The 72,089-nt window shown below is 39.5% G+C and overlaps 1 protein-coding gene across 2 annotated transcripts; it reads left to right on the top strand.

Annotated features, from left to right (window-relative positions):
* Nucleotides 1–5,645: 5,645 nt before the first annotated feature.
* Nucleotides 5,646–36,829, top strand: TMEM244 (transmembrane protein 244). Of its 2 annotated transcripts, XM_047758914.1 has the most exons (7): nucleotides 5,646–5,694; nucleotides 5,869–5,956; nucleotides 18,235–18,320; nucleotides 20,166–20,239; nucleotides 23,792–23,917; nucleotides 25,467–25,511; nucleotides 27,714–28,097. In XM_047758914.1, exons 2-7 carry the CDS (start codon nucleotides 5,924–5,926, stop codon nucleotides 27,806–27,808), a joined length of 459 nt encoding a protein of 152 aa, XP_047614870.1. In that variant the 5' UTR covers nucleotides 5,646–5,694; nucleotides 5,869–5,923; the 3' UTR covers nucleotides 27,809–28,097. The 2 variants fall into 2 exon arrangements, with proteins under 2 accessions (XP_047614870.1, XP_047614877.1); XM_047758921.1 differs by lacking the exons at nucleotides 5,646–5,694; nucleotides 27,714–28,097 and adding an exon at nucleotides 36,645–36,829 and having other exon boundaries at nucleotides 5,725–5,956.
* Nucleotides 36,830–72,089: the final 35,260 nt, after the last annotated feature.

Below are 72,089 nucleotides of genomic sequence, written 5' to 3' on the forward strand. Positions count from 1 at the left end.
TTGCACTCCGGGATCTGAACCTGCCATTTTCGAAAAGTTCGAGCTTAGGCACATCTGCACCCTTTTGGAACAATGGACTATCACACTTGGTAACAATCATCTCTGGAAGGGACAGTCTTTCTATAAATAAGGTACTCTCTATCTACCAAAGTATTGTTTGTTTACGTTTTTCACACATCATTTTAGGGTCATCAAATCATGTTACAAAAGACTTTAGGTTTCACGCAAAAACACCACAATATGTCACAATGCCGAACACATTAACAAGTAAATAAAAAAATACATGTTTATGCATTGGCTTCTAGTTCAAGCAATCTGGTTGGCATTTTTCTCAAGGGAGTTATTTAAATTTTAAATGGAACAACATCTCATTTAGATTTCTGCAAATATGCTGGGGCACAGAAGTAATTTATATGTACATGAAACTCTTCACTGAAGCACCTGGGTACTTGACAATAATTAAAATACAAAGTAGGCTTATTAACTTTTCCTTTTAACGTTCTACCTTTTTGCTTCTTCACAGAGAGAGGAAATTTCTAGAGTAGACTGTCAAGTACCTGGAGGTCCTTTTTCCTACTGCCACACAATGCCTGATTGCAATTTGCTCCTACATCTCTTTCTGCTGCATCCTTCAGAAGCTATGCTCTGATCTTCCCTTATACACTCATTGTCTATTTTCAGAATCGGTGTTTTTATTTCTTAAACTATCAGCTCCTTTTATTCCAACTGCCAGAGACTGAACATTTATTTCACTTTAATGTCAGCAATATAATTAAGGAAACAGATGATAGAGGGTATAAAAATGATGGTAAGTGCTATAAATCACACATTTCCACAACATAGTTTCAGCAACGACCTGGGAATGGATAATTCCCATACTTAACGTTGTTGGCCTTTAGACCTCCATCCTCATCTCCATCATTAATTGTCTTTGAGGTCATGACTTAAGAGGTTCTCAAAGTGTGGTACCAAGAAACACAAACACTGAGTTCATCCCAAACCCGTGGAATCAGAAACTCTGGGAGTGGGTCCTGGCAATCTGTGTTTTATATGCAAGACTTGCAGGTGATTCTGATGCTCACTAAAGTTTGAACTGGCCTGAAACTTAATGCGTTGAATCCAATAGTTTGCTTCTCATTTCTTATTTTCTTAACCTCACCATTTTTATCAATAGCACCACAATCACCCTAATTTGTTGCCATCAAAATGCTGAAGTCATATTTACTCTTTTTCATTTTGTCTTCTTTTTCAGTCTTTCATCATTAAGATGGTCCATTTTGTAACCAAGGTGTTTTTGGGGTTTTTTTTCAGTCTTTTTTTTTATTACTCAAATGAATTTATCACATCTGTAGTTATACAATGGTCATAACAATCCAATTTCACAGTATTTCCATCCCATAACCCAAGAACATCCCCCCCCAAAAAACTGTCTCCTCTGGAGACCGTAAGTTTTTCAATGCCTGTGAGTCAGCATTTGTTCTGCAAAGAAGTTCAATCTGTCCTTTTTTCAAATTCCACATGTCAATGAAAGCATTTGATGTTGGTGTCTCATTGTATGGCTGACTTTACTTAGTATGATAATTTCTAGGTCCATCCATGTTGCTAAAAATGCTGATATTTCATTCATTTTAATGGCTGAGTAATATTCCATTGTGTAACCAAGGTGTTTTTAAAAATCTATTCCTCCTCACTTATTCTAGGCTCACAAAATCTAATCCCAAGCCTTCTCCAACAAGCCAACCAATATCTGCTCTGTGGTCTTCACTCTCCACTGCTCTTAAAATAATTTTCCTTATATGCTGATTTCATCTGTCATACCACTGCTCAAGAACAGGGCTATTTCATTTTGAACCAAAATACAACTCTATTGGTGGTCCTTTGAGGCCTCCAGACCTCAGCATCGCTCCACTGCCTTAATCTCATTCCTCATTTTCTAGCAAAACAGACTTTTTCACTGGCTCCTTCTTACTTTCTCTGTACTTTTTATTTCTCTTCTCTGGAAGATCCTCCTTCCCCTCCCCACCACTCTGTGTCCTCTTCCTGTTGAAAATCCAATTCATATTCTTCGAATCTAACTTTATCATTCAATTTTCATTTTCACTCTGTAATCATTGTATATTCCTTTCCCAGGCATTATTTCAAGCTGATACAATGTACAAACTCTCCACCTCTTTTCTACATCCTGTTCATGTTCTTTTCACGCTGTAATGCCCATTAGCCCAGAACTGTGGCCAACAGACTTTGGGTAAAGTGAGATTCTGAAACTCAAGGGTCCACATTTGCAGTTACCAGTAGCCCTGGTTTAGGTTTATGGGAGGGAGTATGAAAATTACTGTCTAATAAGGGTTTAAATATTCATGCCAATTGTTTTTGATTCTGTGCCATTACTCTTTAGAGGTACTGTCCCTTACTGTGACTTTATCTTTCAAGACACAATTTATTACTCAATGAACCTGAAAGGATGAAATCGGAGTGTACCTATGCATGTAGACATACATCTTCCCTTTAACAAGGGTCCAAATCTAAAGGAAACTCCATTAAGGCTAAAACTAGGAAAAAAATCTACTTCTACTTTGACTGGTATTTCTACAGCTCCCCGAGATAAAATAGAGCCTGTTTATTCTTAATATGTTTTATGATTTAGTGATATCCTGCAAGTGTTTTATTTTAATTTCAAAAAGCCAGTGAATAACAGATGTGGTAGAAGGCCAGGAAAGGGAGAAATGGGTTAGAGAAAATCAGTTAAAACTAAAAATATATAGCACTGGGCTTCTAAGCAAAACCAACTATAATAAGAGGAACAGAAAGCATTAGTGGAAACCAGTTTCATTCAATGCTGGCACAAAGGGCAAAGAATTTTACTTTTTACTTCTTAAGGAAATTTGACTTTGTTAAAGCAGCATCTTTATCTTTATCATATCATTTAAAATTTACTTGCAGCTCTATCATCAACACCAATCTTCAGATTCTTATGATTAAATTTGTACATCTCTACAATTTGTTAGCTGTGAATCCAAAATCTACAAAGCTCTGAAACTTAATTATTTTTATAACTCTAATGGTGGTAGAAAATTACCTAACCTGAGTTAATTCGGTGGCAAGACCTTACCTGAATTGATACAAAATTATTTCTATCTTTATTTATCCCACTTGGAGTAAATATTCGTATATTTTGCTGTTCAAACAGTGCATCTGAATACAGCGTGAAATTCTATCTGTCTTGGGTGTGTGACATAATTACATGGACTATCTGTCTAAAATTCACATCTTTCTGAATTTGGAAACATATCTAGCCCCAAAGATTTGGGATTGGTGATTGTGGATGTGAGCTCATTTTCTAACATTCTCAGGAAAAAGTTCTAAATTATTTACTATTATCTTGAGACCATCTCTTTAATACCTTGAAGTTTTTTTAATGTCTCTACTATGAAGGAAGTAGCTAAATTAGGTTTTAACAAAGAACTTGATACGAGTTATACAAAGGGACTTTTTAAAAACACTTTAAAACAAATGTCAAAGGGCACACAATTCAGAATGCAAGAATGTGAAGAATTTTTAATATTTTATTTCCTAACTTCCATATGGGTGTGCTGAATGGAAAGAAAAATATATATGCATATGTACACCTATACACAAAATAGAGACACATGCATATATTTTATCAATCTAATGGCAAATTTGGAAAACAGAATTAGAGCTATTGAATGAGTATATAGGTTGTCTATATCATGCTGTTTTCTCACAATAGATCATAAATAAAATAAATTAATTAATTAATTAAATAAAATAAATAAAAGATATTTATTGTTGCAGATGCAACCCCCCCACACACACACACAAAACATTCACCCAAATACTCTATTGGTTATCTAATTTTTCCAGTATAATTACAAAAAGTTAGTACTTTTTAATATTTTATACAGTAAGATGGTTGTAATGAAATTAGTATTAGCTCCCAATGTACAGTGCCAACTTTCCTGAGGAGATAGGTTTGGAGTGGATACTATTTAACTAGATAATTCTGATGAAGTCTGAGTTGTACACAAAACACTCTGAATGTACTGGAGTAGAGCAAGTGAAGTGCAGGTCCTTGGCACTGGGCTATGGCTCCCTATCCACTCTAGGGGGAAAAACTGGCGGTTTCTGTTACAAACAGGGCAAAGTCAATCAACATTTACTGAAGGGCCACCAAGAATTAAATTCTGAAGCAGACACTGGGAGTTGTTACAAAGTTACCAGCAGGCAGAAAACCCTTTCTCTGCAAGAGCTCACATGAGAAGAGAAGGCAGGGCAACCATATATTAATGGAATTATTTAAGGAACATTAATAAAAGAACACTGAGTGTTACTAACATGCATCATGAAAATCAAACTTAAAACATTTGGAAAAGAAAAATATCAAGCCTTGGGCTTGCTAAAGACACTCTTCTCACCTTTACCAGAGCCATACTCTCATGTGTGGGGATATATATTGCATAATGTGATCTATACAGAGGTTAAGAAGATGCTGTAATGGGAAAAGAACTATATATAAATACAGGTGAATTCCCATCTACAAGTGAGGGGCCAATCAAAAGATGGGAGATGAAACAGGATAAATAAAAGGCTGGTTCTGGAGCCCTGAGGCACAGAGAGATGCAGAATTCCAATACTGACTGCATTCTGGCAGTTCTTGAAAACATTCCATTGACTGTATAAAAGCCATTATTTTAGAGCATGAAGATCTTTCTGCTTCCCAACAGATAGTCAGAATTTTTATACTGCTTTGCCATGATGTAAAAGGGACTAATGATTTCTCTTTCTTTTTTATTTTTTTGGAGTATAGTTGCTTTACAGTGTTGTGTTAGTTTCAGGTATACAGCAAAGTGATTCAGTTATACATTTACATATCTTCATTCTTTCTCAGATTCTTTTCCTACGTAGGTTATGACAGAATACTGAGTAGAGTTCCCTGTGCTCTAAGTAGGTCCTTGTTGGCATCTACTTTATATACAGCAGTGTGTATATGTTAATCCCAAACTCCTGATTTACCTCTCCCCCTACATTTCCCCTTTGGTAACCATTTCCCCTTTGAAAACCATTTGTTTTCAAATCTGTGAGTTTGTTTTGTAAATCAGATGATTTGTATCATTTTTAAATTAAATTGAATTTAAATTAAATTCCATATGTAAATGATATCAAATGATATTTTTCTTTCTTTGACTTACTTCACTTAGAATAGTAATCTCTAGGTCCATCCATGTTGCTACAATTGGCATTACTTCCCCCACTTTTAATGGCTGAGTAATATTCCATTGTATATAGGTACCACATCTTCATTTTTCATTGCTCTGTCGATGGACATTTAGGTTGATTCCATGTCTTGGCTATTATACACAGAGCTGCAATGAACACTGTGGTGCAGGTATCTTTTTGAACTATAGATTTTTTCAGATATATGCCCAGAAGTAGGATGATTTCTTTCTCCATCATCTATGATCCTTGCAAATGAAACAGAGAGGACAGGTCATGCTTCAGCATGAATGGCAGCAGCATCTTTGGAGACAGCCTCAAGAATCCCTATCTGAGAAGCTATGTCTCTAATTTAAGTATGAGACAGCTCTTACAGCCAGGAAGAATTTCAAGTCCCTGCCTATTTGCAGCACTGCCTGAAAACAATCAAGTCATCTTTCAAACTTGACCAAACTACAAATGGTATGAGGACTCAGTCGCCTAATAAGGATGTTCATTTTGGCACTCAGCAGCTTATGCTTGGCTCACAGATGGCTTCTGTCTCCTTTTCGTGTAATCCAATCATCCTGCACAACTGTGTCTCACAGTCTTCCAGAGTAATTGAAAAGCTCACATGACAATTGTCTCTTCTTCCAGATGTCGTCAATACAAGATGTATGGATTTCACCACTCTTTGACATAGGATGTGTACATGGCTCTTCAGGTCAGAGTTGCTCCCAGCAAGGTAAAGAGAGAGTACTTCTTTGCATTGCCTTTAAATTACTACCTAGCCCTGGCGTAAGCAAATAAGTTCTATAAATGTCCTTTCTGTCCGTAGGCAACTTGTTTCGCTTTTGGCTGCGTACCATGCAGAAAACATTCTGCAGTAGTGCTCGCATTGTGTGGTAATGGTGGCAATATAAAGGCATCCGTGCCCAAGAAAAGATTCAAAAACATTTAAATAGTGGCTGTTTCGGAGGTGCCATTTTACTCACAGGCAAACTTTCTAGTATTAACACCTGCACTTCTGCTATCGTTTTCTGAAATCATGACAGTTTGTCCACAGTCTTTTTTGGCAGGGGGTGGCTTTTATTCTTTCCAACTTTGAAAGGATGTACAAGATTTTAAAGGCAAAATATTGCAACATTTTCAGCTGTAAGTTTTTAGTTTCTTTTCCCTTGAGGCTGGTGTTAACAGTTGTATTTTATTTCAGCATAAAAATACCCCTTTTAAAAAAAAATCAAAGCACCTAAAACAAAGAAATATGCAAAACCTCAAAACAGCTATGTAAATTTACATAGGCCTTGGGCCTATAAGCATCCAGCCTTAAGGGAATGACACTCTGGAAAGTCTGATTTTTATTTAAAAATTGAACGATGATTATGAATTAGTGCTACATTTATTTTAGTAAAATATCAGGGCTGTGTGTACTTCCTTAAGCTTTCTCTGCTTACTGCCATCATCACAACATAGATCATCAGTAAGAAATGTTAAGTATGGCAACAGCTAAGACAATTTTTCTAGGTCAGTAAAAACATTATTTTAGGCAAATTTTTTGAAGAAACATTTTTAAGAGGATTTTAAACTGTTCATAACTTATGTACAGTTTGGGGCTTGGATTAACAATAATAACTTTACTGGAGAGATAAAAATTAAAAGACACTATCCTCTCCCTTAAGTAGCTTACATAAAGATTGAGGACGCTATATTTAGTCTGGGCTTACACACACACACACACACACACACACACACACACACACACACACAGATCCATGATCCTTCCAGTGGAAATATCCAGGTAATTGTTGCATTTTTTTAGAATCCCAGAGCTTTATATGCAGAATCACAGCCTTAGAACATTAAACCAATAGTGAGTATGTTCAAAATGGGAGAGTTGTTGAAAAATCTCAGTTCTCATAATACATCACCATAAACTGAGTTAGCTTAAGTCCCCATTCATTGTCAACATTATCAGCACAGGAATTACTGATATGCTCATAAATTAATAGTAATAGCAAAAGTGACCTTCATCTAAAGAGAATTCCAAAACTCAACAGACATTTATTGAGTGCATGCAATGTGCCAGGCATTGGGCTAATTAAATCCCCCCTATCTCTACACTTTAAATGAGAGAAAAGCTGACTCAAGGGAAAGAGTTATGGCCAAAGGCCATTTAATTAATTTGCTGTCTGGGGAAACAGCACAGGAACTGGGAAGAAAGCCCAGGTATGAGAACGGCTAAGTTGTTGTTCAGGATACGATGCATTGTTTCTCAGAACTCCAGTGGAATACACATTTCAAAACTACATGCAACTAATGTCAAATTCCAATTCTAAAATAAATGTTGCATGTAAAAATCTCAGAGGCAAAACACATTCCTGCATTTCCCTATGGTTATTGACCTGAACTGAAGAATTCATCCCTACAGACATTTTCATAGAGATCCAGCATCAGTATGCTGGAGCTCATGATTTCTCTAGGAATTCCCTAAAGAACCCAGCAGCAGGCTTTCACACAGGGAATAAGCAGAGGGCAAATATTACCTATTTAGCACATATAGTACCTAATGCTAGGATTCTTATTTATGTTCTGAATACAAAATCCCTATAAGATTTTTACCTATATTTTACAGATAAGTAGAACAAAACACAGAGAGTAACTGGCCAATGTCACACACTTGCCTGTGAGAAAATGGAAAAGAACTCTGGTCTATCTGATCCTAGAGTCCACATTTTTTATAAGTAGACTATGCTTCCCACTGAAGTGGGCTTTCATTGGTTTTTCCTTCTCTTCATTAATTATTATTCAAAATATATTTAGTGAACACTTATGAAGGGTTAAACAATATTTTTGTGGCTGACGAATCAAATATGATTAAATTAGCATCTCTGAGAGACTAGAGAAATGAAATACTTATTTACTTATCATAAATAAGTATGATACAACCATGTGATCCAATCTGTATGACATAGCATAATGCTATGGATGTAAAAGAAATAAGGAGGGGAGTTCCCTTCGTGGCTCAGAGGTTAACAAACCCGACCAGGATCCATGAGGATATGGGTCAGATCCCTGGCCTCGCTCAGTGGGTTAAGGATCTGGCATTGCCGTGAGCTGTGGTGTAGGTCACAGACGTGGCTCAGATCCTGTGTTGCTGGGGCTGTGGTGTAGGCTGGCAGCCATAGCTCTGATTCGACCCCTAGCTTGGGATCTTCCATATGCCACGGGTGCGGCCCTAAAAAAAAGCAGAAAAAAAATAAAATAAAAAAATAAAAGAAGGGAGGAGGGATTGATTCTGTCCTTGAGTGGAGGTGGAGTATGAATATGATATATGGACTAGACCCTGAAGAATATGCAGATATTTTCTCTGTAGAATAAAGCTAGCTGTTCTAGTCAGTTGGAACATTCTGCTTTGCACAATCACTTAAGGTCTTCCAGCTTCCATAGAATAAAAAGAGAAGGTTGTTATGAAAGGACTAGGCCCAGTTTTCACAGGGGAACCCTCCTGAATCTGCAAAGATAATATGCCCCCAATGTTACTTAAATTATTTCCAAGTATAGAGAAAGAAGAAAAGCCACCAGATATTTTTATGAAACAAGAATTCTATTGTCATCTAAACCTTATAAAGATAGCACAGAAAATACAATTTCAATCTCAGTATGGAAGTAAAACTCTAAATAACACATTTGCAAACAGAATCCAGGAGCTCATAGTAAAAACTACATCATAACCCAAGTAATATTTATTCTAAAAATCTAAGTAGAAAATCCTGTGATCACTTTCATAGATACTAAAATGGCCTTTCACAAAAATTAACAACCATTCTTGTTTATCAAAACACTGAATAAAATGTGAACTGAACTATTTTTTTCTTTAGCGTTAATATATGATTATAACTATACACAAACACACAGAACACACACAGTGCAGTTCTGAGCCAGTATATCACTTACTAGAGAATACTGGAGGCATTCACATCTTTTTTTTTTTCTTTTTTTTTGGCCGCCCAAGGCATGCGGAAATTCCTGGGCTGCCGCGCCACAGCAGCGACTGGAGCCACAGCAGTGACAAGGCCTGATCCTTAACAACTAGGCCACCAGGGAACTCATAGAAGTATTCAGATTAAGGCCAGAAACAAGGCAAGGATACCCACTAACTCTAGGACTTTTAAAAAACATATTAGAGGTGGCTGGCGCGCCTTGGTCAGTGCACCGCTTTGGTGGACACACGGGCCCTGGGCCCAGGCTGCTTCCCAGGCAGTTCTTCGAGGGGACCTAAGGAAGGCGGAGGAAGAGAGCGGGGACTTACCTCTGCGACTTTGCACAGGCCGCGCCCTCCACCTGGCCAGGCTGCGTGCTCTCCCGACTCCGCACCAACCCTCCTTCCTCCAGGGGACTGGAGGCAGCGCCTGGGCCTTGTGCGCCTTTTACACCAGGGAACCTGAGGCTCAGAGCGCAGGTCAGTCGAGGTCACGCCCCGACCCGGCAGAACCTCCGTGGAGTCCACGAAGCTGGAAGGCCCCGCCCCCGACCCCGCCTACTTCACCAAGTCCACGGCCGGTTGGACGCAGGTGCGAGGGTGGGCTTCTTCCAGCCACCAGTCACCAGGACCCGCGTGCACTTAGTCTTGGACCTGGATATAAAGGATTCTGTGGTTTTAGCAACTTTCACCTTCCGCTCTCGCTGCCTGAGAGTTTGGGGTCACCCAGAGGTGAGTCATTTTGGCCCACGGTCCTTAATCCAGACCAGGGGCTGTGGAGAAGCTTTTCTCGTTTCTGGAACCCAGTGAGACGAAGTAAGGAAGGGTTTCCAGGCACAAGAACTAGCATGTGCTTATTATGCATGCCCGTGGGAATGCTCTTGAAACCGCAAGTCTACGCTGTGTCTGTTGGGACCAGAGAGCAAGTGGGCAGGAATGAGCCCTGCAATGGCATAGGCGGAGCTGCGCCTGCTGAGAGTGTGGGAGCCATAGAAGGTTTAGTGCTAAGGAGCGAGGTATCCTGACTCAGGCCTTTACAGATTCTGGCTGCAGAGAAGAAACCCAGACTGTGGGGGGCGAGGCTGATTGTTTCCCTAGTATTTAGTCCCCCCAGTATTTAGTCAGCCATATTTTCCTCTAACGAAATCCAGTGGTGCATATTTTATTTTTTTACTTTTTCCTGGATTTAATTTGCTATACATCTTAAGGATTTCTTCACTTGTATTAATTGGGACTATAGTTCTGTAATTACTTTTGTCTACTCATTAAAATTTTATATCAGTAAAAATATAAATGAAAATAAAAAGTAAAAAAAATAGTGGAGGCACTAAATACAATCAAACTAGAATAAACAGTAGAGTCATAAGCATTGGAATAGGCGTGATGGTGAAACTATCTCTGTTTACAGATGATGTTGCTGTATATTTGGAAAAATCCAAGACAGTGAATGAAAAAAAAACTACCATAATAAAAAATTCAGTAAAGTAATAGAATATTAAACTAAAAACAAAAATTAGAAGCTTTTTTATACACAAAAACATAGCTGATTAGATGATGTAACAAGTTAAAACAAGTTATATTAGTAGCAAAAAAAGAATTTATTTAAGAATAACAACAGAAAATGCATAAAATCTGAGGAAAATATCTACTTTTGAAAATACAAAGGAAAACGAATGAATGTGGAGCTTTTTTTGTTTTGGATAGCATGTGTAAACCTTATATTTCTATTATTTATTCACATCTTTTTTTTGTCTTTTGTTTTTTTAGGGCCACGCCCATGGCATATGGAGGTTCCCAGGCTAGGGGTCTAATCAGAGCTACAGCTGCTGGCCTACGCCAGAGCCACAGCAGTGCCAGATCTGAGTCACATCTGTGACCTATACCACAGCTCACAGCAATGCTGGATCCTTAACCCACTGAGCGAAACCAGGGATCAAACCCACAACCTCATGGTTCCTAGTCGGATTCGTTTTTGCTGTGCCACTACGGGAACTCTTTATTCACATCTTATTAATAAATTAACATGATCACAATAAGAATAGCAAAAAGTAATGTTATTTAGGTTATTCAAGTAGATTTGGAAGGTTATATGGCAAAATAAGCATAAATATAATCATTGGAACCCAAAATATTGAATAATGAGGAATGACTCTATTAAACCATGCTATAAGCTGCTGTAATTAAAAGTGTGCTATTGATCCTAGAATAGATAGAAAGACAGAAACTAATGGAAGAAACCAGAAAGCTCACAAGTAGAAGAAAAATCATATGGAACTATAGTGATGAAATAGTAGTATCTCATTGAAATGTCAGGTTGTGGGGGAAAGCAAAGAAGTACCCAAAAAAATGATGGGGTTACATAAAATGAACACAGGAGTTATCTTGTGGGTGCCCAAACTGGTCAAATTTGGGATAATTTTAACATCAACAAGAATCATGATATTAATGCATTTGAACACAGAGAAAATTAAAAAGTTACCAAAAACAGATGAATAAATAAGTACATAAATTCAAAGATAAGAAAGGAAATCTCTTTATAAGCAATTGTGTACTAATATCCAGAGGAAAAAATAAAGTAAGAAAATCACCATTTTATAGCACCAGTGTAAGTAATTGATTCAGACAAGGTCTGTCAGTGGATGATAAAAACTAATAGGTAAAAAGTTTTGAGGAAACAGGATAGTCCCGTCATCTCAAGTACATTTCACAGATTACTTATTAACTGCAAAAGATAAATAGTGCAATTAAAATAGGGAGATCTGGCAAGTGATCAAACTTACACCACTAAAAATGAGACAAAATGATATTAGGTATCTCTTCATGAGTTACTCGGGAAATACACAGTGTTACCTGCGCAGAATTCTTTCCCAAAGACTGTAATCAGGAGGAAACTATCAGACAAATTCTGACTATGACACTAAAAGCTATGACAACCAACTGTAACTTGCAAAAATTTGATTCTAGGTTTCTCTGATTTTCAGGCCAATTGGAGAAATTTCAATTGGACTCTATGGAAATAATATGTTGCATCCAAGTAAAATTTCTTGTGGGTGTTAGTAGTTTTGTGGTTATATAGGAAATGTCCTGCTCTTGTGAGAGTTTGAGAAAAAATACCTAAGTTCCTTGAAAATTTTATTTTCATTCTCTGCCTTTGAGAAATAAATGCTATGGTTTCATGTTACCCTTGTGTATTATACCTAGCCATCTTTTTGCAAAGGCTGTCAAGTTTTAAGCCATTTAAAAGGGGAAAATGTGAGTATTAATATAAAAAGGAAGATTTGTTTGAAAATAGATTTTTGTGTGAAATACAAGATCCTTTGGTGTAATATAGTGTTAACTTGGTGTGCACAGATTAATGTTAATCTACACCCCAGGAGCTGTTGGTTAGCATCTGAAATATCCCTATCAAGAAACATACTTGAAGAGGTTCTCAGGGAGTTCCTGTTGTGGCACAGCAGAAACGACTCCAACTGGGAACCATGAGGTTGTAGGTTTGATCCCTGGCCTCGCTCAGTGGGTTAAGGATCCTAGGTCACAGATGCACCTTGGATCCTGTGTTGCTGCTGTGGCTGTGGCTGTGGCTGTGGCCAGCGGCTGTAACTCCGATTTGACCAGTAACCTGGAACCTCCGTAATGCTGCAGGTGTGGCCCTAAAAAGCAAAAAAAGAAAAGAAAAGGTTCTCAGGCTGTTTAAAAATTATTATTGAAGCCCATATAAGAGACGACTTTGTTAATGAAAATCAGAACAAGTTCTTTTTTTCCCACTGGTGAGATGAATATTGTCAAAATATGCAAAAGTGAGCGGGCCTCACTCTCCTTACCTGAACAAGGGATCAGAATCTGGGAGGCTCAGGAACCTAAGTACCATCAGAGAAGCACCCAAGATCTAGGTCTTGCATTGTACCCCCTACTTCCTGGAGGAACCTGTCAACCCATCTGGCCAGGGTCAGTCATCTGGCTTCAGGATGTCACCAGGCCTGCCTCAGAGTAAACCAGACAAACTCAAAGTGTTTGTCAAAGTGCTGAGAGACAGAAAGAGGGACTTCCCCAAGTTTTCCGAAACAGGTTGTATAAATATTTTTGTGTCTGTCTGCTAATAAATGTCTGCACACTTGGCACCGTTTTAAGTAGGACTTGCAGTTATTGTAACATTCAGAAATCTGGTCTTTTCCTTTCATTAGAAATGTATAAAATATGGAAACGGGAGAAGGGAACATTTATGATTTCCTCATCTAAAAACAAACACCATTAAGATACTCACATTTCCTATCAGATTTAGTTTTCAGATACTGAATTGAGGATATGGGAGAGGGACCCAAAAGCCCCCCACTGAAGTCCAGTCTCTGGAAGCTACAGATGTTGACCAAAGGAATTGATGGTTGTTGACTAGCAATGTAACCTAGATTTGTTTGGATCATGAATTATGGGAGATTTTCTTTTCTCTCTCTTTTTTTTTCTTTTTTGCTTTATGTTTTTGTTTGCCAGATTTTCCACAATGACTCTCTGTAGATCTGCTCTTTTTTTATCTTTTGTACCAAATACTTTTGGGTCTGAGTTAATGAATGTATGTTATTTAAATAATAGCTAGAATTTAGCAAACCAAAAAGGCAACTGGGGCCCTAGGGTATTTTAGAACATACTGAACTTTACAGGCTAGGAAAGAAATTGAGAAGACCTGAATTGTCTGAAACCTGCTAACCAGTATCTGCAAACAAGAGAATCTTCCCCTAACAGCCCCCACCCCCAAACTACCTCAATGCTGGTAAGCAACACTATCATAGAGTTTTTTAAAAGTCTATATCCGGCCTTGTTTTCAGATATTTGTCTTACTAATAGTTTAACAGCAGCAAATATGCCAGAGGCCTGCTAGTTCTCTGCCTCTTTCTGGAAGTTATTCTAGGTACTATCCCCTTAGCTCAGCCGGATTCGTGGGGTACATTTTACATAGGTTGCCATGCTTTATTTGAGGGGAACTCTATAATTGGACACTCCTGTTTGCTTTAAAGAAGTTCATTTGACTCAAAGATGGCCATCCACGACTCAGCCAGCCAGCCATCAGCACCTGCTGAGAGCTTTCTATCCAACCAGGGTGCCATGTACCAGGTAGTAACTGGGTTATATAATCAGATTCTCTCTCTCTTTTGTATTTGCATCAGAGGGAGATGGATAATTAAGAGAAGAGCTAAAAGAAGAAATAGAGAGAACAGATACCAGAAGAGTTTAGTCCTAAGCATGCATGGCCAGTGTGTGCTTATCTTTTAGGTTGCTGTGGATCTTGAATGGTGGCAAAGTATAGTTGAAGAGCTACTAAGACAGTTTTCTGAATTGATTCTGAAAGTGTTTCAGTTGTCACCATTAGGAGGGCATGCTCTTTCTGTTCCCTATAACTAGAGATGGAGCCTAATGAACATGTTGAAATTTGAAATATAACCTAAAATACTAGTCCTGCAAATATTATTTAGACTGCTTGCAGCCTCTGCCATAGTTGTTGATAGGATGAGTAGGTTGATGCTTTCCTTAGTTCTAATGGAGACTAGGATGATCTCTTCTCTATAAAATTTTATTTTTTAAAATTTTTTTTAGCTATTTCTTGGGCCGCTCCTGCGGCATGTGGAGGTTCCCAGGCTAGGGGTCGAATCGGAGCTGCAGCCACCGGCCTACGCCAGAGCCACAGCAACGCGGGATCCAAGCTGCGTCTGCAACCTACACCACAGCTCACGGCAATGCCGGATCGTCAACTCACTGAGCAAGGGCAGGGACCGAACCCGCAACCTCATGGTTCCTAGTCGGATTCATTAACCACTGTGCCACGACGAGAACTCCTTCTTTATAAAATTTTAAATGCACATAAATGGCACCAACATAGAGTTAGAATTACCCTTCAAGATTAGGAATTCTTGGAGGTCCCTTGTGGCACAGTGGGATAAGGATCTGGTGGTGTCACTGCAGCAGTCTGTGTTGCTGCTGTGGTACAGTTGGATGTCTGGCCTGGGAACTTCCATATGCCGTTGGTGTGGCCAAAAGACAAAACAAAGCAAAAAGATTATGAATTCTGGAATTAGGAATCTGAAGTCCACAGTGGGCTTCCGAGTTACTTGAAAACACTGAATTTGCACATATTTTTTGTGTTTACTTGAGCATATCTATTTTTCTGCACAGTCTGTAGTTTACATTAAGTATTCAACAAGATAATGAGTGCAAAGTGGTTAAAAACACCACCACCACCTAATTTACAGATTAAAAACATCATTCAGAATAACTTGCCCAAAATCTAGCAGTCTACAACTGCTAAAGATTAAGTTTCTTTCATTCTTTCATTATAAATTTATAAAGTATAGTAAAAAAAAATAAGAAAAAGAAGAAATGCAATGCTTTTGCAATGTAAAGACAAACACTATTAAGACTTTTCTGTTTCTTACCAGAAATACATATATTTGGGTTCAGGATCACACTTTTGAAAATATATATTGATCCACTGCTTTCTGATAGACTTGCACTAAATTCCACTCACATCAGCCATCTAGAACAGTGACTCTTTTATTCACCAGAACAAGTTATTCCTTTTTAAAAAAGAAAAATATTTTGACTAACTTGGCAGGAGGTTAATAGTGTCTCATCGCATTTTTGTTATTATTAGTGAAGTAAAGGATTATATTTGGTTATTTCTCTTGGAAATTTGTCTCTTGTCCATCTTGTCCATTTGCCTCAGGAACCCAATTTATTAGTTCTCCATCCAGTTCCCATTAAGAAATCCTACCTCAGGAGGAACCTATAGGAGAAATCTAGGTTTCTATTTATCCCCTGGACCTGTTCCTGTGTCCTCAGTAAATCTTTGCATTGGCATCATCTGAGAGGCTTATTAAAATGCAGATACCTGGGTCCTACACACTATCTACAGAAGCCAAATATCTAGGTATGGAGTGCAGAGAATTTACATGTTTCACATGCAAACACTTTGTATTTGAGAATTGCTTAAAGGACATATAGGCTGATATTAAATATGAAGAGTGTGGTTCATTATGATTCTTTTTTTTTGTCTTTTGTCTTTTTTGTTGTTGTTGCTATTTCTTGGGCCTCTCCCGCGGCATATGGAGGTTCCCAGGCTAGGGGTTGAATCGGAGCTGTAGCCACCGGCCTACGCCAGAGCCACAGCAACGCGGGATCCGAGCCGCGTCTGCAACCTACACCACAGCTCACGGCAACGCCGGATCGTTAACCCACTGAGCAAGGCCAGGGACCGAACCCGCAACCTCATGGTTCCTAGTCGGATTCGTTAACCACTGCGCCATGACGGGAACTCCTCGTTATGATTCTTACTAACAGTCTATATCTTTATGAAACCTAGGTTATCTCTCTTCAGTGAGGCAATTTTGCCCTTATAATCATAACCATAAAGTTTGCTTTCTGCCTCAGAGTTAATAAACATGGTATAAAATTGCAGTTCTTCCAGTGACCAGCTTTGTGAATATCCTTAATGTCTCCGAATCTTTCTTAATCCACAAAGAGGTAATTATAATCCTAGCTCATGTGTTTATTTTGAAAGATGAGCTAATCTATATAAGTATGCTTTAAAAGGGCATATAAATATTGGATATATTTGCTTGTTCTAATTGTTTACTGTATGATAATTTTGTCTGTCTCACTTCCTTTGTAATGCCAGGAAGTCTGAAACAGCTTTGGGCACAATGTCAACACTTGATAATTATCTGCTGATTGATTACTATCTTGTTGTACATCAAAGATTGCTTTTATATGAGGTAGTGTTCAGTGTGGTCTGGGCTCTGAAAAGTCATAGTGGATGCCCCTTAAACAACTCATGTGCAGACTGAAAGTCAGCCATTCTTCTATTAATCCTAAAACTCAACTCATTTCATTGAGTACCTACTACGTGCCAGGAACCATGCCGGATACTAAAAAATACATTACTGAGTGTAATGGATACATCCCTTCTCAATAAGACTGGAACCTAATGAGATTTTTCTACCTAGAAGTTAGACAGTTTTCATAGCACTGCTTGTTGAATAAGCCATCTATCCCTGAAAGTTCCCATTGTGGCTCAGCGGGTTACGAGCCAAAGTAGTAACCATGAGGGTGTACGTTCGATCCCTGGCCTTGCTCAGTGGGTTAAAGATCCCGAGCTGCTGTGGCTGTGGCATAGGCTGGCAGCTGCAGCTTCGATTTGACCCCTAGCCTGGGAACTTTTATATGCACAGGTGTGGCCCTAAAAACCAGAAAGAAAAAAAAAAATCCATCTGTCCCCATTTATCTGCATTGCTTTCTTCTTAAGTCAAATGAGAAAGGGTCCATTTCAGGACCATCTATTAGGCCAATTACTCTGTAAATTCTTACACAGGGGTTTAACTATTGCTGTGTTATTATGTGTAACTTTTTGTTCATGCTTTTTTCTTTCTTTTTTTTTTTTTTTTTGCCATTTCTTGGGCCACTCCCACAGCATATGGAGGTTCCCAGGCTAGGGATCGAATTGGAGCTGTAGCCACCGGCCTACACCAGAGCCACAGCAACTCAGGATCTGAGCCACGTCTGCGACCTACACCACAGCTCATGGCAATGCCAGATCCTTAACCCACTGAGCAAGGCCAGGGATCAAACCCGCAAAGTCATGGTTCCTAGTCGGATCCGTTAACCACTGAGCCACAACAGGAACTCTCTGTTCATGCTTTTCAGAATTTCTTAGGTGTTCTCATATTTTTACTCTCATGACAGCTGAGATTTAGAGTCAGTCAGTCAAGTGAAAATATAAATGTTGGCACTTAGGAGCTTGTTGTGGTAGATGGAGGGTCAGTGGTTGTGGATTTATGTACTGCATTAATCCTTGCTGCAAATATGTACTGTGCCAGCCTCTCCCGTCAGCAACACTTTCATTGTGCACTTTGAAGTCCTTCTCACCCCATGGGTCTCCAAGCAAAACAAAACCAGCCAACGCTGTCTAGCAGTCATTCATCGTCTTTTGTTTGTCAGACTCATTACCAACAACCATATGAAAAAGCCCAGGCTCTTGGAGCTCACCCCTGTGTTCTCTGCAGGTTGTTTTGCAGAACCTTCTCGTATGTGTTATCCTCTTCTACACTGTGTACTATGCGGTTCTGGGCCTGTGCTGCGTGATGCTCAGGTAAGTAGCACATCGCCTTCACACAGAATTCAGAAGCTCCGATCTGATATCAAAGGAGTTCATGTTGCGTGAACTCAGCATGTTTTTATGGAATAGAAGGTGCTGATTTTTTAATGGCATGTTTCTCACTTTTAATTTTAAGTAGAAGTAAGCAAATATGGTAAAAGTAACAACCATAAGGTGAATAGAACCAGGCAGGATTGTTTCTCTGAAGCTCTGGAGATTGAGCATGGAAGGAGAGTGAAGCTATTATTTCCTTGGTGTTGAATCAGAGGACATTTGAGCTAGAAGGGAATTAGAGGTGATCTACATCCAATTTCAGTATTTTCTGATAGATACTGGCAGTAGCTTTGGACCGTGAGTCAGGAGAGCTGCATTCCAGCCCAGGTTCTTACTAACTTCGTGGATCATCTTGCATAAACCATAGAGCTTTTCTGATTTCAACTACCTTTATTTGTCAAATGGAGGTAATAATCTGGGGTTATCATGAGGATAAAGTAATACATGTATTTTCAAAGATATGTTTGTATAAGTGTGAGGTGTTTTTTTTCACATAATTTTTTTGTTGTTTAGCTATGGTTGAATTTTATCTTTACAAATGTAGCTTGCCAATACATTGATTTCCTTGAAATACCTTATGTATAGCTATGAAGAAATTTCTGGAAGTTGATTATTGATACAATTTAATTTTACTATGTAAGCAAGGAATCGGGGCCTTTTGATTTCAATACTTAAATTAGTGCCCAGAAATGCTTATTCTGACTTTTGCAATGGGAATAATGTTAAGAGGCTTGGTTATAGGCAAACCCACTGAGGAAGAGTCTGGTGCTCACACCCTTTCAGCTATTGCCTGGGACTGGAGATGGTGGGGCCGGGCCTGAAACAAGGAAGGGCCGAGAATATTCAGGGCTCCCTAAGCATGGGATTTCAAGAGTTTGTAGTTAATATGAATCAGAGGTGAGGCATTTGAAGTAGTTGGGCCTTAAAGCTCTGGGAGGCAGCTTTAACTGATTGACCAGCTGTACATACTACAAACTTGAGCATGGTTTATAGACTCAGATTTTATTTTATTTTATTCCTCTATTGTTAAATAATTGTATTTATTTTTTATTGAAGTATAGTTAATTTACCATGTGTTGGGTTTTGATACACAGCAAAGTGATTCATATATGTGTGTGTATATGTATTTCTATGTGTGTGTATATACATAATTTCTTTCAGATTCTTTTGTTATAGGTTTTTGCAAGACATTGAATGTATTTCCCTGTGCTATACAGCAGGTTCCTATTGTTTATCTATTTTATATATAGTAGTGTGTTATCTGTTAACCCCTAATTCCTAATTTATCTCTCTCCTACTCTTTCCCCTTTGGTAACCGTAAGTTTGTTTTCCATGTCTGTTTAGATTCAGATAGATTAATAGCTTCAATTTATACATAAGAGACTATAGCCCAGAGAAATTTGCCCAAGTTCACAGTTAATATCACTGTCAGGATTGGAACCTGGTTCTTGTTGCTTCCCGGTCTGTGCCGTTGTTACAGTATTAGGCTCTTTTTCCATATTTGATGGAAGGGACGCCCCCCCCGCCCCCAGGACCACAGCTGAGACCTCAAATACAATGAAGTTCACTTGGGGAACAAAGTGGACTTAATTGGACAAAGAAGACAATGTGGATAAGAAGGGTATTTGGCTGCCATCCAAGTCAGCCAGTTTTCAGATGCGCCACAAGGTGATTAAAGCTAATGACTTATCCTTGGATAGGAAGACATGACCTTCCAAACCTGGATGTGCAAAGTTATGAACTGCCTCCTCCAGAGTAAACTGTTTTCATTTGTAACATCTTCAGGGTGTATGAATTGGATGTCCGGGCACCATTTGATTTCAAAACAAATCCCTCCTGGCTCAACACAAATTATAAAGGTAATTGGTTTTAGTTTTCAATCTTTGTTAATTAGTGAAAAACATGCCTCCAAAAATCAAAATAGTTCTTGTTTTATAAAAATTTTAAAAGTATCAGGGCTTCTTCTCAGCCATCTGTATCCTATATCTGACTTCAAAAATGTGTAAAAGTGCCATAAAAATTTTAAATGACTCTTCCTAAAAGATGGCATGGGATGAAATAAATGGATAGTATTCCTATATGAATTTTTATTTGGTAATATTATGGGTAAAGTTTTTGCGTTAAATATTTTTCAAAGAAATGGAGGAAGAATGGCCTAATGAACTGATGTGGAAAGATATTTGTGAGATATGAAATGGGGAATAAAGACTACAAAGGAGTTTGTGTAGTATAATTATTCATTTTTGTAGAATAGAGTAAAATACATCACGTCAGTGGTAAGAAATCTGGAAAATTATGCAACAAACTGTTATCTCCCAGCTGGAATGACAGAGGACTTTCATTTTCTGCTTTGTACATTTATGCTTAGTTTGATTTTTTTTTTTCCTCCCCAAAATAGTGTCAAACTTGCAAAGGAAAAATGATAATAAAGAATATACTAGGTAAATTTTCTCGCTTTCAAATTGACTGTTTTTCTTGAATAAGTAATTATTGTTAACATTCTGTTAACTTTTTTCCCAGAATAAAATTTTAAAAACTTAAAATTGTGGATTCTTCAAATAGTACAATTACTTAGAAAACCACTGGACATCTTTTTTGGAACAAATATGCAAATGTACAAAAATGCCTAAAGCCAAATGTAACTTGTATGGGAAACTTAGTCAGCTAGAACTACTGAATTTAAATAAAAAGTTTCAGAACAGCCTCCTCAAATGCGTAACCTTGTTTGGCAGCATTACTGATTCATTTTGGAATAGACAAAGAATATGGTGGGAGAAGAGACTTTCATTCTGATGAGATACAAGAGTTCTAACATTCTATCTTAACCTCCTCTTCATGCAATTCCCTGTTGAAAATTGAATTAACTTTTTTCTTCCAAGTCTACTCACAAATAATAAAGAAATAATCACAAGGAAGAGCTCAGTATGGGTTGTGTGTGTGTTTGGGGTATGGAGAGAGAGTTAAAACTCAACTTTTTTTTATTCTTGTCTTTGAGTCAGTCAGTGAAAGACAGGACAATGACGCAGGCTTATTGAAGAAAGCTGTGTTGTGACACAGCAGAGATGAGTAAAGATCCCTGGAATGTCTGGCACAGTTTACATCATTCTTTCCTCTCCCCAAACAACTAACATTTGTACAAAGATATCAATAAACCCTTAGCCTATTATATCTTTAGTTTTGGGCTTGGAGAGATAAGTGCCATAACTCTTCAAAGTTCTTACTTTGAGAATCCAGACTTGTTTAATCTTGAAGATAAAATGTAAGAGTAATCTCAGAGTCTTGGGCATACATTGATGGTCAGGATTCTTGTCTGTTTCAACAAATTTGTCACCCAGGAGATCAGGGTTAGCAAGGACACTGGAAAGTGTGAATCCAGTCCAGACATGGACTACTAATTTCTTTCCCTTGCATCACAGAGAACAGATTACAAACTGCTTTCGTTTTGAAATAAAATCCTCCCAACAATTTTTTGAGGTAGATAAGATAGTACTCCCTTTCCCAGTTTGTAGAGAAAGAAACAAACTGACCCAGAGGTTAAAAGCCCACTCAAGGGCATAACACTCTTAAGCTGTAAGGTGAGACTAGAGCATGGGTATCCTGACTTCACATTTTGAACGACTTCCTTTAAATCAGGATGTCTCTCATATCACAGACAAAACATAATCCTTTTCTATCAATATATGCAAATACAGCTTGTTCAAGACTGAAATGGCTGTTTCTAAGCTGCTGCAAGTTAACCTATAAAATCTGTAAATGCTGATAAAAGAGGTATCTCTCTTTCCCTGTGATAACATGGAGGTTCTGTGAGCCACTGGTGGAGGCAGGAGTGGAAATGTGCTGGGCAGGGGTGGTGTCAATACGATATAGAAGTATAATTCCTTCCACAGCCCTGATTTTAGGGGCAGAACATGCTAAAATTGCATTCCTATACGATAGAAAAGGGGCTAATATGAATTCTCCATGCAGCTTTGAAACCTGTTGAGTTCAATGGAATTGAAGAGGAGGAAGCGTGAGGCCTTTAAAAAAGCTGGCCCCTGAGACTTGCTTATTTGCTGAGTGTCTTGCTCACCCACTAGGCAATTGTTGGCATGTCACTTTAATGACTTCTGCACAATAAAATATAATGTGGCTATTTTCCTTTTTGCTTTGAAAAATATGGAGTTTGCCTACCTAGATTGGTCAATTCCTGAATTATATGAACATACTAATCATTTACTCTGTTTTAAACAGAAAGAAAGGTAATTTTTATGGAAAGTAGAATCAGTACAAAGGGACCTTGGTGCTATATCATATACATTTGTCATTTTAAAGTTTGATGGATCTCATTTTTGCAACCACCATTATCTTAAAGGTCCATGTCGAAGACAAAAGGCAAAGGTTGAGCCTTCACATGTCCAAGGCCCTTAGAGATGTGGTACTGACCTGTAAATAACCAGCTCTTTATTCATGTTCAGGGAAAACATGAAACAACTGGTGGATTTAGAAGAGCACCTCCATCCACATGTGTCATTTATGAAACATTCTTTCATCCAGTGTCGTCGGTTATGTTTCCCAGATGACTATCTGAACACACCATTTTATTACAAAGACACAAAGGAACTCATTTCCAAGTGAGGCAATAACTGGTACCAAAGAGACATTATTGTTCAATAAACTCAACATTTGTTTGGTTTTTTTTTCACTCCTGAAACCCCAGAACTGAATTTTTCATTAGTTTTTAATATATCTTCAAAAGAGATTTGCAATCTAGTTAGAGATCGGTGTGCATTGGTTACATTGTAATTTTCCTTTATTGTATTTTGCCTTCTAAAATGCTAAGTATAAAGAATATAAAACAGAAATTACATACTGTTATGTTTCTATAAGTCCAACAATTATGAAAAGATGGGATATTTTTAAAGTTCTTATTCAAATTTGAGGAATATTAAGAGGTAAAACGTGAAGAAATTCTTACCAAAACTGTGTTGCAGATTAAGTTGCAGTGGTCTTGTTACTCACTATATTTCAGAATTATTAGGTGCTCTCATTCCCAATAATTGTCTTTCCTTTTTTTTTTTTTTTTGGTCTTTTTGCCTTTTCTTGGGCCACTCCCACGGCATATGGAGGTTCCCAGGTTAGGGGTCCAATCGGAGCTGTAAGCCGCTGGCCTATGCCAGAGCCTACCTTTCTTTCTGTTTAAAACAGAGTAAATGATTAGTATGTTCACATAATTCAGGAATTGACCAATCTAGGTAGGCAACGCGGGATCCGAGCCATGTCTGCAACCTACACCACAGCTCACGGCAACGCCAGATCCTTAACCCACTGAGCAAGGCCAGGGATCGAACCCACGGCCTCATGGTTCCTAGTCGTATTCGTTAACCACTGAGCCACGACGGGAACTCCATAATTCTCTTTCCTTTTATTTGCAGTTCTTTTAGTCTCAACAGAGGTCACCTACTTTGTTTGTGGATTGCTTTTCGTTCTGGTAGTGGAAGAATGGGTTTGGGATTATGGTATTTCAGTAACAATTCTTCATGTTACCATCACGTCAGCTGGTAAGCAAAATAAAAGAAACAAAATGTACTCGATCTGAATGTTGTACCTAAATTGATCCATAAGAGTAGAATTTTGCTATATGCATCGTGTCCTTTGATGACTAAGTAAAAGAAACTGATGATGAAAACTTCATCTCCTACCCTCCCTCCTCCTCCCCCACAAGCTTTCCTACCATTTCCTTTTTTTGATTAACTACAATTCAAAACTGTACTGAAGGTAGGTGTTTCCTATTCTCCTTTTGCATTCAATTTGTCATCCATTGTGTAGGGTTGCCTCTGTTAGAATATTTTTCCTTCAGATCCTTTCTTGAGGCAGAAATTGGCCCAAGACTAGGCACTGGGAATGGAGGAAACCTGTACCTGCAGGCTTGCAAAGTTCCCAACAATAGTTATTATTTAACCAGAATACTAGGTTCCAAGATTAAAGGGTTTTTATCTCTACTGTTATCTCTGGAGGCAGAAGAAAATGGACTCAAATTCTAGTCCTCTCTTTTTACCAGGTATGCAGTCGAAGGCAAGCCATAACATCACTTCTGTTTGTTGCCTCCTCTACAAAATTGGGGATAGCTAGTGAAGTTTTGGTGAGAGTGGGAAATTGTCTGACACAGGCTCTAAGCCTATAATGATTACTGAGTAACTGACAGTTTCACCAATTTCTTCATCCATTTATTCAAAATTTACCCTTCCATTGTAACGTTGTCTCTCTTACTGTCTTCTATTTCTTTTTTTAAAAAAAGCATACTGTCAAAGTATGGATGATAATTAATCATGTTGTAATTCAAGGTTATTATTTATTAACTACTTAAATATCGCTCATGTTTTCAATGTCTTGATCTATTGACGGATATAATCAGTCTCCAACATAAGAACACACAATTTTCAAATGAATTGCTGTGTGTCAGCATCAGTGCTATTAGAAAGTGCTAGTATATCAATCCCTTAGAGTCAATTTCCTCAGACACAGATGTTTTCAGTAACTTGGGGAACCACTGAACCCCACCTCAAATTCTCTATTTTACTTTGGGGCTTAAGGATTCCAGGAAGACAGCTTAGGATATCTGCAAAAGGGTTCAGGATAATATGGTGGCTTGGTTTTCAAGAATCAAGATAGGCAATAGATTCTAGATGGAGAAAAGTTACAAGTTAATTGCCTAACACACGGCATATAGAAAATACTTATGGAATATTGCTCAATAGAATTGAGTTCAGAATGAGATCGCCCAGAACCGCAGAGAGAGCCAAGCACTGAGCATTCAGGATAGTTTTAGGGTCATTTCTGCTGCATTCACTTCAGTTTGACTTTATGAGCTGACCTGAGAACCTGACAATTCATGATATCATTTCTAGGGGAGGAGTTTCAAATATCTGACATAACAAATGACCTTTTCAGACAATGACTTTACAACTTTGGAGCTACATGATTTCATGAATGTGGATAAGATTTTTCTTTGCTATGTGGAAATGATTTGACCAAAGAAAAGTATTTCTTCATGAGTTAAACAATAATGTATGTTTTGAAAATGAACAAGACCTTTTATTTCTGTTGTAGTTATGTTGGAATTCCCTTTGACATCGCATTGGTGGGCTGCTTTAGGTATGTATATATGATACCCATAAGTATTATACATATACATTGTACAACTATAAATATAATAAATTCACTGAATAATAACAAAGTATTATACATATATATGTATACATAGTACTTATTTAATATAAATATATATTTATATATAAACAGCATAAAAGTATTTTATGTGGGTCTTGTATTGGACCAGAAGACTACTCAAGGGCTCTATCATTCTAAAATTCTAAGAAATAAAACCCTGGATATGTATTTGACACATTCTTTTAGTTTCTTTCCACATGAACGGCATTACTATCTTTAGAGTAGTACAAGAAGAAAGGAAACTATTTTATCTCATTAATTTTTTTCTGTCCACAACTGAAAAATTGAATTCATCAGTCATATATATAGTAAGAAAACTAATCAAGTGAAAGTAGACTTCTCTAAAGGTTTTATTTGGATTAAGCCAGACCACAAAATATTTTTAGATTTCCTCTTTTCAGTAAATTTGGCAGTAGTTTTTATCAAATTATTGTCATATTTAGTGGTGAGAAACAGACATGTAGCACTTTACCACATTCTTTCCCCTAAAGTGGAGTTATTTATAGTACCAACATTATTTATATTGCCTACTGGCCCCTTCACTCCACTTACCTTGCATATCCATAATTCTTCAATATTGTTTAGTGCATACAGAAAATACTTGTAAAAAGTAGGTGTTTTATTTTGCATAAGCCTTCCCAAGATGTATACATGTTTTGGCTCCTACAGCATGTAGACATTCCTGGGCCAGGAATGCAACCCACACCACAGCAGTAACCAGAGCCACATCAGTGACAATGCTGGATCCTTAACCCACGGAACCACCAGGGAACTCCCCAAGATGTAGATTTTTAATACATCAGAAAAATGATACTGAAAGAAATGCTTTAATGAGCCTAAGTGGAAATAATCTTTCATCTGTGAAAAACAAGAACTTCCCTCTTTTGGATTTTATTTACAATACCACAGAATTTATTGAGGCCTACCCATCTCGGTCACATATCAGATGCAACCCTGATAACAAGGAGAGTCAACTTTGGCATGATGCAAAACCAATAGCATTTGCTAAAATAGTTGGGTAAAAATTTCAGTTCTAATAATCAAGTTTGGATTACTCAGAGAAAAGTTGCCAAATGATGTTTAAAGTAGCATTCTTTGATTATCTTTGGGTTAGCAATTCAGAGGTAAGAGAACAGTGGTCAAACATATTAGAAATTCTTCCTTGTGGTCTCATGTTGGGTGTGGCTCTTTATGTGTGGAAGCTAGGCCTCTGATTCACCAAAGACTCCTGCCTCAGGGACTTTCACCTTTCATGGGAGCTATGCAGTTACTGGCATACAAGGAGTAACAGATTTCTGAAAGCCCTTGAAGGCCTGATTAATATTTTAGCACAAACAAGAATCATCGAGTCAATGAAATCAGAGCTAACAGCATTTTCATAAGACTAAATAGCTCCGGTAGGTAGAATTTTTGTTTTTAACATCTTTTCTATACTCAAATATTTCTGTATTCATAAGCATGTTTTCCTTTTACAATTAGAAGAAAAAATGCCTTATAAAATATTTTTAGGAGTTCCCATCATGGCTTAGTGTAACGGAATCTGACTAGTATCCATGAGGACGTGGGTTCAATCCCTGGACTCACTCAGTGGGTTAAGGATCCAGTGTTGCCTTGATAGCCTGCAGATGTGGCTCGGACCCAGCATTGCTGTGGCTGTGGTGTAGGCCAGCGGCTACAGCTCTGATTTGAACCCTAGCCTGGGAACCTCCATATGCTGTGGGTGCAGACCTAAAAAGACAATTAATTGATTAATTAATTTAAAAAATGTAAATAGCAGCAACACAAACAAATGGCAGGTCCGAAGAGCTAAAAGAATTGAGAATTGTAAATTCCTAGCCATGTGCTTGGACTTCATTGCTTCAAATTTCTGAGTTTTAAGAGCTCCTTACTATTAATTTGACAGAACCATGCACCTATTCCCTGAAGGAAGTTTTGAATTTCAACAATTTACCAGCACAGAATATATACCTACTCTCTCTTAGCTGAATCTATGAACTCCTCTATTTCAAATGCTATGTCAGTTTCAGGAACATTATTGTAGTCATGACAATTGTTCTTATTCATAATCTCACCAATGAATAATTCATTATTGCTAGTTAACCAAAACTTCCCTTTCATTCCTTACAGGATTCGGCTTAATTTCAATGATATGTGGAGGCCAGACTTTAGCATACTGTTTGTTCAGAGACAATTTTATTTATCCAGATCTGGAGGATTTTTAACGGAATGGCTGAATTAATTTGCCTCAGACTTTCTATATTATCACATACATTGTGTTCAAGCTCAGTTGTATTTTTTGTTCATATCTATATTCAAGGTTGAATTTATTCAGGGTACTTTTTAACTATAAAAGAGGCGAGACATTAATAGAAAGCAGAAGAATCCTAGTAAAGAACTCATGAGCAAAGTCATAAAATGCAGTGTTTCCCAAAGTATGTTACATAGACCCCCAGTTCTGAATGATATTAATAGTGCCATGTGGGGAAAATAAAATTTGCATATTTAAATATTTTTGTGGAATCCTGGGTTTTTAAGTAAAAAAAAACTTATTTCAGAACTTCTTAGAGTCTTTAACATATTGCTGTGAACAAGACATCTCTAAACAGCAGTATATCTTTGAGTGCTCTTTCTCAGACCTATTTGAACAGTTTAGAAAATGCTGATGTATCATGTGGAAACTACAACATGGAAAAGGGCATATTCAAAACTACTGCAAATCCCTGAACCAGCATTAGATTTGGGGTTTTTTTGTTGTTTGTTTGTTTGTTTGTTTGTTTTTGGCTGCGCCTGTGACATACAAACGTTCCTGGGCCAGGCATTGAACCTGTACCACAGCAGCAACCTGAGCCACAGCAGTGATGACACCGTATCCTTAACCCACTGTACTACCAAGGAACTTTCAGAGTTTGATTCTCTTATTGTCCCAAAATATTTGTGAGAGCATTTCTTATGAAATTATTGCCTTTTAAAAAACATTAGTGTCTATTTCTTTCCTTAGTCTATAGTGTTCTAACATAGTACTTCTCAACATTCAGTGGGCATATGAATCACTTGGGGATCTTGTTACAATGCAGATTTGAGTGAGAAGAGCTGGAATAGAGCCTGAAATTCTGTATTTCTAACAATTCCTGAAAAATACCTGTGCTGCTGGTCCATCTTTAAATAGCAAGGCCTAAGTGGTTGGGATATTTTTTAAAGTTGTAGAATTCTGAACTGCCGGCCCTGTGTTTTTTATATCATGGTTATTCAATACATAATTGTTGAATTGTATCAAACTAAGGTGAGTTAAATTTGTATAACAGCCTTAAATATTTCCCACTTTTGAGTATATTCAAAACATCTCCAGATATGAAAGAAATGCATAGTATATTACAACTAAAATATAAGTATAGGAGAAAACAACAGGAAATAGACAACTCTCCTTGCCCAGCCCCCCACCCCCAACACACACACACACACACACACACACACACACACACACACACACACACTCCCAAAGGAACCTTTGGGGAAACAATTAGAAACTAAACAACACTATCTCTAGAATTTTTCTAAAATGAATTTTTTTAATCCTAAATGTCTATTTCCCCCATTAAGGCATGCATTCAGTTACTAAGAAATAGCATGCTAATTGTAGTATTCAGGGTAACCTCCCCAAAACTGCTTTGTGTTGATGAGTTACTGGTTAATTTAAGCTTCTCATGCACACGTAAGTATGAAAATAACGGTACTGTTTCCCTCTCTTCTGTCTCACATCTACTTATTCCCACAAACTTTTGTTTCCCATCCATTATTCCCATCCTTCCTGTTAATTTTATCCAAAATGTTTGGTTTTAGAAGTATCAAAATCTGTAACTCATCAAAGTCAGCCAAGGGACTGTAAATCCAATTAGTCATAACAATTATTTTCTTCTTTAAAGGAAGGCAGCATAGAGAAGCTAGGAAAGGGTCAGCATTATGATCTTTGATTCACCAATTAAAACCCCATTGACAGCACACAGAAAGAGTGTCTTGTTAGCAATACAAAAAACTGAATCTTGCTCTATGAAAAATGCACATATTGAACAAACCATAAACACACTGATGAAAACGCCTGCCCTTATAGTAACTCACACTTGGAAGAAGTTTACAGAAATATTAAAACTGCCCAAATAAATTCGATAATGAAAAAAGATTTGGTTAAGTACTTTTTAATATAATGAGAATTAAGTTACACTAGTAAATTAGAATAAGAAACTCTCCAGACTCAGAGGACCTTAATATCTTGTCATTCTGTAGTGTAGCTTAATTAGCATGTTTATTTCTAGGATTAGGAATCCATCTGCTCAGGTAATTACTATTATGCTAATCCTTCTCTCTTTTTTTTTTCTCCTGATCACAAGAATAATCTGTGGTTTTCTTCTTTTACTCATTAAGATGATTATCATAATTTGATGACACCACTTATCACACAAAAATTAAAAATACAATTAGGATGAATATTTTAGCTTAAAAATACTATGCATCTGAAGTATCAACTAAATATCCACTTTCTTTTATTTATTTAGATTCTTTTTTGGCCACCCCACAGCATATGAAGTTCCCAGGCCAGGGATCAGATCCAAACGGCAGTTGTGACCTAAGCCACAGCTGCGGCAGTGCTGGATCTTTAATCACTATGCCAGGCCAGGGACTGAACCTATGTCCCAGTGCTTACAAGATGCTGCCAATCCTATTGTGCTACAGCAGTAACTCCTAACTTTATTATTTATTTATTTATTTGGCTGCATACAGGCATGCAGAAGTTCCCAGGCCAGGGATCCAACACACACATGTTGTAGCTGTGACCCTGAACCACAGCCGTGACAATGCCAGATTCTAAACCCGCTGCACCACCAGGGAACTCCTAAATATTCACTTCAGTTTTTGTTGCTTTAACCTATGTATAAGTTTCTCAAAGGTCAAGAGTCATGCCCATTTTATTTGCTTCCCACATAGAATCACCAGTGGGTAGAATCCTATCCTATATTTTGCTGCATATTTTTTAGGCAAGACTGATATTATTTTCATATTTTAAAGAAAGATAGTATTTTTGTATTACTTATAACCTTTTCATAAATGTACTTTAAAGTTATTATACAACTATTATCTTATAAATCAACTTACATATCTTTAAATAATGTTTTACTTAAAAGAATTATTTCTCAAATGAATGAACCTATCTTTACTTTTGCTGGCAGTGATCCTAAAATATATATGAGGACAATTTTCACATCTGAAGTCTAAAGATTAAGCTCCTATCTAAAATTTTATGGGTCTTGTTCAGCTGATTTACCTTAGTAGCTGAATTGATAAATTCAAAAGCTATTTGGAGTCACTCCAAAGCTGCAGAGATTATCTCACAGAAGTGAAAACATATATACTATGTGACAGAGAATTGTATGACAAACATCCTAAGGAAATATAAAGGCACTTCCTAAAGTTGTTTCATAAACTTTATAAATCTGAATTGCTAGGTAAATAAATCTATAACAGAAGCATCCATAGATACTTTTTGTGAACACTGTGAAAAAAGGGAGGGAATACAATTTGGTTTATAGGAAGATAATGTATTTTTTCCATAGAAAATTTCTACTTCAGAAAAAATCTTCATAAAAGATATAAAAATTTGAGAATTTTTCACATTTTAATAGAGGATAACACAGTTATAACTTTCCCAAGTAGCATGCCTCCACTTACCTGGCTCTTTCTTTTCTATTTTCTTTTATTCTATCTAAATGTTCTTGGTAGTTCAGTAAAACTAACTGTAACCAAAACATTTTTAAAAACAGAGTTAATTACCATCTGACTTTCTTCTTGTTGAAGAATATTCACCCTTCCCCATATGCCCAATAATTTAAACAGGAAGGAACTGAAAATAACATTTGAATAACTATCTTAAATGATAACTGCACAAAATATCAGTTTATTAATCTAGCTAGTATTTTTAAAGCATATTTGGTTGATTATCCCATAATATACTAATCATTTTTCAAAAATAGGAAAATAAAGGCTTTTCCCAGTAGCCTAGTGGATAAGGATCCAGTGTTGTCACCTCTGTGGCGCGGGTTCAGTCCCTGGCCTGGGAACTTCTGCATGCCATGGGTGCAGCCAAAAAACAAACACCCGAAATACAGGAAAATACAAAATGTGTGAGGGAGAAAATTGGGGTAACTCATAATATAATAATCAGGAATTAGCACGTGTGTGTGTGTGTGTGTGTGTGTGTGTGTGTGTGTGTGTCCATGCATTTTTTTACTTCTTTGGATTACACTATGGTTTTCAGTTCTGCTTTTTTTTTTTTAAACTTAACATTATATCCTAAACATTTCATTAAACATATTTTTGATATATATTTTTTATTTTTTATAGTGATTTTAATTTTTTCCATTATAGCTGGTTTACAGTGCTCTGTCAATTTTCTACTGTATAGCAAGGTGACCCAGTTATACATTTTAAACACGTTGTTACTGGCTGTATATATAATATAAACACTTTACAACTTATTTAACAATTTCCTTTTTATTGATGCTTAAGTTCTATATATTTTTTTCCTCACATTAAGTAGATAGACATTAGATCTTCATTTGAAGTTCTCCTCTGGCACAGTGGGTTAAGGATCTGGTGTTAATACTGCATAGGCTTGAGTAGCTGCTGTGGAGCAAGTTCAATCCCTCACCTGGGAACTTCTACATGCCACAGTCATGGCCAAAAAAAAAAAAAGCAACCAAAATAAATAAAACCCAACTTCACTTGAGTTCTCAGATAAACTGGATCACTAAAAGTGAAATTATTAGGTCATATGGTATGCATATATTTTAATTATTGAAAAATATTTCCAAATTGCTATTCAGAATGTTTGAACCATTCATCTACCCCCTGTTTGAATGTACTCACCCACCAAAAGAATGAGAATATCCATTTAACCGTACTCCTCTAACATTGAGAACTGTCTTTTTTTTTTCTTCAAGGGCTGCACTGGTGCCATATTGAAGTTCACAGGCTAGGCCACCAATTGGAGCCGCGGCTGCTGGCCTACACCACAGCCACAGCAATGCCAGATCTGAGCTGCATTTTTGACCTACAGCTTATGGCAAAACCAGATCCTCACCTCACTGAGCAGGATCAGAGATTGAACTCGTGTCCTCATGGATACTAGTTGGGTTCGTGACCGCTGAGCCCAAGAACTGCCATTTTTACACTATTAATATGCATCTATCAAAATAATATTTTTACAATGTATATCAACTCCTAGGCACTAGGAGTGTTCAGGTTTAACATAGGTCAAGTGGCATACCTTGTAGTTGTTTTCTAACTAGCTGTTGTTGGGTAGATAGTAGGGAATTAAAGGAGAAGAGATTTAAGCTATTTGAAGGCAAGGAAATGGTTATTGTTCAATACTGTATAGCCAGCTCCTGGAATAATGTCTGGGTTGTATCAGACATATGGGATGCACAATTAAATGAGGAGAAAATTCAGATGCATTTTTTCCTTGACTTGGAGCAGTTGGCTACAATTCTTCTAACTAGTTGCATGTTGGAAGACTCCTCTGGTCCATGTGGAAAGAGATTGATTGTTGTACTAATGCAGCCAAAGTCTTCAATGTCACAAGGAAAAAAACATGCAGAGACTGTCCCAGGAGAAAGAGGATACCCAGTAACAAGGGAGTAAAATGTTTAAACCAAATATAATTGGACACACTGTGCTGTCACCATACTCATGTTGAGAGCAGACTCAGCAAAAACATTTTCAATTCCCAAAGCACTGGTGAGTAATGTATATTTTACACTAGATTTTTGGAGGCGATGGAGGAGAGGGTTGCATTGCACTTAGCACAGCACACTTACTTGTCTCTTCATTAGGCACCCTGGCTTTCTTCCCTAGCTGCTGCTAATGGCCAGGTCTCTGTTCTCTTCTTCATTTTTTCTCCACACAGTCTCTAAAAATGCTGTGTATGTTCCAAGCCAATTGGATTGTGACCACAGCTAATATATACCAGTAATCTGAACAAACGCCTTATCATTGCCCTTCTGAAGAGTAATCATTCTTAGGGGTCTAATGATGTTACTTCAGGGTATTACCCTAACCTATCTCTAATAACTTTCTTTTCTTTTTCTTTCTTTCCTTCTTTCTTTCTTCCTCTTCCCTTTTTATTTTTGGCCACTGGATTGGAAATAATCTTTGTATGTTCTAGAGCATTTTTATCCAATAGAACTTTCTTCAGTGATGAAAGTGCTTTCTTTTTTTTTTTTTTTTTGTCTTTTGTCTTTTTTGTTGTTGTTGTTGTTGCTATTTCTTGGGCCGCTCCCGCGGCATATGGAGGTTCCCAGGCTAGGGGTCCAATCAGAGCTGTAGCCACTGGCCTACGCCAGAGCCACAGCAACATGGGATCCGAGCCGTGTCTGCGACCTACACCACAGCTCACGGCAACGCCGGATCGTTAACCCACTGAGCGAGGGCAGGGACCGAACCCGCAACCTCATGGTTCCTAGTCGGATTCGTTAACCACTGTGCCACAACGGGAACTCCGAAAGTGCTTTCTATCTGTGTTGTCCTGTATGGTAGCCAGGACACGTGGCTACTGAGAGCTACACACAGCTATTGAGCTCTTGAAATGTGGCTACCGTGATTGGGGAAATGAATTTTAACTCAACTTTAATTAATTTAAATTTAAAACCAGGAGCTGCTGTACTGGACAATATGGGAAGATCTCCTTCCCATACAAGGGAAAGTACCACCTGCAGACATTGTAACTCAGCCCATTAGGCCGAGTTCAAGGCTGAGTTACTAGGGAGGAAAGATCCACCATCAAAAGAAAGCATTAGAGGAGTTCCCGTCATGGCTCAGAGGAAATGAATCTGACTAGTATCCATGAGGATGAAGGTTCAATCCCTGGCCTCGCTCAGTGGGTTAAGGATCTGGCATTGCCATGAGCTGTGGTGTAGGTTGCAGACACGGCTCGGATCCCAAGTTGCTGTGGCCATGGCGAAGGCCAGTGACTACAGTTCCAATTCAATTCCTAGCCTGGGAACCTCCATATGCCATGGGTCCGGCTCTAAAAAAAAAAATAATAATTTTTAAAAAAGCATTAGAGGTAACGGACATGCTTTCTTCCATGGTCACCACTAGATCTGAAGCCCCCTATTTTCTGGGAATCAACTGTTGGATTGCACTGGGAAATTAGAGATTAAAAAAATTCATAAATTGGAGTTCCCGTTGTGGCTCAGCATGTTAAGAAACCAACTAGTATCCATGAGGATGCAGGTTTGATCCCTGACCTTACTCATTGGGTTAAAGATACAGGATTGCTGTGAGCTGAGGCATAGTTTGCAGACTTAGCTGGGATCCAGCATGCTGTGAGCTGTGGTGTAGGCCAGCAGCTGCAGCCCTGATTCAACCTCTAGCTTGGGAACTTCCGTATGCCACAGGTGTGGCCATAAAAAAAGAAAAAAAATATTAAGTTCCACGGTGACAGACAGAGATGCACAAAATGAACATTGTCTTGGTGTGAGGGCAGGAGAATCTGTTCTCTGGCATGGCCTGGCATGGACATAGTGGGAAGAGGGCGGAGCCCAGCCCAGTTTGCACGGAGTTGGGGTGCACCAAAGGGAAAAGGGCACAGAAAACCCAGAGATTGTCATCCGGGTCATGATGCACACAGGCTGTGTGTACGTTGTCTAGTAAAGCACAATGTGTTGGTGTCTTTATTTTGTTCATATAAAAATGTAATTTCTGGAGTTCACTTGTGGCTTAGCAGGTTAAGAATCCAGCATTGTCACTGCAGTGGTTTGAGTTGCTGCTGTAGCACGGGATTGATACCTGGTCCAAGAACTTCCACATGCCGCATGTGCCACAAAACAAACAAACAAACAAAAAAAACAGTAACTTCTGTCTTAGACCTATGACTGAAACTTGATTTTTTTTTTCTTTTATGAGTGTCTAGTATCAACAGGTCTTAAATGTTAAAATATGCTAGTCATGCTTTAGAAAAAAACAAAATTTTCATCTCGAAGCTTAGGTAAAATTTTGGTTATAGGACTCTCTCTGAGAGGGTACTTAGTAGATGGGTTGGGATTAGAATCTTTAATTCATTGAAATGGACTGCGAGGCATGAGGGTGTCTTATAGCCTGGGGTTTTCATAGAAATTAGCTAATAGAAAAATACTGAGGCAACTAGCGGCATAACAAATTGTATTGTAGATATACTATTTGGAGGACTTGTCAAAGATGACTTGAGATTAGAAACTTTCAGATTGAAAATGCAGATGACAATATTAAGTGTTGTCAAGATGTGGAGAAAAAAGATTGCTCAAGCCACTGCTGATAAGAACAACCTCTTTTAGAAATAATACCTAGAAAGTGTGCCTCTGTGATATCCACCACCTCTGCAAGTCAACTTACATGTGAATATCATAGAGAAACTCACGTCCAAGGACAAGTGAACTAAAATGTACACTGTGACATTGTTCGAACAAAGTAGAAGAAGCATAAATGTCCATAAATATGAGTATTAATTTAAAAATTATTAACAGGAGTTCCCGTCATGGCTCAGTGGTTAACGAATCCGACTAGGAACCGTGAGGTTGCAGGTTTGATCTCTGGCGTTGCTCAGTGGGTTAAGGATCCAGTGTTGCCGTGAGCTGTGGTGTAGGTTGCAGACGCGGCTCGGATCCCGCGTTGCTGTGGCTCTGGCATAGGCCGGTGGCTACAGCTCCTATTAGACCCCGAGCCTGGGAACCTTCATATGCTGCGGGAGTGGCCCAAGAAATGGCAAAAAGATAAAAATTATTAACAGATAAAATACTATGTAGCCCTTTAAAGAAACTAATAAGAGTTCGATAAGTGAACATGATAGATCTCAAAAATGGGGAGAAAGATCAAGATGGCAGAGGAGTAAGATGTCGTGCTCACCTTCTCCCACAAACACATCAAAAATGTTTGTGAAAAAAATAAAAATACACATTGATTCTCTCGTGTAGCTTTTTAACATGCATGCAAATACTACTACATATTTTATGTGGGTGCATATATGTATTACAGGAGGGTTGCAGTGATGCGCATCAAGTTCGTGACACCGATTGCCTGGACATAGGATTGTGTTGTCTAGGAATGGAATGCAGAGAGGAAGATTAGTTTAAATATTGGGCATGTTAATTTGGAGCTAAAAGTAGGATTTTCATGGAGCACTGGGAACTATGTCTGGTCACTTATGATGGAGCATAATAAATGTGAGAAAAAAAGAATGTATACATGTATGTGTCACTGGGTCACCATGCTGTACAGTAGAAAATTGACAGAACACTGTAAACCAGCTGTAATAGAAAAAAATAAAAATCATTATATAAAAAAATAAAAAATATTTCGAATAAAAAATAAAAGTAGGATTTTCAAGTGGAAATATCCATTTGACTGTCGTACACATGAAACTAAGTCTCAGGCAGCCTATTCCAAGGAGCATTTCCAACATGCTTGTGAGCCCAAACTTAATGAGCAGTCAAATTATTATGATGAAAAGACAATTTGTAGATGTTTATCCTAATTTGAAAACATACTAAGGTTATATATTCATTGAAGATTCTAATCCTTACAATTTCAGTTCCAGATTTAGAAAACCTTGTGGTATAAATAAGATAAATTATATATCATATTGTTTAAAATAAATATAGATGAGATTCATTTTCTGAAGCTCATCATCACATAATTCTTTTTTCCTGGAAGGACAAGTGTGCTATTAATCTGTGTACACTGTTCTATGACATCAGTCTTAAACACACTTCCAACTTTTACCGGATATTTTTGTATAAGGAAATATAATTTTTAAGCTCAGCTATATTTTTTACCACTTAATAAAACCTAAACTGAATCTGATTTGATAATTACATGAAAGTTGAACTCCCTCTGTTCATTTTTCTTTTTGGTGTTTCTATTTATAGTGAAAAGGATTGAGCAAGTGGTGCAAAGTGTTGATTTTTCTTTTGGACTGATTCATTTTTATACTTATTAACTGATGTTTTCCCTACAAGTGAGTTCTGCTTGTCACAAAGAAAATAGTCTCAGAAATATTGGACTCTTGCACATGTTTTACGCTCAAAAAAGTTTTTTTGAGTTGAATGAGTGAATAAATTTTCATTTGTAGAAAATGGCTAGAAAAAATAAATGCAGGAGCTCCCGTCATGGCTTAGTGGAAATGAATCTGACTCGTATCCATGAGGACCCTGGTTTGATCCCTGGCCTTGCTCAGTGGGTTAAGGATCCAGCATTGCCATGAACTCTGGTGTAGGTCAGGTTGGATCTGACGTTGTGGCTATGGTGTAGGCCAGTGGCTATAGCTCCAATTTGACCCCTAGCCTGGAAATCTGCATATGCTGCGGGTGCAGCCCTGAAAAGACACAATTAAATAAATAAATCCAAAACTATATTGATGTAATTCAGTTCTATAGTTTTTCTGTATGAATAGCTATGTATCAGTGGCATTGTGAATGCTCATTGTGTACTGAATTAATAAATGAATGGATACACTGTATTATGTTTACATTTTTCACAAAAACTCAATACATAATTTTTTTTTTCCTTTTTAGGGCTGCACCTGCAGCATATGGAAGTTCCCAGGGTAGGGGATGAATTGGAGCTACAGCTGCTGGCCTATGCCACAGCCACAGCCACAGCACTGCCAGATCCAAGCTGCATCTGTGACACCACAGCTCGTGGCAATGCCAGATCCTTAACCCACTGAGCAAGGCCAGGGATCAAACCTGTGACCTCATGGATCCTAGTCGGGTTTTTTAACTGCTGAGCCATGAAGGGAACTCATTTTTTAGCCCACCCCTTTACTACCAGTGAGGTACATCAGATACCTATTTAAAGTATATCACTTAGCACCTTTGAAAATGACAGAAACTGATCTGAAGAATAAAGGCATTTATTGACTTTGTGTTTGAAAAATACAGAGCTATGCTGGCTTCAGGTGAGGTTCAAAATGGAAGCTCCAAGATTTGGTTTGTCTCTGTTTTCCAATCTGCTCCCATATATGGGCTTATTCTTTTTACCTATTGTGTTTCCTGTTTGATTGTTCATGTTCCTTATTAGACTCAGTGGGAAAGAGCAAGGATGTTTCTTTTCTTTTTTCTTTTTGTCTTTTGTATTTTTAGGGCCACACCTGCAGCATATGGAAGTTTCCCAGGCTAGGGGTCGAATTGGAGCTGGAGCTGCAGCTGCCGGCCAACACCACAGCCACAGCAATGCAGGATCCTTAACCCACTGAGCAAGGCCAGGGATCGAACCTACATCATCATGGGTGCTAGTCAGGTTCCTTAACCACTGAGCCATGGCAGGAACTCTAAGGATGTTTCTTTCCCAGATGCCTCCAGTCTTATTGGCTCATACTGGTCCTAAGCTAATCACTGCAGCCAGAGCAATGGGATGTACCAATTGGCTTGAGACTGTCTGCATGCACCCTGTCTGGAGAGTAGGAGAGTTGAATAGAGTGGCATATCCTGCAACAATAGACCTTGGGACCCAGCTCCACTCACTAGTATGCTGGCACTAGCTCCAAGACCTAGCTTCACTCGTCAGTGGGTGGGCACCAGCCCCGGAACCACTGTGGCCCCACAACCAGCCATTTTTCTGTAAGTCTGATGGGTCAAAATAGACAAAGAGTATTTAACAAAGAGAGAGAGAGAGATGGAGAATTAGAGAATTTAAGTGACACGTCCAGAGTCATACAAAATAGGCAAAGAAGCTGTCTGGGGCTCAAACTCATGCTGTTTTCAGCACACCTCCCTCTAGATGACATTTTTGTATGGTAGTAATAGTTGTTAGAAGAGAGAATGATTCCTAGAGAACTTGCTCGAACACTTCTATGAGTCATACTGGGATTCTAAGGTGGCCAGCACAGGAGGCCTTTGCTGGAGACACCATCCTGGCAGCATGCCTTGGCCTCTAAGAACTTATCTAGGTGTCCAAGATACAATGTCTAATAAGGAACACTTGTGACTGGCTTTCACCTAAGAACTCTGATCTGCTAGATATAAGTAGCTACCTCTGATCAGCAGCAATACCCATTCATGGTCAGGGTGGTGCCAGTGCCTTGATTGAAGAGAAGTCCCCTCACATGGTTTGGGGTAGAGTGACATGGTTCAGCTTTGAGTAGAGAGGAATGGCAAAGACTGACAGATTGGCAGGCAACATTTGAGTTCAGGCTGGGCCCCAATGCTAGTTGGAGACCAGAATAAAAACCAAAGAGGGGTTCCTGTCGTGGCTCAGTGGTCAGTAATGAACCTGACTAGTATCCACGAGGATGTGGATTCGATCCCTGGGCTAAGGATCCACTGTTGCCTTGAGCTGTGGTGTAGGTTGAAGACACTGTTGCGATGGCTGTGACATAGGTCAGCAGCTGCAGCTCTTATTTGTGATTCGACTCCTAGCCTGGGAACTTCCATCGGCCGCAGGTGCAGCCCTAAAAAAGCAAAGCAGAACAAAACCAAATAAAACAAAACCCACAAAAGAAAAAACCAAGAAGCCCAGGCTGAGGAAGGTGCCCCTTTCTGTGCTTCCAGTGTAATTTCCATAATTGTACTTGCCCCAGTATACTGCAATTGTCAGTATATATCCTTGTCTTGTGCACTAGATTCAAGCAACTTAAGGGCTGATTCTCTGTCATTCGTTGGACAAAAGTTTATTGAGACCTGCATTGTGCCTGGTGCTGTTTCAGGCGCTGGAAAGAATCTGTCAGTGAATTGTTTTCAGATGAAAATCTGCAACCTTCTGAAATGTACTTTCAACATCACATATTCATCACCCAGAACAGTGTCTGGAATATAGTGGGTGCTCAGCAATAAACAAGATGTTCAGCTGTAATGGGCAGTTGTGGTGATTAGAAGGAAAAGCTGCAGTTGTCATGGGATTTAGAGACCTGCAGGTCTCAACTCAGATACCCTGGAAACCAGGCATAAGTCAGAAGACTTAATTCCAGTCCCCATTCCAGAGGTGATGCAATTCCCAGGTCTGATGTGTTTGTAACTGCCTGTGAATCTGGAAGCTGAGTGTCGAGAGGATGAAGTTTTTACCACCAGTAGTTGGGCAGTGTTCCAGCAAAAAGAAATTGAGGACAGTGCTCCATACATCATAGGCTTGCTGTAGTTTACAGAGTCAAACGTGAAGGACAAGAGGGGATTTTCAAAAACATGTGGTCGGTCCTTTCCTCTCCCCACCCCGCCCCACCGCTCCACCACCGTTTTATTCTTTAATTCTTCCTTGCAGTAGCTATTGTGTTCACTTCAATCATACCGTGACAGGAAGTTCACAATTTACTAACACAAGCATTCCATTCTGAGGAGCTGTCATCATTAACAAGTTCCTCCTGAAGTCAAGCCAAACTTAGTCTTCCTTTCGTTTCCTCATTGGTCCTGTTTCTGTCTTGTGAAACAACTCAAAAATTCCAATTGCTCCTCCTTTAATTTAGATATCAGACAATATTCTCTCATATCTGAAGACAAGCCTAAATTTTCTCTTTGTGAAAACATAAATGCATCTATCTTTTCCTTCCCTTGGAGCAAGTTTCCTTTCTCACACTGAGGTCCACCCTTCCACGTGTGCTCTCAATTTCATCCCTTCCCACTGGAACTCAGTTCCCAGTTACGTTTCAGCTTATTCAGGTCACACTTCCTCCTCCAATACCCTTAGAAACTACTCTAGGAAAGGTCAAGACCTCCTTCGGTCATACACTCAAGAGACATTTTTAGGCATGATTTTATTTCATCCCTCCATGGCATGGCATGGCATGGCATGGGCACTACTGACCTGGCTGCCTTTCCTGCTCCTTCCCTGGTGGCTCCTGGTGGGCACCTCTTCTTCCATCTCTTGCTCAAGCATTGACTGCCTCAGGGTCCCATCCTAAACCGCCTTCCCACCTACACCCTCTCCCTGGGGGATTTTCCTCACTTGCCTCACTTTGCTTAACACATAACAAGTAAAAGCTAATAACTCCTACACATCTATCTCTATCCCAAATTACTTTCTGGGGCTCTACATCTATTTATGCACTGATTTTTCAGACCTCTCTAAGAGAACACCCCACAAGGGCTCATGCTCAACACCCGCAGGATGGAAGGCTCCTCTGTTCCTTGGGGAGCTGGGCATCCAGGTATTCAGATTGCTGTCTCTTATTGCCACCTGCCCCACAGATCCATTCATCACCATCCCTGTCAGGCATGGGACCTAAACGTCTCATCAAGTCATTCCACCACCATTATGGCTCTTGCTGTGATTCCTGCAATAGCCTCCTACATGGCTCTTGTCCAGTTTCTATACGGAGCAATTCTTCTAAATGTGAATGGGGCTCCATCCCAGACCTGGACAGGAGAATAAAGAGGAAATACCTTCCCGGGAACAGCAAGACCCCTCAAGACCTTCAGCCTCATTTCTTTTCACTTTTTTTATAGCATTTTGTGCTTTGTCCATGTTAGTTTCCCAAATGTACTCTAGTCTCTCAATCTCAGGTCTTTAGAAATGATGTTCCTTCTACCAGAATGATTCTCAACATGCTCTGCCTCTGATCTTTACTCCCACCCCTTCCTAGGCAGCTACACAGGCTCATTCGTACTCTGCTTGGTCTCGGCTTGGATGTTCCCTCAGGAAGATCTCTGTTATGCCTTCTGCATATCAGACCACTGACAGTATCCCATCTGTGCATCTGTACAGCTCCCTAGTCTTTTCACATCAAAACATTTGTCACATTCCATTGGAATTGGCTGGTTTCCTTACTACACTATGACTTGTGAGGACAGGAATAACTAACTCTGCCTTGTTTACAGCTGTCTTCTGGAGTCTAGTAAGTAGCTACCTTAAATAGGTACCAATAATTACTTTCTAATTGAAAAATACATGTTTTTGTACAGATCCAGTTTATGAATACCTTCTCAAATCACAGAGGAAAGCTTACTTAATTTTTCTTTTAAAGACATACCAAGTGAAATAACTTCATTTTGTTTTGATTTTACTTTTTTGGCCACCCTGTGGCAGAAGAAGTTCCCGGGCCAGGGGTCAGATCTGAGCTGCAGTTTCCATCTAAGCAGCAGCTGCAGCAACGTCAGATCCTTAACTGACTATGCAGGGCCGAGGATTGAACCTGTGTCCCAGCGCTCCCAAGAGGCCACCAGTCCCAATATGCAAGAGCAGGAACTCCGGGAAAGCTTACTTAATTTTCTAAAGGAGTAGTTTTTCATTTACTTCTTAGCACACTGAGGGTTTGTGAAGATGCTTAAGGACTATGACAATGGGGAACAGGGGAGGTGGGGAGGCCAGCTCCACTAGCTTTGTGTACTAAAGGATGTTTGGTTTTCTAAAGCTACGCTCTCATATATCCCAATACAGGATGTGCCCACATAGCTGAATCCTCATCTGGGAGCATGAATGATGTATTAGTTTCTTATTGCTGCTATAACAAATCACCACAAACTTAGTGGATTACAACGATACAAATTCAATATCCTGGTTCTGGAAATGAGAAATCTAACACCAGTCTCGCTGGGCTAAAATCAAGGATGAGGATGTGGACATCTTTGGGGAGGCCATTGTTCAGTCCGTCACAGATGGACTTCCTCTAAATGGATATGTACATATGCATCTTCTGGATTGTATGTTATCAGAAAGATGAAAGTCTATATCTTTCAGACACTATCAAAAAAGATCATGGACCCTGGTATATCACATTTCTGGTGAATTTAATTTTAAAAATCTATTTCAAATAACTTATTTACATACATATTTTTAGGACCATATCCAAATGCATAACATACCACTAAAGTAAATCAGTATAAACTTTGGGGATGGTGATTGGTAAAATATATGAAAGCAGAAAAACATACGTATCCTTTAACTCAGAAATTCTACTGCAGGGACTTTTTCTTACAGACAAAAGAGTAAAATCAAAGACTGCAAAAAAAAATCAGTTATATGATATAGTACATTTATACAATGGGACATGACACAATTATTATAAAGAATGAGGGTGATATATAGGTGTGAATAGAAAAAGATACTCAAGAAAAATTAGACAAAGAGAAAGACAGGGTGCAAAGTCTGATCTCTCTGTGCAGTTTCAGAAAGGACTGTATATACGCTGGTTTCCAAACTAATTTGGGGGCAGAATATAGGAGAAGCCATCAGCATAGAGGGGGAAGGCAGAGGCAAGAAAAGAAGGCTCTTCAATTTATGCTTCTCTCCCATCTACATTTTCTATTGTGTGTATATATTACTTTATTTTACAAAAGAAGGTCAGAGGCAGTTAATAACAAATGATAATAACAGTGAAATCAGTAATAATGTTCACAAGTTTGTCTGTGTGCTTTACACAGTTTTAAGCACTTTACATGGATAATTTTATTTAATTCTCACACCTCTATAAAGCAGGAACTGTTATTACACCATCTCGGCAGATGAAGAAATTCGGGCTCATGCAGGTTAAGAAAATTGTTCAATGTCATGCATGGTAGGGGGAGAACTCAGATTAAACTGAGGTCTAGGAGTTCCTTTTGTGGTTCAGTGGGTTAAGAACATGACATTGTGTCCCTGAGGATTGCTCAGTGGGTTAAGGATCCTGCGTGGCTGAGAGCTGTGGTGTAGGGTGCAGATGTGGCTCAGATCCAGCGTACTGTGGCTGTGGTGTAGGCCTGCACATGGAGCTCCTATTTGACCCCTAAGCTGGGAACTTCTGTATACCACAAGTGCTGCCCTAAAAAGAAAAAAGGAAAGAAAAGTTAACTGAGGGCTATACAACCTAAATTGGAGCTTTTAACTGTTGCTTCTGCTTTTGCTTTCTTACGTATATTTTTTCATCCTAAAAATAAAAACCTTAGGAAAGGAGGCGCAGTGGTTAACGAATCCGACTAGGAACCATAAAGTTGCGGGTCTGGTCCCTGCCCTTGCTCAGTGGGTTAAGGATCCGGCGTTGCCGTGAGCTGTGGTGTAGGTCACAGACGCAGCTCAGATCCCGCATTGCTGTGGCTCTGGTGTAGGCCGGAGGCTACAGCTCCGATTCGACGCCTAGCCTGGGACCCTCCATATGCAAAAGGTGCGGCCCTAGAAAAGACAAAAAAAAAAAGATGAAAAAGAAATTTAAAAATAAAAACCTTACCAAATATTACCACATAAGTTTTAATATGGGTAATAACTTTCTCAAATGTCAAACCTGAAAGTATCCTTTTCCCTAACATGTAAATAGAAATTGCTATATCACAAAGGTCTTTTTGAGGCTTGATATATTCAAAATGTAAAATTATTTGAAAATTTTTAATGAAAAGCATTACTCAAAATGACACCTTGGATAAACCCTTATAAAGGAGGACAATACAAAGAACTAAAGAAGGGAGAAATGTAAACAAGGGAGAAGAATAGAAAAGGAATGAGAAGAAAATTTACCAGATTGTACTAACACTGGTGATTTACAGCTTTAAGGAAATGCTTTATAAAAGTAGTCTAGGCTATCATTTCTGACAGCTGTAATTTTTTTCCATTATATGCACTGAAGAAATACTCTATTTCCATTACAGATAGAATGAGGTTGGGGTATTTTTCAATGAGAAGATTATGTCACTAAAGTCATCCAGAGCATGCTTTATTGAAATGGCTTCCACATGCCAGCACTGCTATTATTTTTAGGGAAAGTAATAAGAAAAGTAAACAAGCAGCTCATGGCCACTCTAGATTTGCATATAATCAGAAATAATTTGCCCAAACCTTTCCAGGTGAAAATGTTAACTATCTCTGCCCACTCTATTCAGTGCTTCATGAAGGCTCTGGTGTGAGCCAGTGACTTGTGCCTCACTTTCTGATTTCTTCTATCCTTGCTGAATCTCTTATGTTAATTTGCTTGCATCATTGCCTTCCAAACAATCCCAGTGGGATTTTATTTTTATTTTTTGTCTTTTGTCCTTTCGGGGCCACAGCCAAGGCATATGGAGGTTCCCAGGCTAGAGGTCTAATCAGAGCTCTCACTGCCAGCCTACGCCAGACCCACAACAAGGCGGGATCTAAGCCTCGTCTGCGACCTACACCACAGCTCATGGCAACGCCGGATCCTTAACCCACTGAGCAAGGCCAGAGATCAAACCTGCAACCTCATGGTTCCTAGTTGGATTCATTTCCACTGTGCCATGATGGGAACTCCTTTTTTGTCAGTGGGATTTTAAAGGTGGCTACCAGATAGTTCTCTGGAATCCCTTGGTTAAATTAAGTCTACACATGTTTAAATGAGTGGGTTCTGATTTAACAATTGTTGACCATCTCTAGTCCATTCTTAACTACTAAATGGTCTGCGGGAAGAGTACAAATGGAGACTCATGCACCACATAACTAAACATTAAACAGTCAAATACATCAAACTGGTAAATAAAATATGTTTATCCCCCATCTTGACAAAAATATCTTAACAACAATAACATTTTTACAAACATGTAAAACATGACTTTTACATAACTAGAAGAGAACAAGATTTCACAAAAATGTAATTTTGTTATTATTGTACAAGTTTGGATGTTTTGTTGATTGAGCTAGTAATGTTTGGGTAATAAAATGAAGTTGCCTCATAATTCATAAATTGTTATATAATTATTCCATATAATTTATTTTTCTTGCTTTTATTTCAGGAAGACAAATGCCAATTACGTTGTTAAGATCAAGATTTTCTTACAATTTGTGTTCTATTAACAGTAATATCAAATTGAATCACTGTGGTTCCTAGATTTTTTTTTAGCTAATTTAAATTCGGAGAAACTCTCTGGCTGAAAAATCACAAATAAGATCAATAAAATTTGTGATATACATATTTGGGAATGAAACAAAAATTTTGCCAAATTTAAACATTATTAAAGAAAATGTTATGAAATCTTTCATTATGTAATGATTTCACCATCTCTTACAGCAATTGTTTCATTAAATCTTCAATTATATATAACTGTGGGACTTTGATTTGTTCAAAGTGAAACTAATAAAAATAATTTTACTTAATTTTTCCATGTTTTGGTCAGTAATTAAATCTTTAATAAAGAATTTATAATGTCATGTTTGCAAATTTTATGTGGGCCATGGTCAATAAAATCTCACTTTTATTGTTTGAGTTTCTAAAAATTTAAGCAAGCTGTCTCTCTGAACATTTTCTATTTCTTCATGCTTTCAGCTTTTCCCCCCAAGCTCTACTTTTGTATTTTCTATTTCCGGCATGATCTCAACAAGAATTCATTCTCACTAACCTAAAGGATTAAGAAACAAAATGTAATTACATTCAAACTAAACTCAGTTTGACCTATTTTCATTAAAAATGGAAATTAAAATTTTGTCTGTTTTCAAAATGTTATGTTCTAAAACATTCAAAATGGTATATAAAATTTTAAAATTACAATCATTAACACAAAATTTAATATAAAATTATTTAGATGAAGCTGAAATTATTTATGTGGGGAAGATTAATAAAATCTCATTAAATACTTTCACGAAAACCAAACTTGCAATTCCAGCTTTTAAGGCTCATCATTTGAAAAATTTAGATTATGTTTTACTCATGTTCTGTCTATACTTATATATATGTAGATATGGATATGTACACGAGCCAATATAAAAATGATATAGACTGTTTAATACTGCAGAGTGTTCCCTGGGTGATATGTGCAATAATGAATGTAAGAGAGGAGGAAAGCAAAAGAGCTTGGATGCTTGATACCACTGAAAAGGAGTTTTTTCATTCTGCAAGAGTTTAAGGCAATAATTTTATTTGAGAGGAAGGTTTAACAAGTGGGTTAATTTGTCTTTTCTGTTTTCTATGTGCTTCCACATCCAAAATCTGCCTGCACTTAGAAGCAGTGTCAGTGACACAACCCACAAACCTTGACAGCATTCAGCAGTGGCCAGCGTTTATCTGCAGGATATAGGACAAGAAATGTGCAGTGTTTCTCTAAGGTTGAAAAGTGCAACTCCCAAGAGCAGATGTTTAGGATTATGGCTTCTGCCATGTCAGCACCGAGTGCCACACAAATGGCAAGTGACAGAAATGCCCTCGTTTGCTTTCACGGAAATCTGGGATACCCAGGGCCCTCTGAAATGCCAGACCCAGGGCAGAGGCCTTTTTGTTCAAGTCCTGGGGGAGGCAGGTTGGGAATCCTGTGCCCATGGTCTGACTCAGCCATGGCTGTTGTCCCTAAGGGCATTTGTCAGGGCTGCTGTCCCCAGAGATATACCAATTATCACATAGAAGACTTAGGACCAGATGCAATGACACAGCTCTTCCATAATGAAGAGAGCTTGACTGGATTTACACGTGTCTCTGATACACCAGAAATCATGCTTTTTCGACTAGGATAACAGTCTGTCTGCCATTTTCTGCTGAGACCCCAGGCAAGTTTTTAATCCTCCAAGTCTTGGTTTCTTCAGCCATAAGATGGGTTCGGTAAAACTAGTTCCTAGAGTTGTTATGAGGATTAGATGAGTTGATGAATCATAAATTCTGTTGCCTGATAGAGGCATTTTTATTATCCCTGATGTTCAGTGTATCCTTCCACTCTCCCTCGTTCTGTTCAACCAACAAGATCCATGAATTTCCCTGACCTACCCTCGGATAAGAAAATAGTTGGGTTCTTTTCTTCTCTTTCTTTTTTGCTTTTTTTTTTTTTTTTTTTTTTTTTTAGGGCCGCACCCATGGCATATGGAAGTTCCCAGGCTAGGGGTTGCATTGGCGCTTCAGCTGCTGGCCTACACCACAGCCACAGCAATGTGGGATCCAAGCCATATCTGCCACCTATACCACAGCTCATGACAACACTGGATCCTTAACCCACTAAGCTAGGCCAGGGATCGAACCCGCATCCTCATGGATACTAGTCAGGTTCATAACCTGCTGAGCCACAATGGGAGCTCCCTAGATGGGTTCTTTTCTAAAGAAGGAAATGCTATGCCCAAGAAAGTCACTTTACTTCCCTAAAACTCTGAAGGAAGCAGCGACTGCCATTCTATGTCAACCCTAGATGAACTCAGCTTTCCCTCTCTGCTTGAGCAACTCCTTCAACTCTTCAGGGTGCACCCCTCTAAATTCCTGGGCATAATTTTATCTAGGCCCTCAATCCTACCCAACAGTCCGGTGTTATTTCATGTGTTGGCCCAGTGAGTACTTCAGATCTTGCCTGCTTTAGTCAGATGTTCCACATCTTGTTATTCTCAGTAGATAACCCTGCCCCTTATTCCACGTGAAAATAAATTTGTAAGACAGGAACTGTTTCATATGCATCCCTACATTCATAGAAGCACTATTCACAATAGCCAAGACATGAAAACAACTTAAACCAACAGATGAAATGGATAAAAAGATGTGGTATGTATATACAATGGAATACTATTCAGCCATAAAAATAATGAAATAATGCCATTTGTAGCAACATAGATGGACCTAGAGATTACCATACTAAGTGACGTAAGTCAGGAAGAGAAAGATAAATACCATATGATATCCCTTATATGTAGAATCTAAAATACGACACAAATGAACTTACCTACAAAACGGAAATAGACTCCTTGACGTAGAGAGCAGACTTGTGGTTGCCAAGTGGGAGGGAGGCCAGGGGAGGGATGGATTGAAAGTCTGGAATTAGTAAATGCAAACTATTATATATAGGATGAATAAACAACAAGGTCCTACTGTATAGCACAGGCAACTATACTCAATATCCTATGATAAACCATAATGGATAAGAATATGAAAAAGAGGAGTTTCCATTGTGGCGCAGCAATAATGAACCCAACTAGTATCCATGAGGATGTGGTGTCAATCCCTGGCCCTGCTCAGTGGGTTAAGAATCCAGCATTGCCGGAGTTCCCGTCGTGGCGCAGTGGTTAACGAATCCGACTAGGAACCATGAGGTTGCGGGTTCGGTCCCTGCCCTTGCTCAGTGGGTTAACGATCCGGCATTGCCGTGAGCTGTGGTGTAGGTTGCAGACTCGGCTCGGATCCCGCGTTGCTGTGGCTCTGGTGTAGGCCGGTGGCTACAGCTACAGCTACGGCTCCGATTTGACCCCTAGCCTGGGAACCTCCATATGCCGCGGGAGCGGCCCAAGAAATAGCAACAACAACAACAACAAAAAAGACAAAATAAAAAATAAAAAAATAAAAATAAATAATAATAATAAATAAATAAATAAATAAATAAAAGAATCCAGCATTGCCTTGAGCTGTGGTCACAGACTTGACTCAGATCCTGTGTTGCTGTGGCTGTGGCATAGGCGTGTGGCTGCAGCTCTGATTAGACACCCCCCAGCCCAGGAACTTCCATACACTGTACATATGGCCCTAAGAAGCAAAGACAGACAAACAAACAAAGAAAACAAACAAAAACAAAAACAAAAAAAAGGAAGAAAGGAAGAAAAAGAATATATATGTATAACTGAATCATTTTTCTATACAATAATAATACAACATTGTAGATCAACTATACTTCAATAAAATAAATTTTTTAAGAAAGTTCTCTCAACCAAGCCTATAAATCCAATTTCAATGTATCCACTATGATTCACTTTGTATCTAAGGGCACCCTTTCAATGTGCTCCCGATCACATTTCTCCTACTGTTTCATGGGTTTCCCGTTATAAATTCTTAGAGTTCTCTACTTTGGTTTCTCTCTTTTCACTAGATCCTGCCCATTAGTTTTTAATTATACTCATGCCTCTCTTTTCTTAAAACAAAGAACTCAAAAAAGAAACATTCCCAAGACCAGACCCCTTCTAGCATCTATGCAATCTCTCCTCTTCTACTGCCTCCATTTATTGTCTCAATTTTTCCAACTCCCAGCCATCCCCAAGCTATTCCTACCAGGTTTCACTTCACCAAAACTGCTCTCATCATCATCTTCAAGGTCAGGCCTGTGATGCCAAAGCCAGTTTTTCAAGGTGTTGATTGACCTTGGGCCACATAAGTACTGTGGACTCCTTTCTGCTACAGGAAACACTGACTTTCTTCTCACAGCCATCATGGGCTTTTCCTTTCCTTTTTTTTCTCCATCTACCCAGCATTTTCTTCGCAGTCTCTCCTGCCAGCTGCTCCTCTATTCACAGTTCTGAGGCCTGTGAGGGAGTCTTCTAGATACTTTCTCTATTTACCCCTCATGTTCTTACAGCAACCTCGTCCACTTCCTCTCATGCATCAGGACCCCATCAGGAGCAACCCAGACCATCTCAGGAAGGGAAGCTATTGGCTCACATAAGCAGGGAATTCAGAGAATGAAACTTGGCTCTATCCAGGAGGGTGACTAACCACAGTAAGAATCTGTCCTGTTTTCTCCGTCTCCTAGCCCTGCTTTACACAGTGTAGCCTTCATTCTCAGCCAGGCTCTCTCCCTTAACAGCCAAGAGAGCCCCGGGCGGCTCCAGACTTTCCTGGCCCAGGATTCTAGAAGGAAAGAGATGAACATTTTCTCATCTCCATTCCCACTTTTTCTAAAAGGGTTCTTCTGATAAACACACCCCAGTATACATGCTCATCCTGAACCAAGCCCTGTGGCCACAGGGACGGGTTACTTAGAGGGACAGGCGGGGTCCTATCTTTGAAGTCAGAGTAGAGCAGAGGGAACGGCAGCCAAGACACATGAGTGTCCTCAGAGAAACTCAGAGGAAGGGAAGGAGTTATTGGACAAGAAAACCAAATTTATATCCGTGGCCTTATGTGTCACTTTTTGTCATTTTTTTTCCCCTGTAATTTCTAGCTCAATTATGGGTCTTGAGCTCTAGAACTTCATCGAAAACAACCTCTCTGCCCTACCTCATTGGGGGAAATGCATAAGCAAATTACAGTATTTTTTTCTCCTACAATTTGCCCCTCCCCCTTGATTCCATCCTTCAGCAAATGCCAGTACCCCTTCCCCACTTGTTCAAGCCAAGTCCTTAGTGTATGGATGGCTCGTTTCTCTCCAGCTGCATATCCATATCTAACTCATTTTCACATGTGGTGACTTTTACATCGTTTGCCTGAAATCACATCAAAGCATCTTTTCTGACCACAATGGCAGAAATCAATTAAATAGTTCATCTGTCCACTTCTTTCAATTTCCTCGACCATGATCCTAATCCAAGACATCATCATTTTTGCATAGACTTCAAAAAAGTTTTCCAAATGATATGCCATTTGGTGCTCCTTTCCCCCTCCCCTTATTTTTCTAAATTAAAAAAAAATGCTGATGTTATGCATATAAAGCAGCAAAAGATTTCACCAAATTTGGTTTGAGAAACAATTACCAGTCCTTTCCTCACCCTTCCTTCGTTTCCCTAGAGGGAGCAACCATCAACAATTTTAGCTGATGGGAGTTCCCATCGTGGCGCAGTGGTTAACGAATCTGACTAGGAACCATGAGGTTGCGGGTTCGATCCCTGCCCTTGCTCAGTGGGTTGACGATCCGGCATTGCCGTGAGCTGTGGTGTGTAGGTTGCAGACGTGGCTCAGATCCTGCGTTGCTGTGGCTGTGGTGTAGGCCGGCGGCTTACAGCTCCGATTTGATCCCCTAGCCTGGGAACCTCCATATGCCCATCGCGGCCCTAGAAAAGGCAAAAAGACAAAAATAAATAAATAAAAATAAAAAGCCAAAAATTTTAGGTGATCATTTAGGTATTTACCTCCTAAATAATAGACTCTATTGCTACTTTTTGATATTTTTCAATTTTAGGTGTTTTCTATTGACTTCCCACGGGAAAGGCTGAGGACTTTTTCCTTCACTCTACATGTATACTTATATCATACCCCCTTTTCCCAGTATAATGGAATTGCATTTTTGACTTGATATTTTGTATTGATATTCAATATTATACACTATTAAAACTATATAAAACTATTCAGAGCTGAAGATATTAATGGTTGTTGTTGTTGGTTTTTTTTCTTCTTCTTCCTGTTTAATATATGTCTCTCCTAAGTGGCTTCCTTCTGGGTTTTTTTGGGGTTTTTTTTTTTTTTTTTGATATATATCTTTTGTATCAGAGGCTCTTCTGAGATGCCCACTAATGACTGCTTGTCTGTGGGCAATGATGAGGGAAGGATGATTGGAAGCTCTGGGTTCATGAGTGGGGCTTGTTAACCCTGAGACTGGCGGTCAGGTGATCTTACTGGGCCATTTAATGTGGGATGTGGTATTTTTTAGGACTTTCCCCTGAGTCAGGAAAGAAAACCATTCCACTTTCCTGCCGCAGGAAGAAAGCGGGCTGGCTTTCAGAACTCTAGGATTGGAGAATAAAGTCTCCAGGTTTCAGCATCCAGTCTGCCTGCATCTTCTAATTGGCCCATTTCTCGTAGATCATGCCTTCTTCCAGATTCCCGGTCCAGCCTCCTTCTCCCTAGAGAACCAGCCTCCAGCCTTTTCCTGCGTGGGTGGGAAATAGTTGCCTGGTTACGTGGCATGGAGGCGTGGCTTTGACAGCTTCTTAAACAGATCTCAGACTAGTCCTTCAGTTTACTGAATGAACAAATGCCACTTGCGGTTAGGGAAAGTACAGGAAAGGGCTAGCCTGAACTAGGAGCCCTGGCCCTGAGAAGAACATAAGACAGAATTATGACACAAAAATATAAGGGTGTGCCAAAGTTCTGAGTCGGGAGAGATGAAACTGATTAAGAAACCCAGGGACAAAGTTGCAGGATGAATAGCAAGTTGGGGTTTTTAAATTTTTTTAATTTTTTTTTTCGTCTTTTTGCCTTTTCCAGGGCCGCACTCACGGCATATGGAGGTTCCCAGGCTAGGGGGCTAATCTGCACCATATGTCCAGCTGCTTCTGCAACCTACACCACAGCTCATGGCAACGCCAGATCCTTAACCCACTGAGTGAGGCCAGGGATAGAACCCACATCCTCATGGTTCTTAGTCGGATTTGTTAACCACTAAGCTAGGACGGGAACTCCGGCAAGTTTGTTAAATGGGGCGAGAGAATGTCCTAAGACTCAGGATGCAGAACAGGTTAAGTATTTGCATTTTGCTGCAAAGAGGGTCATAGATCCACGCTGGACGGGTGTGTGACAGTTATAGATTATGAATATAGCCTGTTTTACATTTTGAGTTTTTAATAAATGGTTGTATTATATCATTTTTAGTTAAGATGTTACCCTACTCACTTTTTTGGGGGGAAATAAACATATTTTTATACTATGACCAAGAGGAACACATCTGGAATGTATTTATGAAGGGAGATGCGTGCTTCTGGAAACACATACTAATAATACATTTGAGTGGGAACTCATGGACATCTGTATCTGAAATGACTCATGGTGCTTCCTTTCCTACATGTTGCCTCTTCACTGCAGATTCAAACCCCAGGCAGGGAGAGTCTGGTTAGCTTGGGTCTCAGTGTCTACCTCAAAAAGTTCCCCAGATAATAATGATAGTAATAATACACAGTAACAAGAATAGGCAACCTAATGCTCCATGCATGAATTTACACCTGAAAAGGTAACATTAATAAACTGTGTTTTTGAAAGTGCTACAAAGGTTTCCTTTTTAAGATGAGAATTCTCCATAGCACTGAGAACTGCATCTAGTCACTTGCGATGGAGCAGGATGGAGGATGATGTGAGAAAAAGAATGTAAATATGTATGTGTGACCGGGTCACTTTGCTGTATAGTAGATAATTGACAAAACACTGCAAACCAACTATAACGGAAAAAATAAAAATCATTTTAAAAAAGATGAGAATTCTCTTAATTACTGCTAGTAACTCTGCATCCCTCAAGTCAGTGTTTCTATACTTAATTTGCAAGTCATATACTAGGTAAGAGTTCTCAAGGGCCTGAAAGAAATATGCCCCAAATGCCTTTGTGAAATTCACTCTCCCCTCGTACATATGACATTGGATGAGAAGAACCCCCTAAATGGCTTCCTAAGCTACCAAAAACCTCTCACCTGTAGAAGTCCCTGGCTGGGCACAGGGAAATTCTTGACATAGGACCTTAGGTTGCCCCAGTTTTGAGGGCCATTTGTCTTTGGAATCAGAGCAATAAAACATTGGTTGCTATTTTCATATACTATATCACTATCATGGTTATCCAATCCCTTGTTTACAGTTTAGCACATAATGCCCTAATAATTATATCATTTCACCACATTTAGAGAAGTTTGTCTTAAATGTCTATTAATGAATAGTTAGAGAAATATGGCTAATTGTCTAAGTTCAGTAAATCAGTTGTAATTATTATGTCATCATTTCAGCCAAACAAAATCATCAGATTACATATTAAAAAAAAAAAAAACAGGAAAAACGTCAGGTCATAATGATGCTGAGGGCCAGTTTATTATCTCTTTTCTTGACTTTGGCTGCAACTGTTGTCATCTACATCTAAGTTCCACTCATTTAAAATGATATAAATTTTATTAATAGAAATAATTAGGTTCTACTGAACTCTATGAGTACTTAATGCATTTATTATATATTTCTGATTTTGACACACAGACGCCATTGAACACTTCTACGAAGACAGAAGAAAGCGAAATAATCAAAAGCAGCATTCTTTGTTAGATGATATATATTTTTAAGGTCTTGTTACATATTACCTTCTTGTTCATTAGAAAAATGGCACCCATTTATATTACCATCAGCCATAAAAGCATTTACCCTTTTCCTTGCAGTCCTGCCAATACTAAGCTAAATCATTTTTATGTCTCTAAGAATTGATGAACAGCAAACATCCAGAACCATTAATTGCACACTAGACCTTCAAATTTCTATGCTAGTTTTGTTAGAATTAAGATCGCTTAAGAAAAGATTTTGCCTGAGAATAATTCAGGTTATTCACACAATTATTTCAACCTGACCATTTCTGTATTCACTGTTTTCCTTAAAAGAAACCATTCACAAAAATTCTAGATCACTACACTGTTTATTAACCTAGTATTAGCTTTTTTTTTTTTTTGTCTTTTCACATGAACCAGGCTCCTAAGGTCCCTGTCTTTCAGTTCCTTTGGTTCTACCAGATTTCTACCAAGATATCACACGTTTGTTGTATTTTTTTGTTCTCTGACCTATTATGGGAATTAAATATTTCCTGATACTGACTGATTTGGGCTTTCACCCAATGAACTCTACTAGATCATAATATTTTATGGTATTAGTATTTTATAGTTAAATTCTACATGTTAACATTTTCTTTAGGATTTCTGCATTAATATTTTCTCTCATCTATACACACACACAATTTCTACGGATTGACACTTTACTCTCAATATTCACATGTTGAAGATCCAACCCTCAAAATGATGGTATTTGAAGATGAGGCCTTTGGCAAGTAATTCGGTTTAGATGCAGTCACAGGTTGGGGCCCTTATGATGAGATTAGTGCCTTTGTAGGAAGAGACATCAGAGAACTTGCTCTATCATGTGGGACACAGTGAGGAGGTGGCCATGTGCAAACTAGGAATAGAGCCCTCACCAAAACCTGACCATGCTGGCACCCTGCTCTCCGACTGCCAGCCTCCTGTTGCTTAAGCCATCCATCTGTAGTATTTTTTTAGGGCAGCATGGGGTGACTAATATACACATCCTACTGGTTCTGTTTCTCTGGAGAACCCTGAGTGATACAGATGCCTGCCTTTTTATGCTCTGAATCAACTTAACACTGAAATTCTCTGTACTCTGAAAATTTGAAAAAAAAAAAATCATCCACAAAATCACTTTTGGATTGTGATTTCTCTAACTACTTTCTGTGTTTTTTATGTGGTTGTTCATCTGTTTAGGCTTTATATCTCTTCTGGGGGTCAATGATTTTTAAATTTCTATCAAATCATCTCTTTCAGATTTTCAAATTTTGTTTGCAAAGTTCTGTAACATATTGTCATATATTATCTTGTCCTTTTTTTTTTTTTCAATTGTGGTTATTCCGTCATTACTTTAGTCTTCAAAATGAGGGTGTCACACTGTGATTTCTAAATAATTTCAAGTTGCATCTCTATTTCTGTTCCTCATATATTTGGTTTACTCCAGATAACATTTTTCAAACATTACTGATATTATTATCCACCCTATGTTGCAGAAAGTTGTGACCATGTGATGATGTTCTAGCCACTGCAATTGAGTGGGAGTTCAAATCAACATCACTTCCTTCAAAGGGAATTACTACTTATCCTCTACTTTCACTCTTTCCCTTTTATGTGGGGCTGGAACTGAGAGGCTCAAAGCAATGCTAGCATAGAGTGTCTGTGCTGAAATTTCCACTCTAGGAAAATAAAGGTGTCCTTGCTGTGCTATCGAATTGGATTAAAAAAAAAAAACCGACTCACTTTGAACAGATGATTCACAGTTTTGGACAAACTCATAACCAAAGCTATTGTTTCCTCCCCTTCCCCCTAAGCCAATGGTACAGCAGAGTTTGGGCTAAATTTTGCCAGTGAGCTGTCTTCTACCACAGGGACAAGATGACACCCTAAGAAATGTCTAAGCAACAAGAAAGCAACAAAAAAGCAACAAGAAAGACCTGAGTCCCTGGAAGACTTAATGAAATCTGTGCCTACCTCACAGATGTAACATAAGAAAGAAACTGATTTATGTCTTTTTTGAGCCACTGTGTTTTGGGGTTTCATTGTTGAGTTGCTAAGCCTATACTTCAACTATACTTAATTTCCATTCTACACAAAGTATTGATTTGATACTTGATATTGACTAAATAAACTCATCTCTCTATTCAACTCCGGACTCATTCAGTGGAGATAATACTTTCAACATGAGATGAAATTCAGTCTAAGTCAGAATGTCACAGAAATGGATCTTGTTGACACATACTTAAGCACACTGAACTTCTGTTATCTATTTGAGTAGTTTTATTATATCTTGTTTTTCCATTTTACTAAAATCTATGTGAAATGGGCATCATTCTGTTTAATGGTATAATTGCCTTTTCATTTATTTGGTACATTTCTGAGTAGAATATTCTTCCTCTCAAAAGAAGGGTTCCTGCCACCCCCCCCCCCCCCCCCCCCCGCCCCAGTAATTCATGAAGGATTTCCAGTCAGTCAATTCCAGCCAAAGTTCCAAGGAACTTCAAAAGTTCATTTTTAGGAAACAGTGACTCTACAGATGTGCAAAGTGTCAATCACCACTACTGCAATTTTCCTTCTTTGTGCAAACAATGAAAATAAAAGAAGTAACTCCCTTCGTGCCAACTGAATGTGGGCACCCCAAGGGCTCATCAGGCCAAGTGAATCTTTCAGTGCAGAATACAATATTTATGTTTATGCAGTACTACATGTTTTTATTTATTTATTTATTTATTTATTTATTTATTTATTTATTTTGTCTTTTTGCTATTTCTTTGGGCCACTCCCGCGGCATATGGAGGTTCCCAGGCTAGGGGTCCAATCGGAGCTGTACCCACCGGCCTACGCCAGAGCCACAGCAACACAGGATCCGAGCCGCGTCTGCGACCTACACCACAGCTCACGGCAACGCCGGATCGTTAACCCACTGAGCCAGGGCAGGGACCGAACCCGGAACCTCATGGTTCCTAGTCGGATTCGCCAACCACTGCGCCACCACGGGAACTCCTTGTACTACATGTTGATAAATGTTCGTTAAATATATATGTGCCAAACACTATGCCGCATATAAAATACAAAGATTATCCTTACCTTTGAAATCCTTACATATTATCTGCTAGTGGGAGAGACAAATGAGAAAATAGATAGTCTTAATACAGAGTAGTGATTTTGACAAGAGGACTGTGCCAGTCAGTTATTAACTTATTGCCGTTCTGCTCCAAATCCAATTGCTCTTTGCCTGCTTGTGAAACTGAAAGTTTTTTCCAGATGGTGTAATGTTAAGCTTTGTCAGTAGAGGGCGCTGGAGGGACACTGCAGGAGGTAGGATGGCTCTTCCTGGTTCCCTCGTACTTCAGCATTCATGCTCCTGGAATGCTGGGCTGACACTCAGGACTTCCAGTGGAGATCACCTTCAGTGAGTTTCAGCAGCACCCCTGCAGAAGTCTTGTCGGTGCGTTCCAAAAGTGCCCCAATAGGATTTCCAGGAGTAAGTGCAACAGTACCTCCCAAGGCAGTTTACAGGTGAGTTCCCGCAGTTATCTTAGCCAGGTTCACTGGCATCCCTGCATCTCCAAACAGCAGCTTCTGCAGAGTTCTGCAGTCACTCCAACTAGCGTCTCATCAGTAAATTGAGTGGCACATCCGCACGGGTGAATTCAGCTGCCTTCTGGGGGCGTCCAGAGAGTTCAACAATACCTCTTGCAGGTGACTTAATGGCAATTTTCTAGTGAGTCCAGCCAGCTTCCCAGACAGTTCACCAGCAGCTTCCACAGAAGCCTCCCAGCAAATTCATAACCGCCCCAGCAGGCAGTATCCCCTTAGCATCACTGCACAAAGCTTCCAGCCTGTGAGTCCCGGCCCCTACAGTCCAAGGCCACCAGCCTCAGCTTGCTGACTGTGGACCAGCTCTGGCCTGGGCACCTAGTGAACCTCTCCACCATCCAGTGGGCAGCAACTACCGCAAAGAAGGCTGAGTCCCAGCCTTGGGGACAGCCTCCTTCCAATATTTCTTCAGCCTGGGGGTGTTGTTTAGCGTTCTCTTTATTTCCTCACAGGAGTTTCCTCTGAAAACAGCTAATAATTCTTCATATTAAGCCCTCTTTTCAAATTACTGTGGGGTTTCCATCTCTCTACTGGACTCTGACTTATAAACATTATCATTATTATTATTATTTTGCTTTTTTAGGGCTGCACCCACGGTATATGGAAGTTCCCAGGCTAAGGGTCAAATTAGAGCTACAGCTGCTGGCCTATGCCTCAGCCACAGCAACGCGGGATCCGAGCAGCATCTGACAGCGACCTACACCATTGCTCATGGCAATGTCAGATCCTTAACCAACTGAGAAAGACCGGGGATTGAACCCTCATCCTCATGGATACTAGTTGGGTTCATTAACCACTGAGCCATGAAGGGAACTCCTAAGCATTATTATTTAAAAAAAAATTATATTTGGTTATGTTCTGTCCATTTCTGCTTCTAAACGTTATTATTATGCCTTACCCATAAATAAATTGATTGACTCTAAATTTAAAATGATATATAGCAATTCTTGCTGATGCTGAAGAAGCCCATCTTTGCTAGAGAAATACCTGGCAGTCTCTTTAAGTCAACACACACCACCTAAAAATGAAAGCTAAGGAAAGAGTGTATCATCCAGAGAAAATTATTTTCCTAGTCAAGAACTGAAGCACATCATAAACTTAAAAAGTCCGATACTCCACTGGCCTTGGAGATTAAGCTTGTGAAACATGGTGTATTAAACAGCCAGTGCTCAACTTGACTGCCTGACACTGGACACTGAAGTTTCAGAATAGAACTTCTGTGTGGAGACACTTAGGTCCACAGGAGTAAGACTGAATTCTGTTTTTAATTCTTTTTTATTTTGAAAAATATATTTATTTATGTATTTATTTAGGCTTCCCCAAGGCATATGGAGTTCCCGGGCCAGGGATCAGATGTGAACAACCATTGAGACCTAAGCCACAGCTGCGTCAACACCAGATCCTTAACCCACTGTGCCAGGCCAGGGATAGAACCTGGCTCTCAGCTTTCCCAAGACACTGCCGATCCTGTTGTGCCACAGCAGGAACTCCTTTTATTATTTTTAAAAAATTCTTTAAAAATATGAACCAGGAGTTCCCATCGTGGCGAAGCAGAAATGAATCCGACTAGGAACCATGAGGTTGCGGGTTCGATCCCAGGCCTCACTCAGTGGGTTAAGGATCCGACGTTGCCGTGAGCTGTGGTATAGGTCGAAGACACGGCTCGGATCTGGCATTGCTGTGGCTCTGGCATAGGCCAGCAGCAACAGCCCCGATTAGACCCCCTAGCCTGGGAACCTCCATATGCCGCAGGTGCGGCCCTCAAAAGACAAAAAAAAGATTTAAAAAATATGAATCATGGAATAGCATTTTACATCTGGAAGCAAGCTCTCATGGAATTTAGGAGGGCATCAAACCTATTACTTTTGTAAGCATCACTAATAAAAACATTTGAGATCATATATTGCAGGATTCAGCTCAGTAAGGCAGTCTCTACATTGTGTTATCTGCAAATTATGTTATCTGAAACACATAGTAGGACACATCAGTAGGGAAGAGACTCATGTACATGACAAACAGAACTTAGGAGAAAATGCAGGACGAAGGCAGGATGGGTTGTGGAATAGCAAAGGAGAGGGTTAGAGCAAGTAGCCCAGCACAGCCAGAATGTAAAACACGTGGCAGAATATAATGGGAGTCAAAGGTATAAACACAAAGAGTCTCAAATCCTATGCTAAGAAATTAAATTAATTCTTTTTTTGTTTTTCCAGAGCCTGGGGCATGTGAAAGTTCCTGGGCCAGGGATCAAACCCACACCACACTGCTGGATCCTTAACCCTCAGTGCCGCAAGAAAACTGGAAGTTAATTCTTAATCATTTTAGCGTGTTGAATAAGAAAGTAAAAAAAGCTTATCTCAGGAGGCAGAAATCCAATTTAAAATGACTTTAAACAGATTTTGCTAGCTGACCTTCCAAGAGGTGAGGTAAGGGAGGCATTTGGGTGAATCGGTCAATTCAATGATACTCACCAAAGACCCACGTTTTCCATTTCTGCTCCTCACTTTGTAAAAATGTTGGCTTCTTTACAAGGCTGATCTTCTCAAGGTGGAATGTTTTTTTCTTCCTGGTGGGATCTGCTATCTTAGCAGGGTGTGGGGGCTCCTAGGAGTGGCTGCAATCTCCACTATAAAGCACTGATGAACTTTGACACTTGACCCTGGACTTCCAACCTGGCTCCACCTATTAGCTATATATCTTGATCCCTCAAAGCCTTGGTTTCATCATCAGAAGTGATAATATTCTATCCGTATCCATTACCAATTACTATTTGCGCCTGTTTTCTTTTGACATCAGCAAATATATAGTCATACACTGTAAATTTAACACGTAAAACTGCTAAGTGCTATTCAAAGACACTTCTTGTGGGCAATGAAATGTGATGTTTGTAAAAAAAAGAAATTTGCTATGCCTGGCAAAGAATAAGATGCCGAAGGAATAATGTCTGTGATTTTGCCAACAAAACGGAGAAATTCTTGGCTTCGATGATTTGGACACACTAGGTAACCTTTGAGAACCAGCTTTAGTGCAATTAATGAACAGCAAAAAATTGTAGGAGGTGAATGAGGGAAATGGTATAAGGAATCTCTGATACAAAATAAAATGAGTGGGTCCATCGTCCATGGCAAAGGCAGATTTGCTACCTCTGCTGCTTCTATTTTATTCAGGACAGAGAAGCAGGCATTAAAGACCAAACACTTCCACATTGATTATTTGGACTTACCAGGTCTGCACAAAAAGATCTGCATCTTCCTTTCTAGCTATGGAATATCCAGTTTGGTTATATTGAAAACTTTACTTTTCCATCTGGAATCACTTCCACTAGGAAATGTCCCTAAATGAACTCCATCAATTTTCCAATTGGTTACCGCAATTAGGATTGCCACCTGTGCTTTAACCTAAACTGACAAGTGAAAACCAGTCATTGTGCAGATGTATACAACTGTATAGATGCAAATAGTCAGTGGTGGTTGGTGGGGCCTGACTTAGAGATGCTCTAGAATGTGTCCTGATTAAAGTACCCTCTGGAGAGGCACGGGGGAGGAGGGAAACCACAGAGGGTTCTGGGCTCCAGCAGCACCTGAGTCTTAAGGGGAGAGTGGAAGGTACTCAGAGGGTGGAGGAAGAGAGGGAGAAAGGGGAAGAGAGAGAAAGAACTTTCCTAAGCTAAGTGATTGGATCAATGGGCCAAGGTGGACCTGGTAAGGATTTAGGAAGCAACTCGTAGCTCACACTGGTTTCCTGTTTGGCCTCTCACAGGTCCAACTCTCAGGATACAGCTCCAGGTCAGCCATGAAATCCTCTGGGATTCACCCTCAGAATTGCCTGGCTAGAAGTTTTTCATTGTGTTATCTGCAAACCATAGAGAGCCAGTGTGCCTGCTTTCAATAGTGGCAGAGAGAATGTGCTCTGGATGTGGCTCAAAACAACACAAAAATGAAACTCCCAGTTTAAAGCCAATTTACTTATATGTTGGACACTTACGACAAAAAATGTAGCATTATTTGGCCCAAAATGTAAAACTGAGGGCGAGTTAGAATTTAGGTTCATATCACATTCAAGAACTTCAGCTTTCCTGTAAGTGCCATTTACAGATTAGCTAACAAACCCACAATTCATTCTCACACAAGCATTTATGAGCACATGCCATGCACCACGCCTTGTGCCAAGCTCTGGAGAAAGGATTTGGGTTTACAGCTCACAAATAAGCCACACTGCCTGCTTTTACTGAGCTTGCCATCTGAAAGATTTAAATTTCAAAATGTATGCTATTATAATATAGGTTAACATTTAAATTTCAAAAGTTGCACAATTATTTTGTAAAAGACTTGTTTTCTTAAAGTAATTATCTCTAGGCAGATTTCACTTGTGTAGAGATCAATTAATGCATGGCACGTTGCCTAGACTTTCAAATATAGGCAATTCCACACCTAATCCTTGAGCAAAGTGATTGGCTGGGATTAAAATCCTTTCACTACCTAAACCACATCCTTGACCTCCTGAGGCAACTTAATTGTGCAGAGAGAGAGTTAAAGACTAAACATTGCTGATAGCTTCCAAACATCTCCATCAACCTATCAATCAAAAATATTTGCCAAGGACAGTGCAGTGTGTTCGTTCTTTTTTCCTACGTAACTTTTTTTTTTTTTTTTTTTTTTAAAGGAGGAGGATGGGGAGGTCATCTCCCTGGGCTACAAATTACCTCCAATAAATCTTATCCTCTTCTCACCTGTCGGTTCTCCCTTTCTCAGGTCAGGGGGATAATCCACCGCGTGCAAGGCCCTAGCACGAGCCTGGCAGCCGAGCATGCTCAGTAGCTGGGGCAGCTCAGCGATCGAAGTCGGCTCTGGCTTGCGCGCGGCTGGAGGGAAGCGTAGGGGCTCCTGCTGCAGCTGATCCTCGTTCCTGGAAAGCCGACCTTCCCCGCGGAGTTAACGTGCGCATGCCGGAGCCTCGGCTGCAGCCAAACAGCCGTAGGCTCCCAGGGCGTCCTCGCCGCAGCCACTCTGCCCGCTCAGCAGCGTGTGTCTCGTGCTCCGCGTCCTCGTGTCCGCGCTTCAGCCCGGGGCTTCTAGCAGCTGCTGGATGATAGAGCAGAAATGACACGCTGTGGTTCACGGTGAAGGGCGAGTGAGAGCCGCTTTTCTTCGCAGCCAGAAAGAGGAGGTGTGTCGGGAAACCTTCGCTCTGGGAAGATTCTTGCGGCGAGCGGCTCCAAAGCACCGTTTCCTTCTCCACTTCTTGCCACCCGGGCATCCGGTGTTCTTGACCTGGGAAAGATGGTTATAATAGTAACGAAGCTGGTGCACTGCTTTCATCTCAGGTAAGGAGAGCAGCTTTGCATGTTTTTCTTCTTTTCAGTATATTTTTTAGCGCCGAAACTCACAGCTGGGAAGGGTCTTTGAACTACTGCTAGCTTTGTTTTCACGTTACAAGTTGTTTTGAAAGAGGACTGAGGAAAAAGAGTTTCTGTGTGATTTTAAAAATCCTTTTAGGTTGAGGTTGAAAAGAAGCATTGGTGTTCTTTCCTACCTCTGTTATTCTTGACCCTGTCCTTGACCTGCTTGGTAAAGTGTGGGTCTCTATTTGCAAGATGAGATTAAGGGGTTTTTTGGTATGTGTTTTTTGATTTTTTTTTTTTTCTTTTAAAGATGCATGGACTGTTCTAGGAAAGGGTATTTCCATGTAGACAAACAGATATCATAATTGGTAGCTTTTTCCAGATAATCTTTCAGGTACAGCCAAGAGAGAATAATTAATGATACTAAAATTGAACATCAACCTTGATTAGCATTGAACTTAAACTGACTAGAGGAGATATTCATACTATTTGCAGTTATCTGGCTATTTGTAAAAACAAAATGAAGTATTCAAAAACTCTTGAGAAATAAATAGGAACCCACAAATTTAGAGAAAAGCAAAAAATTAGCACCCCTCATGTTTTTTTCTGAGCGTCTCCTCAGAATCATCAGTTGAAAAGTTAAGAAACATTTTTCAAAGTGTAGCTCTGTGGTTGCAAATTAATGTTTTTGATGGAAACAATGGAGTCAACTTCTTCAGGTGCCTTTTTTTTTTCCCTTGGTCTTTTTTTTAGGGCCATACCTGCAACATATGGAAGTTCCTAGGCTAGGGGTTGAATCGTAGCTACAGCTGCCAGCCTATACCACAGCAACATAGGATCTGAGGCGCATGTGAGATCTACATTGCAGCTTGAGTGATGCCAGATACTTAATTTTAACCCACTGAGTGAAGGCAGGGATTGAACCTGCATCCTCATGGATACTGGTGGGGTTCTTAACCCTCTGAGCCACAACAGGAGCTCCAGGTGGCTCTTGCGGCACTTGTTATAAAGAAAAAAAATAGGAGAGGCTTTTGAAGATAAACCAAGAACGTTCAAACAAATGTATTTCGCTCTTTGCCACCAAAAAAAAGCTATTCAAAATGCCATGTAATTATAGCTACAGTTTTTATTACCATTAGTTTGGCTGGAGGTTTTGAAAGAAAGTATGACTTTTCCAAGTAAATCCTAAATTAACACATTCATAGTAGGTCTGCAAGTATTGCCTAACATTTAGCAATTGTAAACAAATGGGGCAGAAAAATCTTTTCTTTATAATCTGATATTAGATTTATTTCCTGCTTAATCTAAGAGAAACTTATTAATAACAAGTCATTTAAAACAATAACGGCATACTATTTCTTTGAGACATCAAAGGACTTTTTTCAGAGTTCCCATTGTGGCACAGCGAAAACTAATACGACTAGTATCCATGATGATCCATGACCCCTGACTCAGTGCTCAGTGGATCAGGGAATTTGGCATGCTGTGAGCTGCGGTATAGGTCGCAGACACAGTTTGGATCCCGTGTGGCTGTGGCGTAGGCCGGCGGCTGTAACTGATTTGACACCTAACCTGGGAACTTCCATGTGCTGCGGATGCAGCTCAGAGAGCAAAAAAAAAAAAAAAAAAAAAAAGGACTTAGAAAAACTACAACCCACAAATTATAAATCTTGCAGGGATAAAGAGGAAGAAAGACAAGGAAATACTTGATATTGACTGGTAAATGCTTGACGGAAAGAAAGTTGGAGTCTCTGGTTCTTTGCTTCTAAAGCCTTCTTTTATTTTATTTATTTTTTTGTCTTTCTGTCTTTTCTAGGGCTGCATGCATGGCATGTGGAAGTTCCTAGGCTAGGGGTCCAATCGGAGCTGTAGCCACCAGCCTACCCCAGGGCCACAGCAATGCCGGATCCTTAACCCACTGAGCAAGGCCAGGGACCGAACCTGCAACTTCATGGTTCCTAGTCAGATTCCCGTTAACCATTGAGCCATGACGGGAACTCCGTAAAGCCTTCTTTTAAACATAGTTTAGTGTTTGTGATGAGTTACCTCGTGGGCGCATTTAACTAAGAACAAGTGGCCTGTAGGAGGAAAGGGTGAGGAGTCAAGCTTGGGAAGAACTAAAAATTTCCATTTCTAGTTTGTTCTTGAGAGGCTGGAACCCAGCTGAGTCCAGTCACAGACTTTGCTCTTCAGAAGGGATAAAGTTCTTTAAAGTTTTGTTATCGGCCAGAGAGCTGGGCAAAATCCATTCCTTCCATTTTGGTGTAAATATTCCAACTCTTCGCATTTCTAGCATCTCAGGTTCTGAGCTATCAGCTGACCTGTGCCAAGACAAAAAAAGCTACCTGGAAACTCTGGTGTTAATAGTCTGGTCTCTGACCTTTACCTGTCCACCCTAGCCAAGTTCCAACATCCCCAACCCAGGAGTCCCCGGTGGAATTAGCATAAGAAGCACCATTTTTGGAAGTTCCTCATGACCCAAAAAGAAAAACTATCTTTTTTTTTTTTTTTGTCTTTTTGCCATTTCTTGGGCCGCTCCCGCAGCATATGGAGGTTCCCAGGCTAGGGATCGAATTGGAGCTGTAGCTGCCGGCCTACACCACAGCTGCAGAAACACGGGATCTGAGCCACGTCTGCAACCTACACCACAGCTCACGGCAACGTCAGATCCTTAACCCACTGAGCAAGGCCAGGGATCGAACCCGAAACCTCATGGTTCCTAGTCGGATTCGTTAACCACTGCACCACGATGGGAACTCCAAGAAAAACTATCTTCTAAGGCCTGCCCCTGTTCTTGGTCTCTTTCATTGAAATGGCTTTTGGGAAGTGCACCCCCCACACACACTCCCATCCCACTACCAAATCAGCAGTGACCATTCCTGTTCTGTTAGACATTAAGTTTATTCTAATGATAACCCCAATCAGCAGTTGCTTAGAATGATGCCTTAACAATCAACAATCAGTCTGAAGAAGAAGAAAACAGGAAAAAAAGCCATTGCAACATTTGGACTTTTTTTTAATTACAAAATACTGCTAAAAAATACTAAAACAATTACAATAGCCCAACAACAGAGATCCCAGATCACCATAACAAATACAGTAATGAAAAACTTTGAAATGTTTACAATTTCTTACGAATTCTTACAATTAAGAATTGCCAACATGGGACACAGAGACTAGAAGTAAACAAATCATGTTGGGAAAATGATGCTGATAGACTTGCTGGACATGGGGTTGCCACAAACCTTCAATTTGTAAAACAAAACAAAAAACCACAGTATCTGCAAAGCGTGGTAAAATGAAGCACAGTAAAATGAAGTCTGTCAGTGTGGCAACATTTGGATTTTGAGGAATAGGTAGATAGTTCTGTTCCTTCTGCTTCTCTCCCCCCATCCAATTTTTTTTTTTTTTTTCTTTTTAGGGCCACAGATGCAGCATGTGGAAGTTCCCAGGCTAGGGGGCTAATTGGAGCTGCAGCTGCCAGCCTACACCACAGCCACAGCAGCACTGGATCCTTAACTCACTGGGCAAGGCCAGGGATGAACCCCTCATCCTCATGGATACTAATCAGGTTTGTTACCCCTGAGCCGCAGTGGGAACTCTGCCCCCTCATCCAATTTTTTTTTTTTTCTTTTTGCCATTTCTTGGGCCGCTCCCATGGCATATAGATGTTCCCAGGCTAGGGGTCGAATCGGAACTGTAGCCACCGGCCTACGCCAGAGTCACAGCAACGTGGGATCCGAGCCGCGTCTGCAACCTACACCACAGCTCACGGCAACGCCGGATCGTTAACCCACTGAGCAAGGGCAGGGACCGAACCCGCAACCTCATGGTTCCTAGTCAGATTCGTTAACCACTGCGCCACGACGGGAACTCCCCTCATCCAATTTTGACACACGATAAGGAGTAAAACTCTATTCCATCCAACACGAGGATGGCAGTGAGGCCATTCCATCCTCTGTGTCTGTCATTATCCTGACGCAGCCCCACTGGTGTCCACTGTTGGTGCCTCTCTCATATGAAACAGAAAAAAAGTGTGATTTTTACAAACCACCTTGGAGTGAATTGTTGTGTAAAGCAAATGCTTAAAATATATTAAATTTCATTTTCTCTTTTAACAGTCCAATAGTACTAGAACTTCAGTCCCAATATGTATGTTTTCCTTGTGTTTCCTTTAAGAACTGATGTCTGCCTTTTATTTCTACCACTGTTTTTCAGGAAGATTCAACTAGTGTTTAGGATTTGTATGGCTCAGCTATAGTTTGTTCATTCTTGAAACCTAAATCATTGTATATCTCAAGTATTTTTCAGTAGAGGGACCACGTGGTCAGAAGTGGTTTTGTATTTTTTTTTTTTTTTGGTCTTTTTGCCATTTCTTGGGCTGCTCCCTCGGCATATGGAGGTTCCCGGGCTAGGGGTCCAATCGGAACTGTAGCCGCTGGCCTACACCAGAGCCACAGCAATGCAGGATCCAAGCTGAGTCTGCAACCTACAGCACAACTCACGGCAATGCCGGATCGTTAACCCACTGAGCAAGGGCAGGGACCGAACCCGCAACCTCATCGTTCCTAGTCGGATTCGTTAACCACTGCGCCACGATGGGAACTCCCTCAGAAGTGTTTTTATTTTAATAATAATGCATATTTTTTTTCGTCTATCCCCCAACAGATTTTTTCTTTTTTTTAGGTAGCAGTCTAAAAAAAGCTAATCAGCTATCTTGTATAGCATGAAAGGTGTTAGTCCTGATCACTGATTGCTTTTGATTTTCCACTAATTAGGATGACTCTTAGCTTAGGTTTTAGCAATTTGAGGAAAGGAAAATTGTACCTATACAGAACCTGAAATACTCAAACATTAAATGGAGTCTGGGCGAGAAGCCAGAAATATCAAACTAGTTTTAGGGTTGATATGTTCGTGTCCAAAATTCCAGGGATTCTGTGTTTGTCTTCAAGGGCATAGTCAGCTTTCAGCCCAACCAACAACTTTCAGATTGTCACTTCTCGAAATTCAACTTGGGGAGTTCCCATTGTGGCTCAATGGAAACAAATCTGACTAGGATCCATGAGGATTCAGGTTCGATCCCTGGCCTCACTCAGTGTGTTAAAGATCTGGCGTTGCCATGACCTGTGGTCAAGATCACAGATGAGGCTCCAATCTGGAGTTGCTGTGACTGTGGTGTAGGCCAGTGGCTACAGCTCCAGTTCAACCCCTAGCCTGGGAACCTCCATGTGCCACGAGTGCGGCCTAAAAAGACAGAAAAAAAAAAAAAAGAGAAAGAAATTCACCTTGGGAATATAGATACATCCTCATGTTTGAGGATAGTATCATTTCTCTGATGTTCTTTTTTGCAGAATAGCTCAGCAATGCTGGGTAGATGGGGGTGGTGGTGGTAGGGGTAGGTCACTGGTGATGGCAAAGGTGCAAGTGCAGGTGGCTTCTGAATATTTCTTGAAACACATCAGTCTCTACTTTCCACTCCCTCCTCCTGCATCTTTAAGTTTCTTCTATTATTGTGTTCGAATGTCTTCTATCAATTAAAAGTTGTAAACCCTTGCAGAGTTAGCCTGTTGGATCCTTCAGTAAAAGCATTCAAAAGATAAGCCCTAACTAAACCCCCATTTTCTGCTTCTGCTACCATAAATCATACAAACTGGTGGTGATGCCATAGCATGCTGAGAAGGAAAATGCACAATCTTAATCACTTTCTCAAGCACATCATAAAATAAAGTTGAAGGCAATGTTCAGAGAAAATCTTTCCAGTTGATAACTTTTTTCCTCCCCATTTCCTTACCAAAGTGTTATCAATCACCTGTGCGATGAGCTCTGTTGTAATATTCAGGATAGACGGACATGTCTCCAAAGATATTAAATCATAGCCTCAGCAGCCAGACTTAATTGCTTTAATAGTTTTGGTGTTTGTCCAATAGAAAACTTAGACAGGAACTTATCCCCAGGAGAAACAAAATATTCCATCCTCTTATCACTTAAATTTACAGGTACTATTTTTAGTATCCTGTGAACTCTTTTTGAAGGCAATGCTTTATTTTTAGGAAACAAGTTTATTCTGGATATTCTGGTAAAACATCTCTTTGGGCTTAAATAAACCAGAAGTTGTCTCCTTTAAGTCTGGATGGAAAAACAAGTTCATGTGCCACAGGTTCACCTTATTTGAACATTATTTTATTAATACTAATAATCAGATGCTGGGGCTCTATGATCTGTGGTGTGTGCTCTCTGAATAAACCACCGCCTCCTATATCCCAAATGTGTACCACTCCATTCCTTGGGGTTAACAAGGCTGCATTTGACTTGCCAACCTAATAGGTAACGCATGCTATTTGGCATCCCTGCTTTTGCAAAGACATGGGTACCAGAACTCTCATGGAATTTTTGGAATCTCTAGGGCTAGCCCAGTGACAAGCTGGAGCTGATAGGCTTGATCAGGCCTCGAATGGACCTAGAGAAATCTTGGGACTGGGAAGACCACACATTTTTTTATAGGTTTTGCCCATAGGCTTCCACCTTTCCACCTGTATTTATTAGTAATGGAAGTTGAGCTTCCCGGGCAGCAGACTCCTGAAATGTGAAAGGGAGAGATCTTGCAATGGACTCTGATGAATCCTAAGAATATGCTTTTACTCTGATTTCAAAATCCATTACATTTTATAGGGGTGTCATATCTCAGTTATTAAAAATATTAATATTGTTGGGAGTTCCTGGTGTGGCACAGCAGAAACAAATCTGACTAGTGTCCAGGAGGATGCAGATTTGATCCCTGGCCTACCTCAGTGGGTCAGGGATCTGGTATTGCTATGAGCCATGGTGTGGGTCACAGACACGGCTTGGATCCCACAGTGCTGTGGGTATGGTGTACGTAGGCTGGCAGCTGCAGCTTGGATTCGAGCCCTAGCCTGGGAACGTCCATATGTCGCAGGTGTGGCCCTGGAGGGAAGAAAAAAAAGCCTCTCAAATCTTTTCCTCCCCCCATTTTATGGGTCAGTGTTTTGGGTCAGTCAACTGCTTCATCGTTTCACCGGTCTGTTAAGCATTCTTCTGTCTCCGTTCTTGTCTCCTCTGTTTTACAGCCAGGGTGATGATGGTTTGGTGTTTGACCATGATGGTTTCCATATTATATGAAACAGTGTGACATATCTGGTTAATCTCAACTTCTCAGACATACCAGGTGCATCTCAATTTGCCGTCATTTTCTTACGTTTATTTCCTCCCCTCTCTGATTGTTTTACCCCGTGGTCTAGCTATGTTGATCTTTGTTTCTTTAATGGGTTAATCTTGAGGCTTCTGCCTCTGTGCCTGCTGGGTCCTCTACTGCAGTGTCTTTCTCTTCCTGCTCCAGGTGGTGTAATCCTGTTCACTCCTGCAGATCCAGACCTCATGTGTCTATTTCTTGGATTCTTCAGAGGTTTTCAGTCATTCCTCCTTTGCTCCTCAAACAATTTGATTAATATTAAGGCAGCTTTTCTTTTTTTTCAAAAACGACTCAATTAATGGTAATTTATTCATTTCATGTTAATACATAATATTTATTGTGTGCCCTCCACCTGCCCAGTACTGTCTTAGCTCTTGAAGATCCAGGAATGAAAAAAATAAGGACTTGCTCTCCATGGATGTACAGTCTAATGGGCAAGACACCTACAAAGTGAGAGACTGTGACAGGGTCCAAGCAGGGTGCTATTTGGGGTTACTATTACTATTGTTATTACAGAGTGTGGCCCTTGTTCAGACCAGGCTGCTTTCTTCAGCCCTGTAGGCTCACGTGAGCAATCAATCCATTTAATCCTGAAATTGTGTGCCGAGGTCCATGAATTAAAGGGCCGGGTTGTGTGACTTATTGGAACAGAATCATCATGGCTGGAGCAGCAATCAAGTGTCAGGTGTCTGACTGGCATTATTTTTACATTCTTAGCTTTTTGAACCAATGGTCCTATCAGATCTCTTTTCTCATGCCCTGCATATTGTTTTGGTTTATTGGTTTGTTTAAAGTTGGATTTTATTTCTTT

The sequence above is a fragment of the Phacochoerus africanus genome, chromosome 2 (assembly GCF_016906955.1).
Source record: "Phacochoerus africanus isolate WHEZ1 chromosome 2, ROS_Pafr_v1, whole genome shotgun sequence".
Taxonomy (NCBI): domain Eukaryota; kingdom Metazoa; phylum Chordata; class Mammalia; order Artiodactyla; family Suidae; genus Phacochoerus; species Phacochoerus africanus.

What these genes read in the sequence shown, in the direction of transcription:
- TMEM244 (XM_047758914.1), top strand. Translation starts at nt 5,924, where the DNA reads ATGGCTCTTCAGGTCAGAGTTGCTCCCAGCAAG. An exon ending in CTGTGCTGCGTGATGCTCAG is followed by an intron (nt 18,321 to 20,165) that starts GTAAGTAGCACA and finishes TAACATCTTCAG; the next exon opens with GGTGTATGAATTGGATGTCC. An exon ending in GCATTGGTGGGCTGCTTTAG is followed by an intron (nt 25,512 to 27,713) that starts GTATGTATATAT and finishes CATTCCTTACAG; the next exon opens with GATTCGGCTTAATTTCAATG.